The sequence below is a fragment of the Miscanthus floridulus genome, chromosome 8 (assembly GCF_019320115.1).
Source record: "Miscanthus floridulus cultivar M001 chromosome 8, ASM1932011v1, whole genome shotgun sequence".
Lineage (NCBI taxonomy): Eukaryota > Viridiplantae > Streptophyta > Magnoliopsida > Poales > Poaceae > Miscanthus > Miscanthus floridulus.
Genome location: NC_089587.1, coordinates 224,941,310 through 225,012,517, shown reverse-complemented (window position 1 = coordinate 225,012,517; position 71,208 = coordinate 224,941,310). Strand labels below are relative to the sequence as shown.

At 45.2% G+C, this 71,208-nt stretch overlaps 4 protein-coding genes, 1 non-coding gene and 1 pseudogene across 7 annotated transcripts in view; 3 read left to right on the top strand and 3 right to left on the bottom strand.

Moving 5' to 3' along the window:
• Positions 1-8,700, top strand: part of LOC136478331 (transcriptional corepressor LEUNIG_HOMOLOG-like) — a 14,277-nt gene extending 5,577 nt beyond the window's left edge. For 2 of the 3 annotated variants that reach the window (XM_066476737.1, XM_066476739.1), the window contains exons 8-18: positions 3,635-3,684; positions 3,775-4,077; positions 4,187-4,291; positions 5,291-5,506; positions 5,574-5,715; positions 5,783-5,892; positions 6,002-6,151; positions 6,566-6,721; positions 6,831-6,947; positions 7,197-7,394; positions 7,987-8,700. In XM_066476737.1, the coding sequence (XP_066332834.1) occupies positions 3,635-3,684; positions 3,775-4,077; positions 4,187-4,291; positions 5,291-5,506; positions 5,574-5,715; positions 5,783-5,892; positions 6,002-6,151; positions 6,566-6,721; positions 6,831-6,947; positions 7,197-7,394; positions 7,987-8,130 (1,691 nt within the window). In that variant the 3' untranslated portion in view covers positions 8,131-8,700. The remainder of the gene's footprint in view (positions 1-3,634; positions 3,685-3,774; positions 4,078-4,186; positions 4,292-5,290; positions 5,507-5,573; positions 5,716-5,782; positions 5,893-6,001; positions 6,152-6,565; positions 6,722-6,830; positions 6,948-7,196; positions 7,395-7,986) is intronic. The other variant, XM_066476738.1, reaches the window with a different exon arrangement.
• Positions 8,701-24,333: 15,633 nt separating this feature from the next.
• LOC136475175 (3-ketoacyl-CoA synthase 12-like) lies at positions 24,334-26,732 on the top strand. The gene has a single exon (XM_066472730.1). The coding sequence runs from the start codon at positions 24,886-24,888 to the stop codon at positions 26,287-26,289; it is 1,404 nt and encodes a 467-aa protein (XP_066328827.1). The 5' UTR covers positions 24,334-24,885; the 3' UTR covers positions 26,290-26,732.
• Positions 26,733-44,703: 17,971 nt separating this feature from the next.
• On the bottom strand, positions 44,704-51,864 carry LOC136478330 (glutathione reductase, cytosolic). Its single transcript, XM_066476736.1, has 17 exons — positions 51,710-51,864; positions 51,442-51,615; positions 50,799-50,863; positions 50,599-50,668; positions 50,388-50,459; positions 50,071-50,274; positions 49,678-49,751; positions 49,506-49,589; positions 47,846-47,933; positions 47,678-47,759; positions 46,727-46,800; positions 46,434-46,541; positions 46,288-46,352; positions 45,544-45,657; positions 45,233-45,332; positions 45,087-45,140; positions 44,704-45,000 (listed from the first exon to the last, which is right to left on the bottom strand). Exons 2-17 carry the CDS (start codon positions 51,577-51,579, stop codon positions 44,905-44,907), a joined length of 1,488 nt encoding a protein of 495 aa, XP_066332833.1. The 5' UTR covers positions 51,580-51,615; positions 51,710-51,864; the 3' UTR covers positions 44,704-44,904.
• Positions 51,865-55,172: 3,308 nt separating this feature from the next.
• On the top strand, positions 55,173-55,259 carry TRNAM-CAU (transfer RNA methionine (anticodon CAU)). Its single transcript is given in 2 exon segments — positions 55,173-55,210; positions 55,224-55,259. It is a non-coding gene; the product is annotated as a tRNA-Met (tRNA).
• A 394-nt stretch (positions 55,260-55,653) lies between these two features.
• On the bottom strand, positions 55,654-57,575 carry LOC136475174 (putative F-box protein PP2-B12). Its single transcript, XM_066472729.1, has 3 exons — positions 57,112-57,575; positions 56,867-56,985; positions 55,654-56,379 (listed from the first exon to the last, which is right to left on the bottom strand). Exons 1-3 carry the CDS (start codon positions 57,403-57,405, stop codon positions 55,884-55,886), a joined length of 909 nt encoding a protein of 302 aa, XP_066328826.1. The 5' UTR covers positions 57,406-57,575; the 3' UTR covers positions 55,654-55,883.
• A 1,725-nt stretch (positions 57,576-59,300) lies between these two features.
• Positions 59,301-61,779, bottom strand: LOC136475173 (uncharacterized; annotated as a pseudogene).
• Between the last annotated feature and the right edge of the window lie 9,429 nt (positions 61,780-71,208).

The window sequence follows — 71,208 nt, the reverse complement described above, 5'->3', positions numbered from 1 at the left end:
TGTATCGATGGTAAAAGTTTAATTGCTTTGGATGCAAGAAACACAACTTTTTCACAGTTCTAAAATAATATCAGTTTTTTTTTCTTTTTTATATTGCAAAGTTGGTTGCATCTCTCATTGAACTACAGTCCTGTTGTCCTGTCATTCTTACACTGTAATAGGATCCTGACAAGTGTTTGGAACTCAGCAATCCACATTCCTGGACTATACCCCTTTTGCTTTTTTCTTCCTTCTCAAATACGCAGGAGAGCTGCGTATCATTGCATTAAGAGAGGAAAAAACGGACACATACAAAAAGCCTCCTCCCACTCTGGCCCAAGCTGTGGGGGTGCTGAGTTACAACAAGGCCTAGGTCACTAAACACAAACACAGGGTAGGACCTGACCCACAACACACAAACTATCAACAGCAGCTAGCTTGTTGCCACTTCCTGACCTAAAGCACCAAGTTTCCGTGCCCCTGCGAGACGCCATAGATGGTGCTCATCATCAAAGGAGCGAAGCTAACCATTCATGCTCGGGCTGGCTCCTTCGAATACACAAGCATTCCTGTGTTTCCAGAGCAGCCACGCCCCCAGGATGATCAAAGTGTTGAAACCTTTCTTCTTTTCTTTGGATACTCGCTTAGCTGCTTTTCTCCATCAGCCTGTGAACTCTTGGTCCCTGTTGTCTGGCACGCACCTCTGGAAACCTACTGGTGACAGAATTCTGAACCAGAACTCGCGTGCAAAGACACAGGATGTTAATAGGTGCTGAATGGTTTCTTCGGCTTGATCACACGATGGGCAAAGACTCGGATGCGGCAGATTTCGTTTGGCCAATCGATCAGCTGTCCAACATCTGTTTCGAACTGCCAACCAGATAAAAACTTTACACTTGGCCAGGACCCAAGATTTCCAGATGCGTCGCCATGTCTCAAAGGCGATCGACCCATTAAAGAAAGCCCGATATGCTGATCTGGATGAGAAAAATCCCGAGCTCTCAAATCTCCAACTGTGTGAGTCTTCGGTTGTGGTCAGCAAGAAATCTTGTATGATGTCCCACAACTGAGAATACTCAAACAGTCCAATCACCGACAGACCTCCTTCTACATCCCATGGCCAACGTTGTTCTTGAAAAGCTTCAGCCACCGACCGTTTCAAAAATTTCTGAGGCACTGCAGAGAACACATTAGGTGCAATGTCCCTGATGCAGCATCCAAAAAGCCACCTATCTGTCCAGAAAAAGGTATTGTTTCTATTGCCCATATGAGAGATCAGGGCAATAGAAAAGAGTGCCACCGCATTGGGATGAACCAGGATTTCAAGTCCTGCTCAGGATCTGTCTTTGTGAACCACAGCCAGCGCATTTGTAGTGCCCAGCTCATGTACTCAAGATTAAGGACACCCAGTCCCCCAAGGTCAAGTGGCCGCTGCACCTTTTCCCAAGCTACCAGACAACTTCCGCCATTGATCTGCTTGCGACCTTTCGATAAGTATGCTCTTCGAAGCTTGTCCACTGCCTTGATAAGCCATTTGGGCACTTCGATGGCAATGAGCACATAGATAGGAATTGCAGACAGCACAAAACGAACCCAAGTAATCCTGCCAGCTGTGTTCATGAGTGTTGCTTGCCATCCTGGCAACCTATCCCCAATCTTCTCTATCCAAGGAAGCAAGTCAGTCTTTCTCAACTTCCTATCTGAAATTGGCAGACCCAAGTATGTACAAGGGAACTGAGCTGGTGTACAAGGCATATACGTACTGATGTTGTCCACCGCCGGCTGCTCGCATCTAATGGGAATAGCACAACTTTTCTGAAGATTAGTTTGGAGACCCGAAGCTTCCCCAAATTTGCTAAGTATCTCCATAGTCAAACTCATTTCAACTTCTGCTGGTTTGATAAAAAGCGCCACATCGTCAGCATACAATAAGATGGTTTGGCTCGCGTTGTGTCGAGCAAGTGGCTGCAGCAATCCAATTTCTCCTGCCTTGGTAAACAAGCTATTCAAGACATCCATAACCAAGATAAAAAGCATGGGAGAAAGGGGATTCCCTTGTCTTAGCCCACGTTGGTGCCATAATTCCTCCCCAGGTTGGCCATTTACTAAAATCTATGTGGATGCAATGCGCAGCAGATTAGAGATGAGATTTCGCCATATATTGGACCAAAACCCAAGTGTGCAAGAACCTCCATCAGAAATGCCCAAGATACCGAGTCGAATGCTTTTGATATATCGAGCTTTAAGAATAGACTCGGTACCTTTTGTTTATGGAGCAGCTTGATGGTTTGCTGTACTAGAATGTAGTTGTCATGAATGCAGCGACCACGGACGCGCTCTTATAAGACACCAAAGAAACCAAAAAAAGGGGCCAACCGGTTAGCCATTATCTTGGTCACTAGCTTAGCAAAGCTATGGACAAACTGATTGGTCGGAAGTCCTTGGCTGTGAGGGCCTCCTCCTTTGCAATTAAGGTGAGATAAGCTGAGTTCAGTAGCCATAATTTTCTGTCATCTCCATGCTGTAACGTGATGATGGCGGCCATGAAGTCTGATTTGATGATCTGCCAGCATGCTTTGTAGAATCTTCCTGTAAACCCGTCTGGACCAGGTGCACGATCTGCCGGCAAAGCTTTGATGGTGTCCCAAACTTCTTCCGTGAAAGTGGCATCTAAGGCTGAGAGACCAGTGCCTTCTCTATGGAAGAAAGAGAGATCAAGAGTCGTTGTACTTGGCAGGGCTGTACCGAGGAGGCCATCAAAATAATTAAATAGTAATTCTTCCTTTCCTTCTTGACTGGTCACAACCTGATCACCATCCATGAGTTTTGGTATAAAATTCTTGCGTTTCCGAAACCCAGCATGTCTATGGAATATGCCGTGTTAGCGTCACCATCTTAAGGAACCTGATTCGCGAGCAGAGACGTGCAACCGTTCGCTTAGGCGAAGCAAGGACTAGGCAATGCCGCTTGGCTTCGCGCCTCAACTAATCTTCCTCCTGATTAAGGGAGCGATGATCTTGTGCCATCTCTAACAGGTGTACAATTTCCGGGGTAAATCCAAGCTGAGAGTTGATATGACCGACCTGCTTGTGGCTCCAAGATTGGAGCGCCCGTGCTAGCCTTTTGAGCTTGACCGATATGCGCTCGAGTGGACAGGTGGCTTGCACCGGTGCTGACCACGAGTTAGTTCTGCACAGTTTCATGAAACCCATCAAGTTTAGACCAAAAACTCTCGATGTGAAACTTTCTCTTGCCTTGTATCACTTCTCTAAGCCCCAGCAACAGAGGACAATAATCTGATATCTCTGTGGCTTGGCTTTGCAGAATACACTTATCCTTGCTGTTGTTGATACATTGTTTTTTTTTTTAGCGTTTTATCCTCTTTTCTGGCTTTTGTTAGGTTTCATCCCTAGCCCCAACTTCATGGGGAGTTGGGAGTAAGTCTTTGTTGTTGTTGTTGTATTAACTTTTGATGGCATAGATTGTGCCATACCAGTGCTATGTTGTAACAGATGGATATATGGGCAAGTAATGGGTAACTCGCTACAGTGGTTCTTCTTTTGGTTAATCAGGGTGTTTATGATGTGACTGATTCATTTCAAGAACATCACATTCTTTCTGTTTCCTTCTTTTTAATACCTCATATTTTGAACAGGACTGAACCAAGGTGTGAGTGGTTTACCATTGAAGGGCTGGCCATTAACTGTAAGCTGCGAAAAAAAAATGTTACCTTATGAGCTCATATTTTGTTTTGGAACCTGACCACCTATGAATATCCATGCTACCATCTTATAGGGAATTGATCAATTAAGGCCGAATTTGGGTGCTCAAATGCAGAAGCCGTTTCTTTCAACACAGTCACAGTTCCAACTTATGTCCCCACAGCAGCAGCAACAATACTTAGCACAGGCCCAAGCACAAGGGAACCTTGGCAACTCAACTAATTATGGGGATATTGATCCCCGCAGACTTACAGCGTTGACCAGGGGTGGGTTGAATGGTAAAGATGGTCAACCTGCAGGAACTGATGGGTGTATTAGTTCCCCTATGCAATCCAGTTCACCCAAAGTCAGACCAGATCAAGAGTGTCTCATGAAGGTTGGATTGCTGTAGATGTGTCCTTCTGTTGCTTAGAGTTGTTCTCTTAAGTTTGTACATTCTCTGGCTCTAGTTTGTTAGTATCTTACTATATCTGAAAACTATTCAGATGCAGCAGACATCTTCACAGCAACCCCAGGAACAGCTTCAACAGCAGCAGCAGAACCAGCAGCAGCAACAGAGCCAGCAACAACAAATGCAGCAGGTACTGAAAGTATGCCAAACCTATCGTTTCCTGTTCTATTCTTGAACTATGGGCTTTCCCCTGTTGATCTGAATCTTTAAATTTGCCCAACAATAGTGTGTCGTTATGCATCTATTGTTGCTCTTCTATCAACAAATTAAAGTTACTTAAATATAAATTATAGAGTGCACAGTGGGACTGATATGTTTATCTGAGGAAGCCTTAGAAGAAAACTAGATGATGGATGGTGATGTGCACATCTTAGGAATGGTTCTTATTAAGATGCTGAAATGACATGAGATCTTTCATGGAGGAAGCAATAGTTTTCTTGAAAAAATGATGCCAAAAGGGAATGTCACACAGTGATGTGTAAAGAACAGTGCTGGTGGCATCAGATTCAATGGAACATGAAGTTTGGATGCTAAATTATTGCAATTACGCAAATCCTGCCAGTGATGAAACTATAAATCAGTGACAATGGGGTTAAAGCCCTCGGTGAATTATTGATGAAAAAGTTCCGTGATTACATTATCATGCATATATTCATCGTATTCTAATATAGTACAATATGATAAAAGTTGGTGCCATCAGCTGGGGTGTTGTTTGGAATGCCCTGCCCCCTGTTTCTGCATCTGCGATGAACTCCATGGCTTTGAAGGTTAAAATTAGCTTACTGTTAGAACTTCATATGCCACATGTTATTTGCAATATTTTCTGCCTTTGCATATATTTGAGGTCTTTTTGTCCAAATAAGTTGACATAATTTGTCTTTTTTCGTACATTGGAGACCAAATTTGAAATTATGATATGTAAATTTGCATACTGTAAACCTGTAAAAAAGAATTTGTTTTCTTTGGTTGGTGCATACTATATGATCCCTGGCAAGTGGCAACTAAAGCTGAATAGTTGGCTATCTACCCTTTTCTTTATTTCACTGCATGAGTTACTACAAATTTGTTCTTAAGAACCGATATGCTTTCCATTGACCTTATACCTCCTCCTTGTTCTGTAATTATTTGTTATTTCCAGAACAATAGAAAAAGAAAGCAGCCTACTTCTTCAGGACCAGCAAATAGTACTGGTACAGGAAACACTGTGGGTCCTGCCAACTCCCCACCATCTACACCATCCACACATACGCCTGGGGATGGACTTGGAATGGGTGGTAATATGCGCCACGTTCCAAAGAACTTAATGATCTATGGTGCGGATGGAACTGGACTTGCCTCCTCTTCAAATCAAATGGTTACAGCTCTTACTCTCCATTTAAAGTATAAAGTGATTATTATATGCTAATTGTTGTATGTGACAGGATGACCTTGAGCAGTTTGGTGATGTGGGCTCTTTGGATGATAATGTTGAATCCTTCTTATCCAATGATGATGGAGATCCCAGGGATATTTTTGCGGCACTCAAAAGAAGTCCTGCAGAGCCTAACCCAGCCACTTCGAAAGGTAATATTTTTTATGTTTCTTTCCTAACAAAATTCAAACATCAAATGACGTGTCCATTTGTTTCTAGGTTTTACTTTCAGTGAAGTGAACTGTTGGCGCACAAGCAACAGCAAAATTGTTTGCTGCCACTTCTCTTCAGACGGCAAGATTTTGGCTAGTGCAGGACATGAAAAGAAGGTATGAAAAAACTGTCTTACATTATGATTTTTGTTCCAAGTGGCACGTTTTTATGGAGCCTCTGATATTTCTGGGACTGACGTACTATATTTTTGTTCATTTGTTGTAGGCTGTACTTTGGAACATGGAAAATTTCCAGACACAGTATACGCCAGAAGAGCATGGCCTTATTATCACTGATGTTCGTTTCAGGCCTAACTCTAGTCAGCTGGCAACATCTTCTTTTGATAGAACTATTAAACTATGGAATGCTGCCGATGTAAGTTATGTTTGCTTGTCCATTATAGGGATCGTAGATATATGCTATTATCCCTCCTATAGTAATGTCACCATTATCCTATTGCAACTTCACTACTGCACCTGCACGCTATTAAGATATCGAGTGTTTCCTTTTAGTATTCATGGCTGCAAATCTAGTTATACTTGTCCATATTGTCACCATGTCTCAAAATGTTGCAAGGCCCAACTATGACGTGATTGAATTGGCATGTAAATAGTATTTTTTTCCTTTTTGTCTTGATCTGCTAATTGTGTTATACTATGAAAATCCTAGTTAAACGCATCAATGTATTGGGTGAACTGTGCCACCTGTGTTACTAAACTTGAACCTTAAGCCTCAGCTTTTTTCTATGCACTTGTATTACAGCATTTCTTATGCTTACATGTTTTGCAGCCTGGATTCTCTCTGCATACGTTCACTGGGCACAACGGCCATGTCACATCATTAGATTTTCATCCAAAGAAAACAGACCTTCTGTGCTCTTGTGACGTCAGCGGTGAAATCCGGTACTGGAATGTGACCCAACCTACATGTTTGCGTGCCATAAAGGTTGCTTATATTCCTTCTACTCTTTGAAGTTTCATGAATGTGTGTGTGCAAAAAGAGTCTACGGACTTAGTAACTCGTACTTTTGTCCAATTCTGCCTTATTTGTACAGGGTGGTAGTGCCCAAGTTCGGTTTCAACCTCATGTTGGACAGTTTTTAGCCGCAGCTGCTGAAAACGTGGTTTCCATATTTGACATTGAGACGCATGGGAAAAAATACACGCTACAGGTTCTGTCCTTGAATACCAGCATATCCTCTATTTTTGTTTGAAAAGTCCCCTTGCTACATTTCCTTCACTTGCACCCTGCACATGCGCACATCTCAAATTCCTCGGCATACTGTTGGTATAAGTTATAACTGCGCGACATGCACTTTTTTCTTCTTCGGCGTGTTGGAGTAGTGAAGCTCTTTTTTTCTGGACATACTAGTAGTGTTTTTAATAGACGTGAACCTGAAGTACTTGATTTGTAATCTCAGGGCCATAACACTGATGTGCAGTCAGTGTGCTGGGACAACAATGGGGAATATATTGCATCTGTAAGTCAGGACCTAGTTAAGGTTTGGTCAATATCATCAGGGGAGTGCATTCATGAGCTTAGCTCCAATGGAAACAAGTTCCATTCTTGCGTGTTCCACCCGAGCTATTCCAATCTCTTGGTTATTGGAGGCTACCAGGTAACTATGGCTTGTCTATTGAATGTATTTCCATCAAACAAATTTTACGAGGAAGTGTATGACGCTGTATTTTGGTACCAAAACTTGTCTATCCTATAAGCTCTCTTGGTCATTTTTGCCTCAACTTTATCGACAAGAATATACATAATCCAATACACTTGATATTGGAAAGCAGCTTATTCGTACTCCCTCACCACAAATGTGTGTGGTGTTTTAGAATGGGGCACAGGAATTAAGGTGATAGGTGAAAGGTACATCCTGCAGAAAGTTAATTTAATCCTCTATATAAAGTGCAGTTGGGAAATGAGAGATGCTAAAGGAAGTTAGTTAATGATGGAATTGATGAAGGGTAAAACACTAAAACTTGAACGGATGAGGTTAAATTGCCTAGAAAACTTAGAACCTAATACACTTACTAAATAATGGAGTTAAAACGAGATATTCAGAGGGAACTATTAAAGAAAGAGATGCAATTAGGAGCTTATTAGTGTGCCCTTGGTGTCAAGTTCTGTTAGCAATAGTACTTTACCTTCTCAAGGGACTGGATCTGTAATTTTTTTGGAAGTTTCTCATTAAAATGCTGATGATGCAGTCTCTCGAGGTTTGGAACATGGTGAAGAACCAGAGCTTAACAATACAAGCTCATGAAGGTCTAATCGCGGCGCTGGCGCAGTCACCAGTCACAGGGATGGTAGGTTCTGCGAGCCATGACAACTCTGTCAAGGTGTGGAAATAACAATAACAACAATTATGATGCATCTAGGTAGCTTTTTTTTTTCCCCGGGCAAGTGATATTTCTCCGGCTGAGGCATAAAATGGGGGTGAGCTTGGGTGTCGTGGGCGATTGTGTTGTGTACTCATACTCAGGCCAATAAGGAAGAGTAGTAATTAGCTGGTTGCCTGTCGCGGTTCAGCTGTCCAAGAGCAGTGAGTTTGTTGATGTGTAGCTCAGAAACAAGAAAGAAGAATAGAACATTGGCTGAAAAGGTGGCCACCTGTTTTATTTTTGTTTACGCCGTATCATATGTAACCTTTTAACATTCGCTGTTTTTAATTGGAACTCGCTGCGATTGGCATCTGGCGTTTGGCTGGGAAGTCGCGTCTTCTTGCTAGTTGCTGCAGTGTGTTTGAACTGCTTGAATGATGCACTGGTGTAATCCGACTGTTGTAATGCGTGCCTCCCAATTGCAAATTTTGATTCACGGCGAATGGAGAAAGAATGATGGTGTCTCTTAGGAAGGATGTGTCTTTTCAGAAAAGAGGATAATTGTGCTGACATGTCATACAGATGTAATTGTGCTGACATGTCATACATGTGTACTGTGGGTGTGAGCATTCTCGTGCAATCGTATTCTGGTTGCATGTTTGCAATGCACAATGAACAGGATTTTCTTTTCTTTTCTTTTTTTTTAAAAAAAATGCTTTGTTTCAATGGATACATAATTGTTTTTCTTGCTGCTTGTATTTATCCGCCCACGGATATATACAGTATTATATGTGTGAGATCAATGCACAACATCTGAGCCCACTGCTTTTAGATACATAGATATGCGCCTCCCTCGACCAGAAATGATATCTTGGAGATTTTGCATGCATTTAATAAAATGGCTACAAGGCTTTGTGTAGCAAGCCCTTATATCAAAGGGCACTCCATAATACAAAAGTAGGGTCAGTTTCAGGGTCGGTTGAGTTCACCAGAGCAGCAAGAACAAAGAACCCAGATTCAGAGAAAAGAAGTGGTGGCGATGCCGACGGCGGTGGCGCCGAGAGCAGCGCCGTCGTCTCTCTTGCCTCTTGCACTCGCCGCCGCAGCCGTCGTAGCACTTGCCGTGTCCGGTTCCGCGACCACGGATGCTCCAGGTAGGCAAACTCTCTCTCCTCTTTCTTCACCGTGATTCATCAGAAGCTACCTTACATCATGTTGTTGCCGTGCATGCAGACGCAGGCCCGGGAGCGGGAGAGATGGTGCGGGACGACCCCAAGTGCGAGGAGATGGTGCCCTGCACCTTCAGGCGCTGCATCCAGTACTGCGTCAGCATCGGGCTGCAGCCCAAGGGGTTCTGCAACTGGAAGCCCAACATGTACGTCTGCTTGCTGCTGCGTCATGAATTTTTTTTTGAAATAATATTATTTTAATAAACAATTGTAGATCTAGATGTTGTTTTTAAAAAATTGCAAAACTAGTATCCTATCGGCAATTCAACTGCCAATAAGTGGTGCCATCTGTCCCATGCCGTGTCCACGTGGGCGTAAATATTGCCGACAGGCCTATCGGTCAGTCAATTGCCGAAATAAACCAGTCGGCCTTCCACAAGCCGATAGGATGATGGGCATGCTTTTTTTTCACCGAACCTGCTGGATTGGACATGTCCTCTTCCTTTTGTTTTTTTATATATTTCGCATGGCTACCATGGTCCTGATCTCAGCACCGTGGTTTGGTCAATATCATCAGGGGAGTGACCGAAGATCGCGAAGAAACGAGCTCACAGAGGTGTCCGGACGCTGGATCGGACGCTGGAAGAAAGTGAACGGACGCTCCGATCAGTGGCTCGGCAATAGCAGGCGTCAGCAGCAGCGACCGGACGCTGAACAAGTGAATCGACCGGATGTACCGATGGCACTGTTCATCAGTCCGGCAACACACTCAGCAAGTGACCGGACGCTGGCGGCAAACCGACTAGACGCAGGACAGCAGCGTCTGATCGAGTACAGAGAGGTACCAGAGCGGCGAACTTGCGACCGGACGCGTCCGGTGGCAAGTGACTGGACGCTGGCAGCGTCCGATCAGTTGTTCGCGGCTCCAACGGCCGGGACGACCGGACACGTCCGGTCAGGACGTGATCTGCGTCCGGTCAGTAGCAGAAAAGCGGGATTTCATCCCCAACGTCTACTTTCTCAGTGGGGCTTATAAATACAACCCCAACCGGCCAAATGAGTAGAGTGGAGCTGAGGAAACATACCAAGGGTGTTGATACACCATTTTAGTGATCTTCACATGCATAGTGCTTAGTGATTTATTAGGTGATTAGCGTAGGTGCTTTTGCGAAGTGCTTAGGTTGATTAGACCACCGCTTATGCGCTTGCTCTGGGTTTAGGCCTAGTGTTTAGTGAGGTTTGCATACCTCTTACCACTCGGTGCTTGCGCACATCATTGTTGTACATCGGAGGGGCTTGTAGTCTTGAGAGATCACACCAACCACGTTTGTGGTGTGGCCGCTACCGTGTACCGGAGGGAACAAGGCCCACGGCGTTTCAACCGGAAGCTTGATAGTGAAGACGGCGGAGAGCATCTGGGAGAGCCTTGCCGAAAGACACGTCAGAGACCTACTTGCGCGTGGGGAAGGCCCGAGGCTATCCACGGAGTTACCCGACCAGGAGCTTGCCTCTTGCGAGGGATTCCTTGCGAGGGGCTCCAACGAGAACTAGGGAGAAGCTTTCGTGCTTCTCGATACCTCGGTAAAAATACCAGAATCATCGATGGGAGTTTGCATATCTCTGCCTTGCTCTTTAGCTTCCGCATTTATATTGATTGTATTACTTCTTTTGCGGTAGAGATAGCAATACACTAGCAAAACCGTAGTTGCATATTTACATAGTTTATCTATTGCATAGGTTTTGCTAGAATTAGAAAAGGATGTCATAGTTTAGAAGTAGATTTTTAAGTTGCCTAATTCACCCCCCTCTTAGGCGTCACGGTCTCCTACAGTGCATCTCAAAGATTATTAAGGTGCACTCAGATGTCTTGGTCGACCTCTTGGTCATGTTGGTGAAGGTGCTCGACGCGGTTGTCCCTAGCTCCCCCCTGGAGGGGTTGCCTGTCGTCGCATTGCTGGTCGGTGAAGCGGCTTGGGCGACGATCGGATCTTGGTATGGCTGATCGGTGGATCGAGCTTGTGGAGTGTGAAGGTCTCTGATCCTGGTGGATCTCGTTGACCTGACAGTGCGCCGCTTTAAGCATGGCGGTGACCTTGGTGACCTCTGGTGTTTGCGGGAGCCAGGCGAGCTCGTTGGCGGCCATGGCCAAATTCGCGCTTGGGGTCTTGTAGACGTCATGGCTGTCAACGCGAACAAACTCATCGTCGAGGTTGCGTTGGAGTTGGCATAGCCTCCCCTGTGAGTAGAGCTGAGCCTCGGCCATCGCAAGGGGCAGCCTTGTTTGCTCGGCTCTGCGCTCGGTTGATGTTCCTGTTGACGCGAGCGGCGCGATCCTCCTCGGTTTCCCCTTCCCGCTGGGGCTATCGACGCTGACATTGAAGATTGCGCCCCCACGGAAAGGTGGGGGAGGAAGTAGTTCGGTGGTGGTTTCGGCGACGGTCTCCGTAGAGCCCTGGGACTCAGAGTCCGGATTCTCCTCCATGATGGTTTGGAGGGATGCTCCGGGGCGTCGGCCGATGTGCAGCATGCTGACGGTCGGCAGAGGCTGGTCGGTGATCTGGTCGGTGAGAGGATGGACATCCCCAACCTGGTCGACGAATTCATCCCTTATGGCATCTTGGTAGGTGGCGGAGATGTTGGTGAACCCGAAGGGTAGGGCCGCAACCCCTGGAGTTTCCCGAGCAACCTCCGATAGATCTGGATCGAATGGTGGTCGGCACTAAACGAGAGTGTCTAGAGCCGATTCGGCGATGGAAAGGCAATCGGCGAGCTTCTGACAAACCTGATCGATGGATGCGATCAAATCATCGTTGTTGATCTGCCTCCTCTGGTAGCGAGGAAGCGGGCGGCGAGTTGTCGATGAAGACGACCTCGGAGGCTGTTCCGAGATCAGATATGTAGTCGCAGGTGTTGGGATGATCGGCGCGGAATCGATCTGCACCGACTCGATGAGCTCTCCGACTCTGTCAGCGTTGATGATCCACGAGATCGATCCGATCGTGAAGATCTGACCAGGCTGCGGGGAGGGACGAAGAGCCTGCGGAACGTACCATCTTGTTCGATATAAAAACAGCATGCCCGCCCCTACCTGGTGCACCAACTGTCGACGGAATATCGCCGACAGTCCTCCGAGAGGTATCCCACGAAGGTAAATTGATCGGTAGAGAGGCGTGTAATCAAGAACAAGAAGGCAACAGAGATACACGAGTTAGACAGGTTCATGACGTCAGTATGACGTAATACCCTACTCCTGTGGTCTGTTAGATTGAATTGGCTATCGTATGATATTGTGTGAGTTTGGAAAGGGTCACTGTCCGTCTTATATAGTCCGGGGGAGCAAGGTTACCAGTTGGTTAGATCTGAGAGATAACTGGAATGTAATAACAGATTACAGAAATCATAGGATCATACGTATCCTAACAGATCTCGTAGCATCTTTAGAATATCTTTTCGATGTATTACGGAAGATGCCGAGAGTGTCGTGCCCCACCAGACTTTGTCCTGTGGCGTCCTATGGGCTGGGCCATTCTGACAATGCAGTCCGTATCCGACGTGGTACCCACATTGATCGATCGAACGAGTACGTAAAAAAATCTTTTTGTTGATCGATCGGTTATTATTAGCTAACACAGTAGTCGTATGCATGCACAAGAGGAACTCGTAATTAATTAGCTTGTCGGTATCGTGAAACAGTTCCCATTAATTCGTTGAATGGCCGTCTATAGGTAGGTCTTGTTTAGTTACCAAACTTTGGAGGTGCAAAGTTGGCAAAACGTTCTGTAGCGTCACTGTAGCATTTCGTTTGTACTTGATAATAATTGTCCAACCGTTGACTAATTAGGCTCAAAATGTTCGTCTCGCAAAGTACAACCAAACAGTGCAATTAGTTTTTAATTTCGTCTACTTTTAGTATTCCATGCATGTACCGCAAGTTTGATGTGACGGTGAATCTTCTTTTTGCATAGTGCTAAAGTTGGAAGTTTGGGAGAAACTAAACAAGGGCCTAGTATACTACCCTCTCCATGCATGGTCCAGCTGCTGCACTAGCAATTCTTCATGTATATGCGTTCTGTTCGTTTGGCTTATAAGCCGTATTTTTTCAGTGAGTGAATAATATTTTTCTTTCATAATAAATTAAGTCAACAGTATTTTTAGCCAATAAATTAATCAACAGTACTTTCAGTTATGATTTATTAACCAAACGAATAGGACAACGGTATCCATGACATCGGTCAAATATATATAAGTCTCATTACGAGATGATGATGCATTGCATGGAGCACTTGACGCTTTGTTTAGTTTCACCCTAAATTTTCAAAAAGTGCTATAGTATCTATCACATCGAATATTTACGGCCCGTGCATGGAGCATTAAATGTAGAAGAAAAAAAAATAATTGCACAGTTTGGTGGAAAATTACGAGACGAACATTTTAAGCCTAATTAGTCCATAATTAAATACTAATTGCCAGATAAAAATGGAAGTGCTATAGCAGCCTCAAATTCCAACTTTGTAAAACTAAAGCCGCGCTGAACTTGATGGAGGGCTAGCTAGCGATCGATCGGAGAACGTACCGGACCAACAGGTCTCTGCGATTAAGTAGCTAGAGATTAATGATTGTTCCGTCCATTTCGACAAGGACACAGGACAGTTCTATTGAAGCAGTGCATGCTGGGACAATTAAGTCGCACCTGCTGCTGCTCGATCACCGGTCTGTTTGCCGGCTCGTATTTGGTCAGTAAAACTTAGACTTATCAGCTAACGATTAATATTTTTTTTTCATATTAAACCATTTATAGGCACAGCTTCAGATGGTCTATAGCATCAGTTTTGGTAGCCGCCCCTATCAAATCATGATTACAAATAACAGCCGTCTCTACAAACCAATTTCCAGAAATCACAAAAAATAGCAAAAAATAGCAAAAAAAATTTAAATCCGAGGAGGTCCCTACCGGCAGCCACACAGCCACTCTATAGTTGCAGCATTTTTTCACGATTTTTGCACACTTGCACACTTTGTGTCAGTCGGGATTCGAACCCACAACTTCTCCCTCGCGCGCAAACTCCTCTACCAGTACACATCACGATCACTTGTGTCTACAATCCATTTTGGTTCCCCACATATTATACAAAATTGAGCATAAATTGATTGTTTGAGGCCCTAAACTAATTCAAATAAAAAAGTTGTCAACTACAAAGTTTTATAACTTTTCGAGATCTACAACTTTTATTTTGGTAGTTTCTTCATCCGATGTCACTTATAAAATTTGAATTTCAAATTTGAGAAATTCAAACGTAGTTTTCCATGATAAGATGATTTCAAATGAGAAAGTTATCAACTACAAAGTTTTATAACTTTTCAAGATCTACAACTTTTATTTTTACTGTTTATCCATCCGATGTCGTTTAAAAAATTAAAATTTCAAATTTTTGGAAATTCAAATGTAGTCTTCCTTGACAAGATGATTTCAAATAAAAAAGTTGTCAACTACAAAGTTTTATAACTTTTCGAGATCTACAACTTTTATTTTGATTGTTTCTCCATCCGAGGTCGTTTATAAAATTTGAATTTTAGTGTTTAATTTTTAATACTCGACGTCTATTTATTGGGGCAGTGTCGGTGTCTCTCTGTATATGTAGCAGTGTCGGTGTCTCTCTGTATCAAGAGACGAGAGATCGAGAGGCCGATCGATGACTATGTGCGTACACCCGTCACCATATGGAAGGCCGGATTTAATTTCGACATAGCCGATCGTGGACTGATCTGCACCAGATTTCGACGTCCCATCCTATCTATCGACGACGAAATGCTGAAATTCCAGCTGACTTCAACGACGTCTGTGGACGACTGGACGTACGTATTATAAAGACTCCCCCACTAGTGTTTACAACTTTACAAAAATAATTCGTAAAAAATTAAACATCAAACCTGTTAAAACTTTGGCATGTTATGATACACTCATACACATTAGTCACAAAGTGGAAGCTCAAACTACTCCTATATTTTTCTCAACTATTATATTAATACAACAATGTTAAAAAGAAGAGCCACCACATTCTATGAAAGGTATCGTAGCCTGGTGGTTATAAGAGCCTTAATATACCTCAGGTCCTAGGTTCGACTCTCTGCCGTAGGAGTGGATATCACAATATTTTAACGGTGTTGTACTTTCTCAGTGGTAGACGATGTTCCCATCGATGACGAGGTGTCTGTTGTGGTACATTTATAGGGATGGGTGTGCGTGAACTGTAAGTGTCTAAGTTGTATTACGTAATCTCGATAACAATGCAGGCTGGCCGGCTGCCAAACATGCCTTGCATTGCTTGCGGCTATATATAGAGTATTACTCACGTTACATATATATTGACCAGAAGGACGCGCATTAAAATTCGGCCATTAATCCATCTCGCGAGCCAGCGAAATCTAGCAAATTGCCTAAGGGTCGGCCATGGATCCAGAGTGCATTACATTATTGCTGCCGAGCTGTTTCATCTATATCAGATAAGGACATAAGTGCTGCTAAATACATCTACTGCGCACATGCATTTTGTGGGTTAGCTAGGACCCAGCTAGCCCGGCCCAGTACGTACATTTGTACCACGCAGCAAGTCAGCAAGATATATTTGGCGGATATTCTCTCTCTCTCGTACGAACGTCAACAGTCCTAGTAAGTACTCGTAAGCAGTAGCGCACAGTCGTAGTGCTGTACTTATGTGGTTGAGACCACGTTCTCAACTATCCTTAACAAAAAAAAAACTTTGTTATGCACACACGAATTCGTGTTTAATTCGGAGACAAAGTAGTAGGATGAAATATTTTTGTCCCTCATTTTTAAGATGGAAGCATTATATATGGCTCTATTTGGCTGAGATGATGTGTCCATCTTTAGTTTTAGCAACCGTTCTATATCTTTTCTTTTTTAGGTCGGTCTTCTTCTTGCGATTTTTTTTAATTTTAACCTTTTTTTAATATAATTTTAAATCTAACACTGTCGTTTTTTTTAAAAAAAACTAACACTTTTGGCCGCGCCTATTACCCTGGCGCGGCCAAATGCCTGTGCCGCGCCATGCATGGTGGTGCGGCACAGGGCTGACGTGGCGTGGGGAGGCCGGGGGCCGCTGACGTGGCGGGTCCTGCCGCGCGCCTGTTGCGTGGTGTGGCTGGACCAAACATACCGCACGAGCAGCCACACCACCTGGTCGCTGCGCCTGCCACCGGCCCGGGCTACCTGGATGGTAGAATCGAACCACGTCGCGCCCGTATTTTGTTGAGTTTTTTTCATGGCCGAATAGAGAATTTGATAAGCCAATGATTAGTTTTTCGTCTTTCATAATACGGTTATGCATCATTTTAACTAATCAATTACGAAAAATTGCCACCGGTGTCCAGATACGCCGGGACTGCCGGTTCCCGAACGCATGGTATTTAATCTCGCTAGCAGTGCTGCCGCGACTCAACGAAACGAATAAGAAGCAAGTTGACAAGCTCCACATAACATATTCATTGTTTTGACATAAGTTTGACATAACATAACCAAATAACCCCGTAAGTTTCGGAAGCCAATATTCGTTTGACCTAAACAAACTAAGACCCAGGAGTGTAAGGATACCTCGGACGCCTCTGTCTCTTCGGATTTGTTGGCAACACATTGGGAATGTAGCCAACGTCGGTATGGTCGCGTCGACGGTGCGTACGACTTGTACCCTGTAGGTATATGATACGCACGATTACTTATAATTCTTTATGATCGTTAGTTCATGGTGCCTACGTATTGAAATAAACTATCTTTGTTAATACCTGTGAGGCTCCTTAGGTGCCAAACGGGGCACCACCTAGCTGACACATGCTGATCTCGTTCTGCGGTCATTCGTCCCACTGGTCGTGCTGTCCACGGAAGTCCGGGGGTTCGTCGCCGTCGTCATCGTGCTCCTCGTCCTCGGTTGCAGGGTCCTTCCCAGCGCTATGATGTGGTGGTGTACGCACCGCGGAAGTGGCACCCTGCGTCATCGACTGAGAAGAGCCGGCTGGTGTCCTCAAAGAGGCTGAAGACGTGCCACCCGACCGCGCGGGGAGTGGCGGTTCCTCATAAGGAGTGTCCATGCAGCTTAACTTTTGAGCTAGCTTCCTACAGTTCGTCTTCATCTTCTGCATAAATAGACGTTAAAGTTAGTTCATTAGCCAAACGCATATACAATAAAGACATATTTTCAAAATGGACAAGTTTATGTTTACCTCCACAAAAGCCGCGAGAACGCCTGGCCCCTGTCCTCTAGACTCGTGAAGCCGGAACGTTGCTTCGTTGGACAGCCTTGCCAATTGTGTCACCTGGGTACAGAAACGCGGTTGGACAGTTTTAGTACACATACTTAATACCAAAAGGATAACAAATTGTACCATTCAAGTATCTTACCACGTATCTTTGAAATGGGGCTATCTGTAGCTGTGTGTCCTCCCTAGTGGTAACGTCGTACACATCTTCGATGACATCTTCCTTCGAGTCCTCGTCAATCGCCACGTCAGTGTACGGAGGCTTGATATGTGTCCTCGTAGACCTGTGAAGCCACCATAGGTACTCATCGAAGGTGTGCTGGTCATGTGGAGGACCCGCAAGGACCGCATGTGGTACCCTGGTCTGCCACAAATGGATGTACGAGCTGTGTGTCACGTGTCAATCCTTGGTCTTGTACCTCTTCCTGCGGTCAAAATGATATTAGTTGTACCAAACACACCTATGAATTGTAGCATTGTTATTAATCGATAACGCACCCGTGCAATACTTGATTGGTGGAGTAAAGCGGTGGTGGGCAGCCTGTCATTCTTCCAAACTGTCTACAGACCCGGATGGGCAACTGAATCACGACCATATGAGAAAAAAATAAGAGGGACGTCGCAGCGATACTCGTGTGACTCGTCCCTAGTGACAGGACTCAGCTAGTCCTAGAGCTCCAGAGAATCCCAAGGACACCAAAACACCTGAAATTTCGTAATTGTGTAGGTTGTGATATAGTGTACATCGAAGAAGACACTGCTACGATAGTATAAAGAGCGTAACATGGTGCTGTGTCAGGACGTCGAGACCGTTCGTATACTCCATGTACTTGCGCCACGTATTCCCTCTAACTAACTGTGCTTCCGTCCAGATATACAGAGCTGTAGGGAGCGTATCATGCCCGTTCCATTGCTTTATTGAACACGATAATGAATTAGTAACAAATAATCTCATCATATCTAACTGCCTGGAAGAATATAATGAACCGAAGTACTTACCGGTAAACCATTATTAAGGGGCCCCCAACGGGCAATCGTTCCCAACACCAAACCTGGAGTAGGTAGGAGCAACCCTCAAGGTTCGCATGTCCTAAGGTGCGACGGCAGTCAACTCATAGCTGTCGATGCGTCCATACCAGGACTGCGCTGCCCCAGCTGTACCCCGCTATGTTCTCCCACGGCTAGCGAAGTATGTCAAGGAAGATTCAGCTGATGGTGTTGCCTGAGGCGTCTGGGAAGAGGAAAGCACCAAGAAAGTGCCAGAGCCACACTCGAGCGAACCTATCGATCTGTGCCTCCTCAGCTTGTGGGTCCAAGTACTCAAAGCGCTCTGTGATCCAGGATGACAAAACATCGGAACTTTTCCTGTAATTGATCAAAGAAAATGAGACCCGATGCTAGCTGTAAAGCAATGCAAGTATTAAATAGGCTTGAATTAGTCACTTATTTTTCTTGGAAGCTTCGTCGTCCGGTGGAAGAAAATCAGTAAACTGAGCCACCAGCTCCCTCCAATGATCGTTGTCAACTATCCCTGTCACTAGAAGTCCCCCCAACCGAAGGCCTAAAATAGCCTTCACGTCCTGCAACGTCAAGGTCATCTCGCCATAAGGTAGGTGGAACGTGTGGGTCTCAGGCCTCCACCTGTTATAAGAATAGAACGACTATTAGTTGCTTCTAATTTGTTACAATAAAATTTACATACAAAGAATGCACTCGCACATGTCTACAGCTGCAGTAAGTAATGCTGGATCAAGGGGCGGAAGACCATGGTTGACAACACGGACAAGCTCGAGGAAGCCGGCACGCCGTATGTACGGCGTATAACGCTCGTCCCACTGATGCGCCCTGGTGTGAGTGCGGGGCATCAAAGGAGGCAAGGACACCTCTGCGTCGTTGTCATTCAAGATGTGTGCTCGGTGCTGGTCGTTGTACTCCACCTCCAGAATAGGGTACAACGGGTGCTGCGTGGGAGGGGCCATCCTGTTACAAATTGATAAACAAAGCGTTAGAGTATTTAAATTAACAAAATTCAAGTTAACATTAGTAAGTTCACAGACAAATTCACTAACCTAACTAGCCTAAATCTCTAAACCTAAAATCCTAAGTATACTAGATAATAAATACATAATCAATCCATATAAAACTTTGGTTCTAAAATTACAAGTAATCTCTTCGTCTCAAAATAAATACATATCTTGCTTCTCGAGTAGTCAAATATGTTTAAATTTGATCAAAACTAAAAAAACAGTATCAATATTTCTATCTCCTAATAAGTTTATTATGAAAGTATACTCCATGCTTAATGTAATAGTACCTATTATGTATCATAAATATTAGTACGCTATTATATAAATTTGATCAAAGACACTAATAGTAGATACAAAAAATACTAACTATACTACAAAATAATAAAAAAAATATGAAATCGAGAGAGAGATACCTTAGGAGCGGGCGACCTTGACGCGCCGACGTTCGTGGCGCGGCCGGCTAGGGCGCTGCGTGGCGGGAGTGGCCGGACGCGGCGTGGACGAGCGGCCGAGGCCGGGCCGTGCGGGCGCGGGCGGGGCGAGGCGAGGCCGGGCGGGCGCGTGCGCGGCGTGGACGAGCGGGCGCGGGCGCGTGCGGCCGCAGGCAGGGCGCTGGCGGCGGCTGGCGGCGGCGGCGACGACGTTTGGGCGTCGGGCGGGCGGGCAGGGCAGGGCAGGGGTGCGTGCGGGCGGGCGGGCTCGCGCGCGGTATATATCTGGTCCTGCCGCGCCACAGATCAGGACGCGGCACTGCCGCGCCATGGTCGGTGGCGCGGCAGGACCCGCCACGTCAGCGGCCCCCCGGCCGCCCCACGCCATGTCAGCCCTGTGCCGCGCCACCATGCATGGCGCGGTACAGGCATTTGGCTGCGCCAGGGCAATAGGCGCGGCCAAAAGTGTTAGTTTTAAAAAAACCGACAATATTAAATTTAAAATTATATTAAAAAAATGGTTAAAATTAAAAAAAAAATCTCTTCTCGCGTGGTCTGCCGCCACGGCCTGCATCCCCATCCCCACAAGACCACAAAGACACAAAGTCCACGGTGGCGACATGATGTCCCGCCGAACCAATTTGTCACGTCTTCGTCTCTCCTCGCGATTCGCCATGCCACGATCAACGCTCCTCGCGCTACGCCTTGTCATCCTCTCAAGCAGGTTGGGCTCGAGAAGCGCTAGAGCAAGCCGTCCAGGTGGAGCAGGTGGGGATGACTTGGGAGGAGCCGATATGGCAAAGCAACTAGGAGCCGCCAGGAAGGATCAGGTTGCGTGGAGAAAAGGGAGGGAGATGGTGCTCGTGATCTTGGATCCCGCACGGAGAACTATGGTGGGTCGTCGAAAAGATGTGACCACCTCAACTTCCATTGCACTGTTGCTCGCTCATTCTGGAGCGGCCTCGGCTGGCAGCTGGGACTCATGTTGCCCGCGCTCTGAGAAATGCCAAGACCATATGACGTCCCTCCAAAGCTGCTCTCTACAATGTTGTTGCTTTGCTGTTGGCAAATCTAGAATCATAGGCACAATGTTGTGTTCCACCACTTGCAGCGCTGCCTTCGCAGACTGATGGCGGCTTGCAAAGAATCCTGTCGGCTCGAGCTATCGGGTGAAAATAGATAATAGATGGATTGTTGATAAATAATGGCGTGAAATGTTTGTAATGTCCTAACTCTCCTCCTATCCCCATGTTTGTAATCTCCTGGGGCACAAACCCCAAACAATGTAAGGTGCCAATGCACCCTTCATCCCTCGGCTAGCCGGTATTCATGGAAAAAATTCAGGTGGACGTTCACCCCTCCGGTGACGTCTTAAAAAAAGAGAGGAGCAGCAGGTCTAGTGAGCTTGAAGGCCGTGCAGAGAAGAAGAGATGCTCGTGCGGAATAGGAACGGTGCTTGACACCGCAAGCAAGGACACCCATCCCCTCGACTCGGAGGGACCGATTAGCCCCGAACGAAGAAGGAATATTTCTCTATTGGAATAATCATATCCCTGATGTCTCACAACCTAAAACTTATAAAAAAGAACCGTTCCATGCCATCCCATCATGCCATGATCTCTTAAGCGCTAGTAACTTGTTGGCTTTGTGTTCCATGCTCACATGTGCATGTAGTATTCCTACTGACTTTGCTCTATTCGGTCACAAATACTGGGTGCTTTTTTAAACTTTAATCAATATCCTGCTCTATTTTGACCGATGTCGTCAATATATAGCTTCTAGAACATTTGGCTCGCGGACACAAAAATCATTATACAGATTATTTACATCCTCAAAAGTGCTATCGTATATATTCTTACAAAAAAAGGCTCCCATAACCATATACATTTATCATACTATATAGTCGTCCATCAACCTGTGCTACTAGAGATATAAACATTATAGATATTGCCTGTGTATAAATTTGGGGTCCACAACTAATCAAAATTGTTAATTTTACATATCCTCTCAGTCACTTACACTCTCTTCGTCCCAAAATAAAATTAACTTCAACAAGACTAATCAAAATTGATATTTTTATATATCCTCTCAATTACTTATATATTACACTCTCTTCATCTCAAAAATAAATTTAACTTGTAACATTAAACTGATAGTGCGTTGTATAAATACAAAAAAAAAGTACGGTGGATCCCCGATCCAGTACGTGATCGGCCGCTCGGCCGACAGATCGTGATCCCCGTAAAAGCTAAAATGAATCACAAAAGAGGCGGATACAATACAAAAACAGTGTAAAGCAGTAGAGAGACAGGTGCAGGCTTGATCCAGGAGAATAGGAGATCCATTGGTCCACGGCCTCATCTTCTTCTTCTACTCCTTTCGATCACGGAGAGCGTGTGTGCGTGCAGCTCGATCGCCCGCACCACCCCGCGTTGTATTCATGGCCACCGTGACATGTGGGCATGGCACGGCTACCACTAGCCCGTCCGTTCCATAGGCCAAGCGGCGTAGCTAGGGACCTTGTTTTCTACGTACCAAGGTGCAGTTAACGATCCACTTTCTGGTGGAACAATTATGGTAATTGTAATGGATTTTTTTAAGCTAGATCGAGCTTTGCAAATTTGAACAAAAAACGAAGTATTACTAACTATCCAAAAAGATTAATAGACGGAACCCTCTTCCTACTGAGCCCCCCTTTCTCCTCGGTCCACACATAAAAAAATGTAGGACTCGAACGGGTTACAGGTGTGGGAAAAAGCTTACTATAATGGATACGAGTACCAACATGGACTTGGGGTGACTACATCACCGGTACAGTTGGGATAAGTATTTTCATCTTGGCTTAGGAGTTTTTTTCCCTTTCCTTGCCTAATCTCTACTTAGGTTGTCTCCAACAGGAGACCCATCAAGAGACATAAACCCAAAATGAATCTCCAACAGAATACCTATAGTCTCCAACAGAGTACCTGTATGGAAGACTCATTTTGGGTATCAGGAGAGGTATAACTCAAATCTGAGTATCCTCTCTCCTGAAGACCCATTTGCAGAAAGGGTTCCCTTTTGGGTCTCGTTGTTGGAGAAGACTAAAAATAGATATTAAACCCTTTATATGTAGTGCTACCCAAATGTGAAATGGGTCTTGTATTTTAGGTAACGGTTGTTGGAGACAATCTTACCACACACATGCTTAGTTTGTTTGACACTATTCACTTCTGATAGAGCGACATCTATTTCTACAGCTGCTGCTAAAGCTGCACACACATATAACAATGGGTGGCCCTTTATTTGTGTGCCTTCTAACTTTCCTATAGTAGCGTAGGTTAGATAATACTCCCCCGTCTCAAAATAAGTGACGTTTTAGGTTTATTCTCAAATCATTTCAAGTTTGACTAAATTTATAAAAAAGTACTAATGTTTATAATACCAGATAAGTATTATTAGATTTGTCATGAAATATATTTTCATATTCTATCTATTTGGTGTCTTAAATATTGATGTCCATTCCTATAAATTTGGTCAAACTTAAAATAGTTTGACTTAGGTATAAACTAAAACATCACTTATTTTGAGATGGAGATAGTAGGATTGACCGTGGGTTGCAAAACTCTCCGTGGATGGGTTAGTAGAAACACCAGATGACCCACTAGGTGCACATATTACTAGTTATAGGTTGTTTTATTTATATACTGGAGAATCAAGTTTGAGCCCTAGGTTAAAAAATTATGGGTGACCCAATACACCCTCTCTCTCCCTCTGTTGTAGGTCACATCCTCCTAGGCCAGGTTCCTTGACATTATAAATCCAATTAAATATGGTTCAAATCCAACAATTTCATAGTTGTAGGTTCTCCAAAACAAGGTGAATCTTTGGCCAGAAGATCTTGCCAAAAAGATCAAGGTCTCGCCAATCAATTTCTCAAATTTGACCAAGAAACACAAAGATGATTTTTTAGGAAAGAAACACGAACACTAGGTGCTTGGCAAGGATCACCCTAAAGATGTTCAAATATGTCCTAGCGTGATTTGTCCTAAAAAAACTTTTAGCAAAATTGCAACCAAATAGCAAGGATGAACATTCATTAAGATGGGGGCTATAAAAAATCCTAAAAATGAGAGAGAAACCCTCAAGACTTGAGAGAGTAAGAACAATCAGGACATAGATCTGAAAAAATTCTAGTTTAAGTTTCGAGAATCCAGTGAGTGCTACCTAAATGGTAACATGGAGTGATTATAATTCAGTATAGAAATGTTTCTTAAGAGAAATTGGCTTTGAAACGTTCGTAGAAGAATTTGGGTCCCTACCTCAAAACAAATTAAACTCAACCGAAAGCTTCTCGACTTACCCCGGCAATCACTCACTCGTCTTATATCTAGACAAAATGGCACATCTCGACCTGCTCTTCTCACACATTCGAAATGCCATAAATTTATTTTGCTTCTAATGTAGTATTTGAATAATGTATTATCAAAGTGGTGCCTTGGTGAGCATGCTGCTGCTTCCTGAAGCGACAGCTAGGCGCAGCTCTGACTCTGAGAAGATGATGATCACGGCCATGGTCCTGCCGCCTGCCTAACGACTGAGATAAGCAAAGCAAGCCAGTGGTTGGCCGTTGGAGGCTACGGCCACCGTATTAACCTCCTCCCACTACAATACCCCGGGCAGGGCAGGCAGCCATGTGGTGCTGATGCGTACATGTGTGTGTATAGATACCCAGCCCAAGCAAGACCCACGGCGCGTACGGGCGGTTGCAGTCCCAGCTTCTATATAACGCCACACACCTGCTGCCAAGCTAGCTGATCCAGCCACCTTGTTGCCAGTATAGCCACTGTGCGTAGTGCGTGTGTGCTCTCTCTGTCACTTATTGTGAGCTACCGACCCACCGGCCCCGCCATGGAGCTGCTGGCCCTGCTCACCGTGCTGCTGCTGGCGCACGCCGTGGCGTACCTGGCGTGGCAGGCCGTGTCGCGCCGCCGCCGCGCGTGCTGCTACCTGCTGGACTACGCGTGCCACAAGCCCTCCGACGACCGCAAGGTCACCACCGAGATGGCCGGCGACGTCATCGAGCGCAACAAGCGCCTGGGCCTCCCCGAGTACCGCTTCCTCCTCAAGGTCATCGTCAACTCCGGCATCGGCGAGCACACCTACTGCCCGCGCAACGTGCTGCAGGGCCGGGAGGAGTCCCCCACCCACGACGACGCGCTGGAGGAGATGGACGACTTCTTCACCGACGCCGTGGCCGGGGTGCTCGCCAAGACGGGCGTCCGCGCGCGCGACGTCGACCTGGTCGTCCTCAACGTGGGCTCCTTCTCCCCGGCGCCGTCCCTGGTGTCCAGGCTGGTCCACCGCTTCGGCATGAGGGAGGACGTCATGGCGTACAACCTCTCCGGGATGGGCTGCAGCGCGGGGCTCATCGCCGTCGACCTCGCCCGGAACGTGATGCTCACGCGGCCGCGCACCACCATGGCGCTCGTCGTCACCTCCGAGTCGTGCACGCCCAACTGGTACGTCGGCACCGACAAGTCCATGATGCTCGGCAACTGCCTCTTCCGCTGCGGCGGCGCCGCGGCGCTGCTCACCAACGACCCGGCGTTCCGCGGGCTCGCCAAGATGGAGCTGCGCTGCCTCGTGCGCGCCAACATCGGCGCGCACGACGACGCGCACGCCGCCGCCGTGCACCGCGAGGACGCAGACGGCCGCCTCGGCGTCAGCCTCAGCAAGGCGCTGCCCAAGGCCGCCGTGCGCGCCTTCACCGAGAACCTGCAGCGCTTGGCGCCGCGCATCCTCCCCGCCCGCGAGCTCGCGCGCTTCGTGTCCCGCCTCCTCCTCCGCAAGCTCCTGCTGGGACCCCGCAACAACAGCAAGGCGGAGGGCGGCGGCAGCAGCCCCAAGATCGACTTCAAGACAGGCGTGGACCACTTCTGCCTCCACCCCGGAGGGACGGCGGTGATCGAGGCGGTGAGGAAGAGCCTGGGCCTCACCGCCCACGACGTGGAGCCGGCGCGGATGACGCTGCACCGGTGGGGGAACACGTCGGCGAGCAGCCTCTGGTACGTGCTCTCCTACATGGAGGCGAAGCGGCGGCTCAAGCGCGGGGACAGGGTGCTCATGGTCACCTTCGGCTCCGGCTTCAAGTGCAACAGCTGCTACTGGGAGGTGACCAGGGACCTCGCTGACGCCGGCGCGTGGGAGGACTGCATCGACGAGTACCCGCCGGAGACGCTGGTCAACCCCTACATGGACAAGTTCGGCTGGCTCAACGACCTCCAGGGACAGGGGAGCGGCTTCATATTTTAATCCAATATTTAATTATTAATTGACGCCACCAATTATCATTGATCCGATCAATTTTCAACTTAAAATTTCTCAATTATTAATACTTTTGCAACGAGACAGGGAAAGGTACGTAGCTAAGATTGTTATTGGTTATATAAAATGGACAAGTGTACGTATATATGAATTATATACAATACAAATGGCGATGGTGACTGTAATTCTTTTCTGTCTGGTATAAGTATATACATGTAAATGTTTAGGGGTCGCATGCATGTGTGCTCTAGAGCCTGTATAGTGCAAACCTATTCGTTTACATGTATGCTCTGCAAAGAAGGGATTTTTTGAATAGTAGGGCATGCATGAAAAAAAAGATACAAAGTGTGGTGTGGCAGGGAACATTATTTGTATGAGTGTGGGTTTGTATACCAAGTACTACTAGCATAAATGCATGCGGCTTTTAACCTTTGCAGGAACATATACACACCTTGTTTAAGCACGAGCTTCTGAGATGTATGTCCTGCCGCCATTGTCCAGTCAATGTTTAGTTGACGTTTTAGAGACAGAAAAAGAAAGCTAGGAAAGAAAACAGCTTGCTTTCCCTGTCTGAAAGTCGTGAAATATATATACTCAGGGCAGTCTTAATGATGTATTGATGATGATTTCTATCCTCATTAAATAACTTGCCACGTAGGCAAAACGCTGACATGGCAATGTAATTAATGAAGAAAAAGAGCAAAAAATCATAGAAATGGTTTTCTCATGAAGAAATCAGGTCTACTCTTGACCCAATACACAAAGAAACTATGAAATCGTCATTGGAGAGAAACCACCAGTTTTTAGGCAGCTCGTGTCGCACTCCCATTGGAAGAAGAAGATAGAGGTATGAGAGAGAAAGAGAAAATAATTATTACTCATAGAAATTATGGGTTGGAAAGCAGTACTTTTTTGGTACGGTATCCTATGTTATAGAAACTACTAGTTTCTTTCGTTGAGACTGCCTCGACTAGAGTAATTAATTTGCCGAGTATATAAGGGTGTTTGGTACCGCGATCGACGGCCGCACGGAGCCAGACGGAAACCGCGTGGATTAGTGCCTTGCAGAGTTGATCCGAGTGGGTCTGCACGGAGGCAACGACGCAGAGAGATTGTACCCATTTTTTTCCCCCTTGCATGTGGTCGTGAGAGTCGTCGACACCGGTAGGGTGTTTGGCGCGACTGTAGCAACCAGATAGCCAAGAATCCGGTTCCAAACACAGGTTCATCATCGTCATTGGCAAAACAGCGGTAACAAAGCAAGCTTCTTGTATTGCGTTTGTGCTAAAGTTTTTGTTTTCGTTTTAGTGCTGGACTGTACATTTAATTACTTGCCGAAAGATAAATATCACACTCACCCGAATATATCAAACAAATTAAACACCACCCCTGCTACTCCTTGCTTCATTCTGCGGGCAACAGCAACGACGTTTCAAACAAACAGGCCGTGCACACATCGGAGCCACCATTAACGTTGCTTTGCTGCTCTGCGTTGGAACGGTGCATGCAATGCAATGGCGATCAGAGAAAGGGGTCACGCATTTTGAGGTACAGCTGAGCCTGGACCGGACGTGTACGCCGCCGTCGTCACTAAGAGGCAGGCGCGAGCTTCTCCTCATCATGAATGAAACACAACAATGGTGAGTGGTGACGACGACGACGACGTCCGCGTCCGGCGGAGAAAAACGCGTGCATTTAGATGCAGCCCCCCATGTCGGTAAGGCGGTTGCACGATATGATGGTGCCACAAGGAAGTGACAAGAAACGGATGACAGCGTGGCAAAAGGTCGTCGTTGCTTGATGATCGACTTGTGATATGCGTATATATGCATCCATCTATATATATACTATATATAAGGGTAGGTACGCAATAGTTAATGTTCTTTTGAGTTGGAGTTGTGATATATATATAGAGAGATAAGGAATGTGATGCATGGTGAGGTAACGTAACAAAAACATCGTGCCTTTGCTAGCTTAATTTGTGACATGAACCAATGCAACAAGCAAGATATTTGATACCCGGTGCCACGGGCCCTGACCTCATCGTCGTCTTCTCCAACGCAGCCCGGTACTCACTTTTGTGGCACGGGTGTTTGTGAAGCCCAGGGACTAGATCTTACAGCAAGCTCACCAGATTGACTAAAATCGATTTCCTTTTCTTAGCATAAAGAGAATTAAGATAAAGGAGATCTAGCGCAAATAATCTCAGATTGACTAAAAATTTTCACCGACCCAGATGGCAGCACCCATGTCGGGCGAGCTCTGGGAGTCGCGTAGAGGAGATTCGAGAGGAGAGAAGAAGAGGTAAAATCTAAATCTTATTGGGTGACTTACATGTGGGTCCTATGTGCCAGTAGATGGGAAAGTGGTGGAGTTTTTCTCAATCCGGTGCAGCAAACGTTCTCTTTCCCCTTTAATTTTTTTAGTTAAATAGACTGACGGCTCTTAAACTTGTGTATCTATGCCACTTAGATCTACGAACTCTCAAAACCGAAATCTAAGTCTTTAAACTTGTTAAATCGTGTACTAGGTCTATACCCCTTCGTGTAGCTACTTACTATGATAAAATTTTATAAAAAACACCCTAATGTCATCTCCTACCTTCAGCAGCACCTCGTGCTCGCCCACCAGCGCCAGCTTCTTCCCGGCACGCGCCCGGAGGCTCAGGTCGCGGAACACCTGGATGTCCGGCAGCGACGGGTACGAGAGGTCCACGTGCTTCCGCTCCACCTCGCCCCTGGGACGCTCCGGCACCGCGTCCACGTCGTCGTCGGGCTCCACCACGGGAGGAAAAGCAGCAGCTGCTCCGGTGGTTGGCTCCCCGCCTCCACGCGCAAGCAGAAGCACTAGCAGCTCAACTCGCGCGAGGTGCTCAGGCCACCAGAGAAGCGCCGGAGCCGCTCGGCCAAGGTGCTCCACGAGTGAGGTCGCGAGCGCGTGCGACCGAGGGACCAGCACGGACGGCGGCGGCGCCGGCGAAGGGCGCCACGAGCACCTGGTGCTGCACGTGCGCCGCCACGGCCTTACCTGCAGCAAGTGGAGTCCGTGGCCGACAAGATGGAGCAGCGCCGCCGCAAGCTTCCTCAAGGGCCGCGCCTAGCCGCCTACTATCTCCTCCACGGGACGCGGAGGCGCGCGCCTGGCTAGGGTGCATGGTGAGCTTCATGGACGGCGTCGCGTCGTGCTGCCCGCCCTCGATGAAGTCCGATGCCAGCGTCAGCGTCTCGGCGGCGCTGTAGCGCGGGTCCAGCGCGTAGTAGACGCTGAGCACGGCGCTGAGGATGTAGGAGAAGATGGCGCTGAAGGAGCCGCAGATCATGGAGCCGAGGGAGCCGACGAGAGCGTAGGCCCACTCGGGCGAGTTCATCCTGGCGAGGCCCAGGAAGGAGCTGACGCTGGTGCGGAAGGCGAGCCGCTTGTCGGCCATAGTCCGGTGGTGATGGACTGGTGATGCGGGTCGTGGATGGAGAGGGTGAATTCAGAGGAGGCGAAGTTGGATAGTCCTTGGCCATGAGCTCGTGGTGCTCGGCGCCACTGCGTATCCATCTCGGAGAGGGCACCGCCCTGCAGCACGGCCACGACGGGACAGAGGCTCGTCCCTGCACTCGGCTAGTAGCTACTGCTACTGATGCCGTTCACGAGCGGGTCGGACAGCGACGGCAGCTTCGAGTCCGGCTGAGATTGCCGCGATAGGCAGCTTCGAGCGGTCGAGATGGCCGCGGTGGCGCACGGTGTGGCCGTGCTGAACCTGCTGAAGGTAGTTGATGACTTTAGGGTATTTTTTATAAAATTTTATCCAAGTCAGCAGCTATATAAAGGGGTATGGACCTGCGGCGCACGACTTAACAAGTTCAGGGAGCTAGATTTCAGTTTTGCTAGTTCGTGGACCTAAGTGACATAGAGCTACGAGTTTAAGGACCGCTAATGTATTTAACTCATTTTTTTTTCTCAATGTCCTATTGATATTTTAGGAAAATAGGATGTTCAATCTGGTGGAGTTGCTAGAGGTCTCCCCGCATAGCATTCTCTCTCAGCATGGGAAGTGACCATGGTCCATTTCTCTCCAAATCTCCTTTGCCTAATGGCATTGCTCTATATGCCCCATAACTCGATCGACGTCTTTGGCACCATCAGCCATGTCTCGGTCTGAGACTGTTTGAAATTTTTTTAAAATTGAATATCAAAATATGTGAATTTAAAATAAATATTTAAGACACTAAACTACTTCAAATAAAAACCTTATTAATTCCAAAAATATTTAAGACACAGAGGTGGAGCTAGAAAAACAAAATTTCCGTGGCTAGAGTGGAGAAGCCGAGTACGTACATTTTTTTTTTCAAAATTTGATTGAATGTGAAATTTCTGGGCAAATTAATTGTAGCAGCCTGCATTGATGTCCTCGTGGTACGTATTATGAAGAAGAATAGACAGACCATAGATGAGCAGGAGACGTACGTGTTGGTACCTACGGCTGCTAGTTAGCGTCAGAAGCAACTGCAGTAGCACCGGGCTTGCAGATACGATCGTACTGCTGGCTTATTTGGTGTGTTCTGATTGAAAATTTACGATCGTTTACGACAAAGCGAACGAGCTGATCCATTCCATGCATGCATCAATGCAGGTTGGTCGAGGCGTCGTACAACAAGGTGGCGGCAGGGTAGGCCAGCGTGTACACGCTTCGCTGCGGCTGCATGCGCGGGCCGGGAACAGGATAGCCAGAGCGACCGAGACCCCATCAAAGCTCTGAGTAATGGCCAGCGCAAAAAGTTTGCAACTTCGTCCAAGGCAGAAGGTGCCCCGCTGTGCTTCGGCAATCAGCAGACAGCAGGGGGTCCCGTTGCCATGCATGCATGATGCAGGCATGCAGCATGTCTCACACTCTCTCAGTCTCGTTGGCCAATCATGTCACAGTGTATATGTACGTGCGTGCTTTCCATTGGCAAGCAACGCAATGAGGGTGTGAGACCCAGCCCATTGGGCCAGTTGGGTCGGACCAAATTTATGACACTGTAGCATCGAGGTACTAGTATTCCTAGTTTAGCCCCGTACGTACTGGAAACGGAACGGCCGCTGGACCAGGACTTGAGAGGCTGTTAACTTTGATTGATTTTTTTTACGCAAAGCGAAAACAAAAACGCAAGGGAGTTAATTAGCAGGTGCGGCTCATTCAATACGTGGAGTGAGCCCTAGCCGTCTTCATATACAGGGCTAGGCCAATTCTAACGGGAGTAGCTAGATTGCATTTGCTGCTCTCATTTCAGCACAGCGCATGGCGAGGACGTTGCCTGTCACCTAACTTGCTGATGTCCAGGCACCTCATGAAAGAGCAGATGCTTGGCTATTAGCCAATTTATAAGAACCAAACTATACAATAGTATCTCTTATTTTATTTATAAGAAACTTTTTTATTACTTAGTACCAATATCTCACATTTCCTTTCTTAATCTTCCTCACATTTATTTAATGTATGAGTCTACAACTGCATATGCTTCCGTACACCGCTTGTTGCTTGCATGAGAGTCAAGCTCTCTCTCATCCACATCAGCATTAGTTTGGCTATAACCTAATTATTTTACTCGCTCTTATTAGTCTTGGACATAGGTTCCTGTTCGGATACCACCAACATTTCTTGAATTCGTATTCGGATAGGTGTCGAATAAAATATGAACATCATTTATATCCCATTTGAATATTCGCTATTGGATATTAATATCCAAACTCCTCTAAACTGATTCGACGGAAAATATCTACACCATTTGCACACGTAGCCACACCCCATATCCGAGGCTCAGCAGTCAGCACTCACGCCACCCACCGATGCGCGGCTCCAGTGTCCAGTACTCCAGTCCCCCCGCACGGACGCATGCAGCCTGCGGCCTGCGTGTTCCTGGACCGCCTCTTCTCGCGCGCTGCGGCGCCGGCCACCGGGGTCCGGGGTTATTTCTTTTTTTTAATAAAGGATAGTTTATATTCGGCTTCATCTACCATGAGATAGAATCAGATTAATTATTATAAGGTTCGACCCAACGATGAGCACACAACTTACATAGTTTACAAGCTTACAGGCAGACTTTGGAAACACAAAGCGTGAAGTAAAGTCTTGACTAAGAAAGACCGATAAATATATTTGAGAACCACCCATTGCAACTAAAGAAATGCAAGGCTGATGTCTCCAAAAGCCGCCCAGCAGATGTCAGCTAGTCCCGTACTCCCGTAGATCATCACGCCGCTGCAATCTTGTCCATTGCCGCAGCCAATGGGTTCCTCTGAAGAGTACCTGCAAAAAAAATTTCGGTCTACATTTGTCAAAAATCACTTTATTTCTTGTTATCTAAATTGTCCAACATAAAGCCGATGCTGCTGTTAGTAACAATAAATTGTGAATAGTACCACCAACTTTAGACCAATTAACAAATAAATTATCTATGATGAGGGGAGGTGATATCCCAAACGCTAAGTGTACAGCGCGCCATAGGAATTTGGCATAAAAGCATTCGAAAAAAGGTGATGAATAGATTCTGGAGAGTGACAAAAGCTACACCTTGTGTCACAATTCTAGTTACGTCGGGCAAGATTATCTTTGGTAAGGACCACACCTCTTTTTAGGTACCACAAGAATATTTTTATTCTTGTAGGTATTTTAATCTGTCATAAATCTTGTGACACTTTGACCACATTGTTGATTAACGCAGCATACATAGATTTTACAGAATATCTACCTGATGAATGTAGTCCCCAAACAAAAGCATCACTTTTTCCCTGTAAGTTCACATCTTGTAACGAGGCAACAATTCTATGCCAGTCCCTTAGGTTCGTACCCACTAGGTTGCGGCGGAAGGAAATGTTTAGTGGAACTGAAGCAATTACTGTTGCCATCGAATCTTGTTTTCTTCTCACAATATTGAACAACAAAGGGAATCTAATCCTTCAATGGCTGATTTCTCAACCAAGTGTCCATCCAAAAACGAGTCTATGACCCGTCTTTCACTTTGAATGAACCAAAGCTCATGAAGGAATCTTTAACATTCATCAGACCTTTCCAGAAATGAGAATATGTTGGCTTTTTTGTGCATCCCCCTAGAGTCTTGTCTTTTATATATTTATTCCTCAACAATTCTTGCCACATGCCATCTTCATTCAAAAGTTTAAAAAGCCACTTACTCAGCAAGCATTTATTTTGTAGGTCTAGATTGTGTATACCTAAGCCTCCTTGGCCTTTTGGTTGGCACAAGATCTCCCATTTGGTCAATCTATATTTGCGTTTGTGTTGATCACTTTGCCAGTAGAATCTTGATCTAAAGCAGTCAATCTTTTCTAATACACCTTTAGGTAATTCAAAGAATGACATCATAAACATCGGTAAGCTAGAGAGCACTGAGTTTAATAAGACCAAGCGACCTCCTACCGAGAGCAATTTACCTTTCCATCCACTAAGTTTCTTCTCAATTATATTTTCAATTGTCTGTCAATCTTTATTACTCAACTTACTAGTGTGCATCGGTAAACCAAGGTAGCGGAAATGGAATTTACCCACCCCGCATCCAAACAGTTGCGAATAAAACACCTCATTATCCCTTGCTTTACCAAAACAGAAGATCTCACTTTTATGAAAGTTGATTTTAAGCCCTGAAAGTTGCTCAAAAGTACTTAAAATTAACTTCATGTTTCTTGCTTTTTCAAAATCATGGCTCATAAATAACACTGTCATCCGCATATTGGAGAATGGACAAGCTATCTTGGACAAGGTGGGGGATGACCCCTTCTACTTGACCTGCTTCCTTGGCTCTAGCAATCAGTATGGTTAGCATGTCTACCACTATATTAAATAGTATTGGAGACATTGGGTCACCTTGCCTTAAGCCTTTTTTCGTTTGGAAGTAGGAGCCAAGTTGATCATTCACCTTAATATTTACATTACCTCCTTGTGTGAACTGCTTCACCCAAGAGCACCATTTTTGTGAGAAATCTTTCATCCTTAAAGTTTGTTGTAGAAAACTCTATTTTACTTTATCATATGCCTTCTCAAAATTTATCTTAAAGATTATCCCATCTTGTTTTTCAAGTGAAGTTCATGTATTGTCTCATGGAGTATTATTGCGCCTTCCATAATGTTTCTGCTTGGGAGGAACGCTGTTTGTGTTGGTCTAATAATCTTCTGGGCAACAGTAGATAATCTATTAGTTGCAACTTTGGTATAGATTTTGAAAGAGACATTCAACAAACATATTGGTCTGTATTGTTGAATCACTTTCGTATCTTTCTTTTTTGGTAGCAAGATTATCGTTCCAAAGTTGAGTCTATTCAAAGGCAAGGTTCCCTCATGGAATTCCATGAACATAGCCATCAGGTCATTTTTTATTAAGTCCCAGAAAACCTGATAAAACTCTGGTGGAAAACCATCCGGGCCCGGTGCCTTATTATGTTCCATTTGGAAAACTGTTGCCCTTACTTCTGATTCCAAGAAGGCACCTGTCAAGTACTCATTTTCCAGTTGGGAGACTTGTCGAATGTCATGAACATAGTGTTCATTTAACTCAATAAAAGAATTCTTCGGAGGACCAAAAAGGCTCTTATAATAGCTGGTAATATGCTGCTTTAACCGAGCATCACCATCTATTACAGTGTTACCGTCCTCCAACTGGAAAATACGAGTTTTTCGATGTCTTCCGTTAGCCAATAAATGGTAATATTTTGTATTAGCATCACCCTCCAGTAGATGCTTAACCTTTGCCCTTTGGTACCATTTAAGTTCCTCTTCGCGAAGTAATTCAGCAAGTCTTTCGCTTAACACATGTTTTAAATTTAATTCTGACTCATCGAGCAAAGAGTTTTCTGCCTTTTTATCTAGCTCATCGAGTTTGTTTAACAAAGTTTCCTTTTCTTTCTTGTAGGCGCCACTCACATTTTTTGCCCATCCTCTAAGGTACTGGCGAAGCCTTCTGATCTTCGCTTGCCACCTCTCTAGGGGGCTGCCCTCGACAGGCACACTATGCCAAACATCTCTCACCATGTCGCAAAATCCATCCCTGAGCAACCATCCCAGTTCAAACTTGAACTGTGGCTAGTAAGTCGGAGATGGGCTATTTGTGCTACATAACAGTGGAGTGTGGTCAGAAATCTCTCTGCTCAAAGCTTGGACACTTGTAACCGGATACTTGGACTCAAAATCCGTACAAACAAAAATCCTATCTAATTTCTCGAAGGTCTGATTTTGTAAGTGATTAGCCCAAGTAAATTTTCTTCCTACCATTTCTAATTCTCTGAGGTTTAACGTATCTATTACATCGTTGAAAAGAAAAGACCATCTATCATTATAATTGTCATTATTTTTCTCATTCGGTCTACGAATAATGTTAAAATCACCACCTATAATAACAGGTAATGTTTCTTTTAAACATACTCGGACTAATTCGGATAAAAATTGTGATTTGAAATCCACTTGAGCTGGGCCATACACTGAGATTAAATTAAACTTGAAATCATCCTCTTTGTGTCTCAACATAAACCGAATAAAAAAGTCTCCTTCTTCTATTTGTCCAATGTCAAAGGTTAAAAGGTTTACCCCTAGAATCATGCCACCGGACCGAACCCTTGGAGCCATGCCGTGCCAAAGAAAATATCTGCCAGCGCAGATATTATTCAAGGTGGACTGCGGAAAATTGGCTCTCCCAGTTTTCGATACAGCTATAAAGTCTAGGTTCTTTTCTTTTGTTAAATCAGAAAGGAATCTTTTTTTTTGTCCGCAAAACCGTTGCTATTCCAGAAAATTCCTTTCATCTCGAGTGGTTTTTTAATTTTTCTTTTTGTTTTTGGACCTAGACTTCTTGAGATGTGATATAGGGGTCTGTAGACATACAGGGTCACAGCCCCCATCACCAAGGTCTTCGGAGATTTCAGCACAAATGAGGTTTAAAGCATCTAAATCTAGGTTCTCATCTAGCGAACAAACAGAAGAAGCATCACCTAACAAAGAATTAGTCTCTATATGTAAACATTTACTCTCAGACATTCTACGAGATTCTATGTCTCTAAGAAGTTGCATAGAAAGAGCAGCTTCCTGTTCATTACCCCCAAGTGATATGCCTAGTGTGCTAGTAGAAGCTAGTAAGGATGAATCATCAAAAACATCAAAAGAAAGTGGTAGTTCTTTACCTTTGATAGAAGAAGAATCCATGTTCCTACGCGCCTTTAACTTCGTTGCCTTTTCCAACGAGTCTTGCTCTGAAGTAGACGCGTTCCTTTTACTAGCTCTCACTAGCGACACTACCCCACCACTCAGTGCTTTAGTCTTATTCAGAAGACCAGAGTCAATCTTGGATTGCATCAAACTAGCTTTTCACTGTGCAGATCCACCTGGAGTCATCCCAGTCTATGTGAGTAACACCACCGGCTTAACTACATCACTCTTCCTAGCAGAATCAGAACATGTGCCTTCCAGATCAACATGATGAAATGGTTCCTCTGCAGCGCCTGTAGAAACCTGCTGGATCCCAACGTCCTCTGCAAGGACATGCTGAGTCCCCATTGCCAAGTCCATGTGCTGCTCAAGAGGTATACCTGTGGCAGCCTTACTCATGTGTTGTCCACTCGGTGCAACTGTGTTATTAGGCTGCTTTTCAGATGTTTGACCAGCTGACGGGTCTTCCATCTTTCTACCATCATGATCCATATTCTCCGGCTCTTTCTCCTCTGGGGCTTTATCCTCGTCCATGGTAGAGTCCATGTCAATGACTTGGGGCTCACCATCGGGCATATCTTTCTCCATTCTGAATTGTAGCTCATAGACATAATCCCCAATGACTACATCCACTAGGTCTGGGATGAGGTCGGGATTCAGCACGGCTACTTTCATTCTAGCTCTGCCATACTTCTTTGTAAACTTAGTATCAACTGCTCGAGAGACACCTAGGATTGAGCCAATTGTCCAAATAATAGGGAAGTCTCGCAGTTCCTTTAGGAGTCCCCGAAACTGCTCCCAAACCTTGTCAATCTCATATTTAAAAACATCATTTTTTGTCCCTTTCTCAAACCGAATCTTTCATTTCATTGTTTTGGTGTCCATTGGGCCCCAATTCACCATGTGATTGAGCACTTCAGAAGAAGGGAAATTAGTGATAAAGGCGTCGTTGCCTTTCTCTTCAATCACCAACTATTTCCGGGTAGTAGTTTGTCGAGTTCCACTGCTAGTTGATCTGCAGTAAGAGAACCCTCCAGAACACGTACCGTAGCTAATTTGTCCTTTGAAACTATTTTTGGATTTTCTACAACAGGTATAAAATAGAATCCTAAACCTTCAACAGCATATCCACATGGTATAGCAGTAGAAAGAAGATTCTTCAAATTTGGGCAAACTTTTTTAACATGATCCCCAAAGCAGATCTCACAGATAAGTACTACTGTACAAACTGAAATTGTATGCCCTTTAGTATAACAACGATAGCAATATGGTTTACCCTTGCTTTTTTTATTCCCCTTCTGGGATGACTCTGGCACATCGCTCTGGATCACTGCATTGTTGGAGCTTGGTGGGGCAGTGGCCGGCTTGAGTATTTCGGTTGATGCCGTTTCCGTCGTGGACAAAGGTTGAGGCGCTGCCCCCATGGTTGGATTGGAGACAGCACCCAGCGCCACCTGTGAATTGGCTATTTCCTTTTAGTATAGTTGATACCAATTGAAAACAACCGCGCGCGCGGACGGCACAGCACGGCGCGCGGCACGCGCGACGTGACGGAACGCCCCCGGCTGGCGTGCCCTGCCTGCATGGGCGTCGTCAAAGCGATATACCCGCGGTTCGGTGGAACACGCGCGCGCCTCGGCGGCGTCCTCGGCGGTGCCCCATGAATCCATGATGATCTGCTGCTTCGGTGCTTCTTCTATGCGTGGATGGCAGTGAGCGCCAGAATGAACATGAACCAGATGAAACATTCCACACACTACTATCGCACCGCACCGGCACCTGCGCACACACACGCCGTGTATTGATTCCTTGGTTGCTCACCCAATTTTGCTACTACGCTCCAGTCGGACCACATAAACCCAACTAGCCCTTGTCCGCAGAGACGGACTACAAAAGCAAGGCCATTGTCAATTGTCGACTCTTCATCTTCATTCAAAATTCGTCAATATCATCACTAGGAGTAAGATTGCGCACGCCACGTGAACACCACGAGGCGCGGCGATGTTACGATTCCTGATAACTGAATGGAATTGGGGGGAAACGTAGCAAGAAATTGGGACAGAATAGGACGGAACACGGCGGAGTCCATGGGTTTGGATTACTTGGGGGAAATCAGAGTTCTGTTCTTCGTTGGTTATTCTGTTACAACGGTGCAGCTTATAAGCTCGCTGGCCGGGCCGCCAACCGTCTAAGGCGAACACACACACTTAGCCCATTACAGATGACGGTCCACGGCCAATGGGCTATAACACTCCTCCCTCCTTGATTGATAGCTTGTCCTCAAGCTGTAGCAAATCCGACAATGTCACCCTTCCATGGATATCAAGTGTTCAGACATCATCTCGGCGTCCTCCCAAGTGGCCATCTCAGATGGTAAGTCACTCCACTGGATGAGGAACTGAGGCACCACCGTATCGCCTCGTAGAACCGAACGCTTCTCCAGCACGCGTTGGGGCCACATGATCTGTGAAGGATCAGAACAGACAGAGGATAAGTCTGAACTTACTGATACCGTTGCCGCAATATGTTGCTTGAGCTGGGACACATGAACAACTGGATGTATCTTTGCATCAGGTGGAAGATCAAGCTTGTACGCCACTTGCCCCACACGCTGAATTATCTTGTATGGGCCATAAAATCTGAATGACAGCTTGTGATTCGACCGAGAAGCCACCGTAGACTGAACATAGGGCTGAAGTTTGAGAAATACTGAATCACCCACCGCAAACTCTCTTTCAGTCCGGTGTTTATCCGCTTGTGACTTCATACGCTGTTGATCCCTTAGCAATTGTTGCTTGATCAACTGAGATAAGAACTCTCGGTCAGTAAGCCACTTCTCCAAATCTGGTATACTACACAGCTGCAGATTAGAGATGCCCAACTGCCTAGGTGTATAGCCATATAAAACTTCAAAAGGTGATTTGCCCAGAGCTGAGTGTACTGAAGTGTTGTACCAGAATTCCGCGACTGAGATCCACTTACTCCACTGCCGAGGACATGGATGAACAGTGCATCTGAGAAATCCCTCAACGCACTGATTAAGGCATTCGGTCTGTCCATCGGTTTGAGGGTGGTAGGATGAACTCATCATCAGCTTTGTATCGGACAGTTTGAACAACTGCTGCCAAATGGCACTTGTAAACACTCGATCTCTTTCTGAAATGATAGTCTTCGGTAGCCCATGAAGCTTACACACATTGTTCATGAAAACTTGATCAATCTATAATGCAGTGAAGGGGTGTTTGATTGGTATGAAGTGTCCATACTTCGTGAACTTGTCAATCACCACCAATAGTGCATTGAAATTGTCAGATGTAGGCAGCCCTTCAACAAAGTCCAGGCTAATAATCTCCCATGCCTGATCTAGTACTGGCAGTGGCTGCAAGAGTCCTGGGGTTTTTATTCTCTGTGTTTTGGCTTGCTGGCATATCTGGCATTGCTTCACAAACTCATGGACTGACTGCTTCAAGCTAGGCCAAGAAAAAAGCTGTTTCACTCTTGCATATGTTACACTAATTCCAGAGTGTCCTCCCAACCCACTGTCATGTAAGGCCACTAGGATATGATTCTGAGCAGTGGTATTGTTGCCAACCCACACTCTTCCTTTATATTTCGGCACACCATTCTGCAGTTTATAATCCTGATGGCTTTCAGGGGCTACAGCCAATTCCACTAGAAGTTGTTTGCATGATCATCATCTTCATAGCCCTCTTGCAACCGCTGAACCCAAGTAGATAAACATTCAGATATGGCTTGGACTGTATTCTGGTGCTCACATCTTGATAAGGCATCTGCAGCTGCATTGTTCACTCTTTTTTTGTACTGAATTGTATATTGGAGATCCATGAGCTTCATTAATGCCTTGTTCTGAATTTTAGTAGAAACCCTCTGTTCAGTGAGGTGCTGTAGACTCCTATGGTCTGTCTTGATAACAAATGGTTGGTGCTGCAGATATGGCCTCCATTTCTCAATTGCAAGCAAGATGGCCAAGCATTCTTTTTCATATACAGATAAGGCTTGGTTCCTTGGTCCAAGAGCCTTGCTCAAATAGGCCACTGGATGCTGATTTTGCATTAACACTGCTCCAATGCCAAGATCATTGGCATCAGTTTCAATCACAAATTGATGTGAAAAGTCTGGAACAACTAAAACTGGGGCTTGCATAAGCTATTTCTTCAATTGTTCAAATGCAATATTAGCAGCAAGAGTCCACTGGAACCGCACATTCTTCCTCAATAGATCAGTGAGTGGCTTACTGAGCAGATCATAATGTTTTATGAATTTCCTGTAGTAGCCAGTTAAGCCCAAAAAACCTCTAAGCTGCTTGACTGTTTTTGGAGTAGGCCAAAGACTCACTGCCTGAATCTTGGAACTATCAGTGGCTACCACAGCTTCTGAAATGACATACCCTAAATACTCCACAGTGTTTCTGGCAAAAGAGCACTTGCATCTCTTAATCAAGAATTGATGTTTTTCTAGAATTGCAAACACTTTCTGAAGCAATGAAATATGATCATCTAGTGACTTGGAGTATATTAGGATATCATCCATGAATACCAACACTCCTTTTCTCAGCAATTCAGCAAATATTTCATTCATAAAGCTTTGAAAGATGGCTGGTGCATTGGTCAGTCCAAAGGGCACTACTAGAAACTCAAATAGACCATTATGTGTTCTAAATGCTGTTTTGTATTCCTCACCAGCAGCCATACAAATTTGATGATATCCAGATCTGAAATCCAACTTGGTGAACCATTTAGAGCCAGCTAATTCATCAAGTAATTCATCTACCATAGGCATGGGATGCTTATGCTTGACAGTAATAGCATTCAATTGCCTATAATCAATGCAAAACCTCCAGGTACCATCCTTTTTTCTAACAAGCAGCACAGGTGAAGCAAAGGAACTGGTACTAGGTCTAATCACTCCTTGTGTTAACATTTGCTTCAATTGTTTTTCAATTTTTGTTTTCTGGATTGGTGAGTATTTGTATGGTCTCACCTTGACTGGTTGGGCTCCTGGGACCAGTGGAATCTTGTGATCTGCTATTCTGGAAGGAGGTAACCCAGTAGGTTCAGCAAACAGATGATTGTACTGGCTCAATACTTCAGATACTCCTGAAGGCAACACCTCATCACTGTTCAGCTTTGTATCATCAGTTTCTAAAGCAGAAACAGTAGTGGCTATAGGCACCCTCATTTGAATACAATGGGACACTGCTCCACTTTTAAGTAATCCCTTGAGCTTGTGAACACTGACAGGAGTACAAGCAGTAGTATAATCCACAACTCCCTGCAACTTGATGGTCTTGCTTTGATGAGTAAACTGAATTGACTTAAGCTTGTAATCAATTGTCATTGGGCTGAACTCTTCCAACCAATCCTCTCCAAGGATCAAATCATAACACTTGAGAGGTAGCACTTTTGCATCTGAGACAAAATTGTGCCCCTGAATAAACCATCTCAACTGAGAGACTTTCTTGTCACAAAGCATCATACCCCCATTAGCTGCTCTAAAGGTACTGGTGTCACAAGCAGATGTATCAAGCTTCAGATGCTTAACCAGCTGTTCACTCACAAAGGTCCCAACACTTCCAGAATCAACCAATATCAGCACCTTGTGCTTCCCAATCTTAGCTAACAGCTTCAGGGTTTGTCTAGGAGCATGCTGAGTGTTAGGCACAGACTGTACTGTCAGCACCTCTTGTTGGGGTCTCCTCTTCATCACTGTCATGATCATCAGAAGTATCCACAATGTCCAAGGCATCTAGGATCTCCTCCTGTACATGCAAGGAAACAAGAGGAGGGCAATGATGAGCCGGTCTCCATTTCTCGCCACACTTGAAGCATAACCCATTTCTTCGTCTGAAAGACTTGAGGCAAACCAATTTATCTTCTGTTTCAGTCTTGTGAGTCTTGATTACTGGCTTGTTTGCTTCAACAGCCCTTTGGCTTCTCCGTTCCCATCAATGTGCGAGAAGTCGATCTGGTGAAATCCCACCCAGATGACTTCGGAAGATCCTGCTCTAGTTCTTGTTCTTGAATCAGCGCCAGAGCACTCGCGGTGTCGACATCGCGAGGCCGGTGAAGCAGCAACGCCGACCTGATGTCGTCGCGGAGACCACCCACGAACCACGTGACGAAGAAGGTGTCGTCGTACGCCGGGTTGTAGAGCAATACACCATGTGCGAGCTTCTCGAATGCCGCCTGGTACTCCAGCACCGAGGCAGTTTGCTTCAGGGCGTTGAATTGCCGGAGAAGTACCCCATACTGATCCTTGTTGAATTTCGCCATCACGAGCTCGCACAGCCGCTCCCAGTCGGCAATCCTTCCACGCCGCTGCACGGTCTGCAACCAGGTCGCCACGGGCTCCTTGAAATTCAGCGCAGCGAAGCGCGTCTTCATCGTCGCGTGGACGACATATACCTCGAAATAAAGTTCACATTGATCACGCCACCAACGGGGGTTAGATCCATCGAATTTGGGGAATTCCATCTTCGGAAACGGGGGATTGTGATGTCCCGAATCCTCATCAGAAGCAGGAGCTTGAACTGGAAGGGGTTGGGAAACGGGACCATAGTGCGTACCGTTGCCCGGGCGAGGCGGGGGAAATCCGAGGATTCCACCGCCAGCGTCCCAGATTTGATTATCATCGCCGTGCCCCATGGGCGAGTTTGGTCACGGAGGCGTCGCACTTGACGACGCTCCGGGAGCCGTGTTGAGGTCGAGACCTGTCGCAGCTGGTGGCGGATGGTGTTGCACGCTCCAATCCGCAACTGGTGGTGGATGGTGTTGCGCGCTCCAATGAGGTGGCGGCGGGGGCGGTGGTGGTGGTGGAGGACGAAACTCGAGGCGAGACACACGCGGCGCCGTCTCCTCGACCCGAGTCGCCGTCGCCGTGGTCTTCTGCAACAGGGTGCCGAGCGACCCGTCCGCCGTCTCCTTCCAGGTCTCGAGCGCTCCAAGCTTGTCCAAGGCGGTGGACATCATGTCCTGGAACCTGGCGAACTGCTTCGCCATGGCCTGCATCGTCGTCTTCAATTCGTCGACGAAGGCCGCCATTTCTAACTGAAATTTGGGCGGATTCTTCTTCTTCGGCACCGGGATTTGGGGGAAAAAAATTCCGGCCAAATTAACCAAGCTCCTGATACCAAATGTTACGATTTCTGATAACTGAATGGAATTGGGGGGAAACATAGCAAGAAATTGGGGAAGAACAGGACGGAACACGGCAGGGTCCGTGGGTTTGGATTACTTGGGGGAAATCGGAGATCTGTTCTTCGTTGGTTATTCTGTTACAACGGTGCAGCTTATAAGCTAGCTGGCCGCCAACCGCCTAAGGCGAACACACACACTTAGCCCATTACAGATGACGGCCCACGGCCCATGGGCTAAAACAGGCCAGGCCCGTAGTTCTTGTGCTGAAATCTCGCACCATAAATTGCCCAGGACTTTCCAACTCCATGATCTCTCTGTGCAGTGTCTAATCTGAGGACACGATGAGACCTGGCAATCTGGCATCACAGTCGCTTGCAGTTGCACGTGACATAGCCAAGTTTTCATCTTTACCTTTATACACGCACGTCGAGCTAGACAGATTAATCCATATATAATCGGCCTGTTCGCTGGTTGGTTTTTGGGCTGGTTTAGGCTGGCTGATGCTGGTTTGTTGTGAGAGAAAAACACTGTTGGCTGATTGGTTTGGGCTGACTGAAACCAACAAGCGAACAGACTGAATAACCGGTCAATTTGACCTACACCAGATATTAGTTGCAGCTGAGCTTTCTCATCAGCGACTATCGACTACCGACCAGAGAGAGCAAATGGTACACACAACACAAGCTCCCGCACTGTAGCTGTGTCAGCTCAGCTAAACAGTACTGGCGCCACCGCTCGTGTTCATGGGCCTCAGCGCATTTTAAGACGCAACAGTACTGGCACCACTGCTCGTGTTCATGGATCTCGGCTCAATTTAAGACGCACGCAGACGCACTTTTCTGGAATCCTGGGTCAGATCTCTTGTGATAAATTGATTGCAGTTAGAGACAAACCTCACTGGAATATGTGCTGGTTTCTCAAATCACAGTGCCACGAGTACGATAGGTTAATGCATTCGACCTGTAAGCCTTCGCCAATCGTCATTACTTGAACAGGTACGGCCACTAACTTATTAACGAGGACCAAAGGCGTTCTAAGCTAGCAGACTTCAGATGCAGAGAACCAATGCAACCATAAACATCCTCAGGCCTCACAGCTTGAGCTTTTATTTAGATCACGAAACTTTACGATCTCATTATTTTGAGTGGACTGTCACACAAAAATCCTATTCCTTCAATATACAGTGTTACAGTTCGAATGATGTAAAATTAACAAAATGAAACCAGAATATTTGTGTAGCGTGTCATTCCCCAAAACACCAAATCTTGCTTACAAGTTCGTCTTTGGCTTGGATGTCGGGCTCACGCGCCTTGTCACGGTCCGCATGGTCACAAACTCTTCAGCAGCAGAAGGGTGAATTCCGACCTACAAAGCCAACAGAGGCATACACCATTAGGCGCAAAATATTAACAGTTGCTTTACTTTAAGAGGCCTCTTTAAACAAAACATACAGTACTGTCGAAGTTCGCTTTTGTGGCTCCACATTTAAGAGCAATAGCGATGCCCTGGATCATGCCAAAGCTCAGTCATAAGACAACGAAGAATGGGGAGGACCCAAATACTGAAAAATCACCAGAGAACTATACATATGCTTTACCTGGATAATTTCAGGTGCATCTGGTCCACACATGGATGCACCAAGTACTCTGTCAGTTTCAGCGTCAACTACCAGTTTCATGACAGTCTTCTCCTGACGCCTGAAAACATAAACTGAATTACAAACTTCTGTAGGAGATATAGAAACTATCAAGCAGAGCTCATGACTGAAGAAAACAGGGGAACACTCAGATCCTGAATGTAGTAGAGGACACATATGTCAAGAGCTAGCAGGGTGTAAGCTTGCAAAATGGAGCAGACAAGAACATCTAACAGGCGATTTCATGATATTTGATATTTACTTATGCTTACTTGGATATGCTGTTCTTCATTGGGTTGAATGATGAGGTGAAAACAAGAATATCGCCATTGGCTTCCTCCAAGGCCTGTTGTTCGCTGAGGCCCACTACAGATAGTGGTGGAATGCTATGGAACAATAATAGTCTCAAGTTATTGCAGGATGATCAATGATAAAGGAGCAAAGCATAAATTCTTAAGAAAAACGCATCTCCAAAAATTTGCACCAACTAAAACATGACGCATCATAGAACAACTACACCTAGATATGAAACAAGTGCAACTCAGAGGGCCCCAAACAGCTGAAAATTTATGCTAGCAATTTTTCCCATGTTATTAGTTGCTATTTAATATTACAGCAACATGGATTTGGAAGAGTTAAACGAATACCAAAAATCTATAGACACAGAAACAAGTAAACACCTGCGATAGCAAGTAAACCACCAGCAATTTTTCACACGTTATTAGATGTTAATAAATATTTCAGCAACATGGATTTAGAAGAAGAAAACAAATACCAAAAATCTACACAGAGAAGCAGAAACAAGCAAATACCTGTGATGGCAAGTAAACCACAGGTGCTTCATTGAAAAAAAACCATTAAACAAAAAATATGCAACTTGGTTTGATTAAAACTGCAATCATTGTGCTGCAAACTGCAAAGCATATGTGCAAGCATGCAAACCATGCAACTTGGTTCGATTACAAAGATGTGAACAGCACCATTCAACTGAAAATGATTAAGATTGCGTGACTTACGAGAAAACAGCACAAGGAACATCTCTGTGATCAGGCTTAACTTGCTGGCCACCAAACACAGTTTTCTGCAGTTGAAAATGTGACAAAGGTAAGAAACTGCTTGTTAGAGACAAAGAACTTAACCGAATTCTACTGCAACAACTTACGGCAAAGCAAGTTGCCTCCATCAATGCAACAGGTGTTAGATTGATCCGGTTTGTTACATCACCCACAGCCCATACACTAGGAGCAGATGTACGAGAATATTCGTCAACCTAAACAGACAACATTTAAAATACTCAAAATAATCCAAAACTTGTTGGTGATAAATTCAACTGCTCAATACGATCTCAGTCAGATTTATGGGTGGCTTTAAAAGAAATATATAAGAAGTAAATTCCAGGTGTAAACATACCCCACAGGCAAAGAAGAAACAGCTAGGGAAGAAAGAAAAAGTAACCTTGATGGCCCCAATCTGGTCAACCTCGACACCTGCAGCTTGCAAGTTCAGTCTCTGGGAGTTTGGTGTGCGCCCTGCAATCAATTAAATACAAGGCATGGATATATAGTATTAAACTAAAAATACTGGGTTCCATGTATTGCAAGAAAACCTGAAAGCAAATAAGCATACAGCCAGTTTTATATCTGAAACATTTACAACAACAACAACAAAGCCTTTAAGTCCCAAACAAGTTGGACATGTCCAAACCATCTCAACCGGTGTTGGACAAGCTTCTCTTCAATTGGTGCTACCCCTAATCTATCACGTATATCATCGTTCCGAACTCGATCCCTTCTTGTATGACCGCAAATCCAACGCAGCATACGCATTTCCGCGACACTTATCTGTTGAACATGTCGTCTTTTGGTAGGCCAACATTCTGCACCATACAACATAGCAGGTCTAATCGCCGTCCTATAAAACTTGCCTTTTAGCTTCTGTGGAACCCTTTTGTCACATAGGACACCAGATGCTTGCCGCCACTTCATCCATCCTGCTTTGATTCTATGGCTAACATCTTCATCAATATCCACGTCTCTCTGTAGCATTGATCCTAAATATCGAAAGGTATCCTTCCTAGGCACTACTTGACCTTCCAAACTAATATCTTCCTCCTCCCGAATAGTAGTGCCGAAGTCACATCTCATATACTCAGTTTTAGTTCTACTGAGTCTAAAACCTTTGGACTCTAAAGTCTCCCGCCATAACTCCAGTTTCTGAATTGGAGTTACAAATATTTTCTTTCGAATTTCATATTGTAGAACTAAACCCTAGAAGTACTGTAAGAGACATCCAACTCCTCTGAACAAAGATGCCAAGGAAGACCATGCAGTCCAAAACTGGATCTCTAAGCAAATGCTCTGATGCAACAAATAAGATAAAATTCAACGAGGGAGATATCCCAAATACCTGTCGCAAATAGAACAACATCTGCAATGAGCTCGTCTCCTTTATCAGTTACAACTTTTATGCCATCAGCCGTTTTACTCAACTGGTTAGAATAAAATGAAATTGATTCAACTTAGAACTGACGTTTATAGAAATCAAAATGCACTGTAGTACTTGAGTTAAAATCACCTCAGACAGATTTGTCCCTGGATGCAATTTGATTCCCCTTCCCTCAAGGTTGCTTGCAACAACAGCTCTCATCTCATCCTCAAAACCTCTGCAAGTCAGTTTGTTAATAATGTTATGCCCATCTTTCCTGTCCACATCAATCATAGCAACAAGATTCCTGTTTCTAAACTTGAAAGTATCACATAATCAGCACATTATATAATACTCCATCAATCTTGATCTGTGCATACGTAAAAATATAGAACCAAATTTGATCTACACAATGCATACGGAACTGCAGAAGCCAGTTGTGTCTCAGGTGGGAGTTGCACGATACTTCGGTTTGCAAGCAGAATCAAATCGTCGTACCTCTCCCGATTGGTTTGCATGCAGAATTTAAATGTTCCGGCTCTCCTGATTGGCTCTTGACGTTTTCTCCAATGAAAATGTGGCTAGTTTCCTGTGGAGTAATGGTTTATGGAGGAGATTATGTACTCCTTGCCAAGGTTACAACTTACAAAAGCCACTAGGCGCTCTCTAGGCGGATGACCCTCCGCTGAGGCATTGCCATATACATACATGTACTCTAAAAGAAAGAGAAAAACATGAGCGGCCTGTTCGCTTGCTCGTATCTGGCTTATAAGCCATGGCTTATCAGCCAACGAACAGTATTTTTCTCTCACACTAAACCAGCCAACAGTACTTTCAGCCATGGCTTATAAGCCAAACCAGCCCAAACGAACAGGGCGGAGATCAGTAGGCCTAGCTTTGTAGAGAAAGGGCCATCAAAGCACAGCCAAATCTCAAATCTGAACAACACCTTATCCAAGCTTCCCACTGCCACCTTATCCCTTCGCTGGCTCATTCTCAACTAGCCACCCCTGCCTGCACCCTCTGCAGTCGCCTGCCTCCGCCCCCGCCCGGTTGCGCCCACCCACACCACTGCCACCCAACGTCCCCTGCACTGCTGGCTCGAGCCTACACCCCAAGGTCTGCAGTACACTGCTGCCCAACGCATAAGCACACATAGGAGAGTGCGGAATAGCACCTTGGCGAACACGACTCCTTGGTCTCGGTGCTTACTTATTATAATACACAGATCAAAGATGGATGGAGGGAATAAATGCCTGCTAGGCAGGTGTGTTATCAGATACGTATGTCCAGGTTCCAAAAACAAGAAAAACAATTTGCGCTCCTTAGCTGAAAAACAAAAACACACGCGCATGTGCAATGGCCGCATTAAAATACTATTCGTTGTGGGCTCTTTATGTGCATGTATAACATAATGGTGGAACCAATGCACAGTTTTTGGTATTATTGTATCACAAACTTCTCTGTAATATCACAGCAGCTGAATCCATAATAGAGCAACAAAAAAACAGTTTTTGGGACTTTTTTATTTTTACTAATCACAGAACATAGGCTAACATTTCAAATTGACACTATTATTATGGCTGTTCAAAAATACATCAATGTACAATATGGACAGAGGACAGGTTGACCAGTCTAGTTGTATTCACTACCAGGATTGATAATAAATTACCCATATGCAAATGAAAGTAGAACATGATGACAACCAGAATGCAAGAACAAAAGAGTATTACTTAAACAAGAACCCGTGCTAGCCATTAAAGAATTAGTAACTAGTAAGAGAAGTGATTCCCAAAATTTAATTACAAACCTTAGAGGAAGGTCTTTTCGATAGAACAAATCTACTTCAGCACCCATCCCCCTCCAGATAGAAGCAAATTCAACAGCAATATATCTGCATTATTCGGCCACATGGACAAAGGTATGTCAGAGAATTGGAGCAACATCACAATATATGTTTAAAGTAGCACACAGCACTCTACCCGCCACCGAGGATTACAGCGCGCTTTGGAAGCTCCTCCAAGCTCAAGGCCTCATCTGAAGTAATAGCCAGCTCCTGAAAAAAATAGATTATTTTCACTAGTTTTTAACAATAATTCACCAGAAGGATGAAGGACGGAATGAATATGAACAGAGGCTAAATCATAACAAAGATGGTATGCTTCCTTAGATAAAAAAGTTATTGTTTGGCTCGCTCAAAACAGTTCAAGAAAGGAACACGGTGCAAGACCATATTCAAACATGAAGTGTCGAATTTAGACTATTGAAAATTCCAACAATCATCAATCTTCAGCATCAATAAGCTAACAAACACATATCAGTGCAATTAAACTGTGCAACTTAGTGACAAAAGGTAGGTGAGGAATTTTGCAAACCTTTCCAGGTATGTTGACACGTTGAGCACGGCTACCAGTCGCAATCAAAATGTGCTTCGCTGTATACCTTTGCTTTGAACCATCGGGCTGGCTAACTTCAACAGTATGAGCATCAACTAGACTGCCTGCCCCTTCAATCATTGTCACACCGGCGTTGGTAAGGATCCTCTGATACACTCCATTTAATCTAACAATTTCTTTAGTCTGAAGAGAAGGAAAAATTTTAGGACCTTGGGCAATATGACATTCCTTCAGGGTCAGCAGTTGTGGAGAATTTGCTCATAGTCATAGACTCATAGTAGAGAATTAAACCTGACCTTATTTTCCAATAACTTTTTCCAATTGAAGTTAATGTCTCCATTAATCTCCCACCCAAAATTCTTTGAATCCTGCATTTGTAACAAAACTACAGTTCAAATACAATCTACAATCAAAGCAAGTGTGTTCTTAGATTCCATGTCAGCCGCTTCAGAACCATTTTGGATACCTACATTAGTTCTACCATAATAAGACAGTAAAATGACTAACCTCAAATTCTCCACTGAAAGATGCACCATACACAAGTATCTTTTTGGGTACACAACCACGTATCACACACCTAGGACAACAATAAGATCATTATGAGCATGCAGATTTAGATTGAAGCAATAATGCAATATACCAAGCAGATTAGATGAATGTTTTGAGTAAGCACAAGAAATGCACAAAAACATTTAGGAGATGCTTACGTCCCACCATGTCCTCCTAGCCAATCTGAGCTGATGGGGTGGAATGGGAGCTCACAAATTGCAGCCTGCCACAAATCTCACAAGAAGTCAAAAACAACAAGCAACAGACCTGGACAGTGGACACTAATTACAACAAGCAACAGATCCAGACACTAATAGGACAGCAAACACATGATACGATTCCTATTGCAGGCGAGATGTGAAGAGGGCGGTCCCTGCAAACACCAGCAGAGGAACACTTCACTCTGAAGCGTTGACATCATACGAACTGCATCCAGTTCCACGCGGTCTGAAACATAATAATAATCCACAGAAAACATGCTGCCACGGAATTCAATCATTCAACCGCCCAGCCAACCGCAGGGTCGGATCAGCCGTCAGCGGTAGGCGGCAGCCATCTAATGATCTAAATCCTATATTCCCAGGGCAGCAGCAGGCAACGCGTGCCAGCCGCCGACCATGGAAGTGGCAGCCGGTGGGGCCGGCAGGGGAATGGAAGCGGCGGAGCCGCGGAGGGAGGAGCGCGGAGGCAGTGGATGGATGGGCACGGGTGTCACGGCGAGGAGGCATCAGGCATAGGCGCGCCCGATATATGATACAAAATTGACAGGGTAAGGATGTGGTGGGGGAAAAACCAACAAACCTTAGCTCCGAAGGAGGCGGCGAAGCGAGAGCCGCGAACGCCGCCGCTGCCCGCCCCGATGACGAAGAGATCGTAGTCGTACTGCCCGGCGTCCGCGACGGCCGCCACCTCCCCGTCGACGAGCATCTTCCTCGCCATAGTTGGGTTCCCAACGCCCGCGATTCAAACACAACCCTAGGCCGCGGGCGCAATTCAGAAAGAAATCCGGCTTCAGACCCCGAAATTTGGCCGGGAATAGTACGTAGTTGTTTCGCGCACAAATCCGCACCTGTGATCTTGTGATCTTGATACGGGGGGCACACGAATCGGAAGGTTCGCTCCTCTCGGCTTCGTTTCCGGTGCTTCCCTCTACTGTCGCTCGAATCGCGAGTCACCTGTGACGCTGTGACCTTAGCGACTCCGATTCCACCTCGCCTCCTTCTTCTGTTTAAGTTTTGTATACAGCTCGATTGTCAAGCAAGTTATGCCTCGTTTAGATGCCGAAAATATTTCAAACCGATGAATAGTACCACTTTCGTCGATAAATATTGTCCAATCGTGGACCAACTAGGCTCAAAAGATTCATCTCGTGATTTCTAACTAAACTGTGTAATTAGTTATTTTTTTTACCTACATTTAATACTCCATGCAAACGGCTAAAAATTGATGTGATGGAGAGAGAGTGAAAAAACTTTGAATTTTGGTGACATCTAAACAAGGCCTTAGTTCGAATTGTCAAGCAAGTTTTTACACAGAAGTCCCTATAGTTTATCCATTTTTAATCTCTTGTAAAATTGAATCGCTACTACTGACACATTTGACAGACAACTAATAATAATTACTCCCTCCGTTCCAATTTATCAAACGTCTTAGTTTTTTTACATATATTGCTTTTAGTATGTATGTAGACATGCGTCCTATTCGGCTGGTTAGAAAAATGGCCGATATTGATGCTAATTTGTTGTGAGAGAAAAACACTGTTAGTTTGCTGAAAAGTTACGGCTGGTAAGTTTAAACGAACAGAGCCATAGTGTATATCTATGTGCATAACAAAAGGTACGTATCAAGAAAAGCTAAATTATCTTATAATTTGGGATGGATTGAGCAGTAGAAAACCAATGGGTGAGATGAAAATTAGTGAAATTAGAGGCACTTATATGTGTGTCTAGATAAATAATGGGAATCACTTTGAATTCGTTAATTTTGACGCGCGTACGCGCAGCTTCTTTTTATGATTATCTTTCGGACAGCTCTTTGTTAGCCCTGATTTTATTTGTTTTTAAAATTCAACCTTCTTCTTTTTTGGCTTTTCAATGCGCAATTGCGCGCAAGCTTGCCAGCTCTGCTGGTCTTCCTTCCACTCCCGTCCGTCGTCGTACACAGCGGCTCGATGCCACGTTGGCTGATTGAAAGTTTCGATAACTAATTTATTATGAGAAAAAATATTATTTATTAACTTAAAAAAATATAACTTATAAGTGGAACGAACAGTCGATCAGATGGATAGGGGGTGCAAGCTTACATCACCGGTGACGTCCCCGGGATCTCCTGTGGATGCCATTCTATTTCTTCGGCGCCGTGCTTTAATGCTCCTCTTGTGTTTCCAAAAAATAAATAATAAAAAAATTAATGCTCCTCCTTGTTGGGGAATAATTAACTTTTTACTAGACTTATAAAATGAGTGGTATATAAAATCTTATGTCAGTGACACATGTTATGATGTCATTTGTAAGAGTGGTAAAAAATTAAATGCCCCAGCTGAAGCACAATAGTCAACACGCAGTTCACACAATCCGGGTCTGAATCATCCGCAGCCTGATCGTTTGGCTGTGACTTGTCGTAAACGATCGTAAATTTCTAGCTAAAATAGTATTTTTCTCTCACATAAACTAACCAGTAATATTTCTTTACGAACCAACAACGATATGATCCAGCCAACCAAACGACTCCTGAAACGTGGCGTCCGGTAACGAATGTCCGAGCTGAATTTCACTGAAATTCCTCGGCGTGGAGATTCGGACAGTTTTCACGGAGCAGATTCTTCAAGAGGCCAGACTGGCCAGTGTAGCTGCACAGCCCTTTTTTATATATAAAGAATAGCTGCACAGCCTTGTTCTGTACTTCTGCATTGAGGGCATGTGAGCATGTCTGCACGTAGCAGCTCGATCGAGGCAAGCACAAATGATCAGCCAGTTTATTGCACTCGTTTGTTGGTTAAGAATGATCCCGTCTTCTCTATAGATTAAAGGGTAAAGTACACTTTACAACTCTCAATTTACACTAAAGTTCGATTTTCAACCTTCAACTATGAAACCGGTCAAGAAACATCCTCCAACTATCAAAACCGAACGAATTTAGTCCTCGACCGGTTTCAAAAGCGGTTTTCTATTTTCGGGAGGCGCTGAAATTTTAAATTATTTTTTGAGCATCTTAACGTCCTCAAATGAAAAAACTCAAAACTACAAAGTTGTAGATCTCATTGAGCTCTACAATTTACATATAAAAATTATCTTCATCTGACATCGTATCGAAGGGTTTTCTATTTTTTGAAATTTGAGTCTCATCACGCGATAAAATATGGTGCTGAAATTTTATATTATTTTTTTGAGCATCTTACTGTCCTCAAATGAAAAAAATTAAAACTATAAAGTTGTAGATCTCATCGAGGTCTATAATTTACATATAAAAATTATCTTCATTCGACATCGTATTGAAGAGTTTTCTATTTTTTGAAATTTGAGTCTCATCACACGACAAAACAGTTTCGGGCATCTGAAAAATAGTGAAAGGTAAAAAGGTAGCTGTGTTATCAACCTCGAAACGTCTTACCTCTTCTTCTTTTTTAAGAACACAACCTGAAAATTGTTTTTTTTTCTCCAAATATTACCTCCACCCGAAAATAAATCAATGAGCTATCTTAGTTACAATCTTTTAAAATCTAACTGAATTTGAAGAACGGCACCAATAATTATGTGACCAAGTTAACATCATTAGATACAATATGAAATATATTTTATAAAGTATTGAATTAGTTCAGTGGACGTTATTATAGTTCTATAAAATTAGTTAGACTTACGACTACCAAACATTAATTTAGTTTGGAAGGGGGAGCAACATAGCCTAAAAATAGCACAATACTGTAAATAGGGATGGCAATTCTACTCTACAAATAGGGATGGCAATTCCACTCGTGGGTATTGTATCTGATAGGTGCTGGTGTGGGTACAAAATTTTACTCGCGGGTGTGGGTACAGGTACAAGGTTCTACCTGCGGGCACCAGTGCCGGTGCGGGTATATCGTGTCACCCGCTAACGCTAAAGAGCCAAAGGATTGTATCTATTCTAGTGATAATCTCGCACACGGGTGCAGGTATAGGTTTAAAATCTTACCCGCAGGTATGGATGCGTCTATAAAATTTTACCCAGTAGATATTTTGTCGCGAACGGGTATTTACTCCACACACATCTTACCCAACCAGCTGCCATTCCTGATCGCAAAAGCTAGCTCAAATGTTAAATTCATATTCCAACGCCTCGTTTTGCTGTAGAGGATATAGAATCCGCGTCGTTTTGGTTTAATTCCCTAGGTTTGAACTCTGAAGCTTCCAACACATAAATGAATATATACTGATAGAAATTAAACGATGTCACGTGAACTAGAACTACAGTCTACAGATGTCCTCTGTTCATCAGTGTTGCTGCGAGATGGGAGTCAAAAGTCTTATAGGTGGAAACAAAATGGAAGCAACATCGGGGTGGTGGCGCAGTTGGCTAGCGCGTAGGTCTCATAGCTAACTTGAGTGATCCTGAGGTCGAGAGTTCGAGCCTCTCTCACCCCAATTTTTTTTTATCTCTTGTTAGATTAAATAGTACAAACGTGTTTTAAACTCTTTTTTAGATCCTATATATCTGTTTATATTTCTACGTCATTTTTTTTCCAACTTATCATATAACGAAAGGAAATGCCGACACTTTTATATGCAGCTGTGTGGTACTGGTACATGTTTTAAACTCTTCTTTTTAGATTCTACTGTCTGGTACGTATTATATTTCTATACGTCATATTTCCAATTTATAATATATAACAAAAAGCAAATGTCCACACTTGTATATGTATGCAGCTGTTTGATGGTTCTAACATGCTACAATCCTTGGCGGCCAAATACAAATTCTGATGATACGGATCAAAATCTTCAATATCTAACCACAAGCAGAACACTTTAAAAGCAAACATTGAGAGTCATCCAGCACTGAGTGACCTGGGACACAAACATAATCTGTACAAAACTGCAATTCTTTTGGCTCAAGAACCTCGGACACACACACGATTAGTTTTTGCTGGGCATTGGCAAAACACACACATATTGCGTAACAACGCAAGTGCTGCAAAACACGCACTACAAATCTTAGATCCTTATTTTTACTTTGATGCTCAAAGCCCCATTCCCGCAACCTTCCCAGCCTTATTTCTTCACCCTGATCTCAATGCCCTGCACAATAAGACCTTTTTTCCAGTTGCCGCCTCTGGTCTCCATGAGACTGATGGACACCTCGCCATCTTCACCTTCTTCATTCTTGAACTCACCCATCTCCATCTCCTTACAGCCGTCAGCTCTTGTCTGAGGGTGCTGTACTTGCACTCCAGGAGGCACGCGACGGTTTCTTCTCCCTACCCTTGGTCTGAATAATCCAATTGGTCTGAATGATCGGTAATTCTGAGGCACCTCTTCCCCGTCCTCGCCCTCGTTGTCATATCCTAGGCAAACCTGACGAGTGGATTTGGTTGCCCCAATGCTAACTTCAGCCAACTGGAGTGGATAGTCTAGCCCATAGGATTCATCGGACATCTTGAACACCATGTAGGTGGCATAAGTGGTGTTTTGGGAGAGCATGTTGCAATGTATCTTGCCACGGATTTCCAACCAGCAAACGTCCAGGAGCTCTGCACCTTCGGGGAACCTGTCACAAACACGGCATTAGATTTTGCAATATACTCCTATATGAGTGTAAAATTCATATGACAAGGTACATGGAATAGTGTATTTGTTTATGTAAAGTGCCATTCATTCAGCATTAGTTTTCCTTGAGCGAATTGTGCTGTATCCATTCATGTTAGAGAATCAGAGTAAAAAAGGCCATGAATCTTTGCTCTTGAAAGGTAGGGAAAAAAACATTTGGTCATGCGCATGTGGAAAGCGGTATGCACAGGGGTACGATTCTGCTTTAGTACAAATTATTAACAGCAAACCTAAGAGTCTTAACACCATCAAGCTGCTTCGATTGCTCCCAAAACAATGTGATGTAAAAGAAATCGCCATTAGACATTTCCACGAACGCACAACTAGCCAACTATTGGCTTCTATCTAGACTAGCACTTAGTTCACATTGGCATCAGAGCTGACGAGCCGATAATAAATGGATAAAAGGAGGTTTTGATTTCACAGACCTGGAGTCGGTGAGAGGGATCCAGCGCCAGTACCGCGGCGTGTCGCCCCATATGATGCCCAGCTTCCTGGCGGACAGCATGTAGCACTTGGCGGCGGTGGCCCTGTCCAGCCACATGCTCTGCGCGGCACCACACAACACAACCGGGTGAGTGATCACATCAGTTGATGGATCGATCGAGAAGATAACCACCTCCACAGGGCGCAGACAGACAGACAGACAGAAGCGTGGGTCGAGGTCCCGTACCGTGAGGCCGTCGGCGAGGAGGACGGGTCTGGCGGAGTCGGAGAGGCGCATGAAGAGCTGCTTCTTGGTGGGCTGCGGGTCGGCGGGGAGCTCCCCGTCGGCGAGCTGGGGCAGGTCGCGCGGCAGGAGGCTGGACCAGACGGCGTCGGCGTCGGCCGCGGAGCGGAAGGCCGGCGAGACCAAGGCGGCGCGGCAGGCGTCCAGCGGCCCCGTCCGGGCCAGCGACGCCGACAGGAGGTCGTCCGGCAGGCGCGCGATCTCGCAGGTGGCGGGCGCCGTCGCCGTGGACTCCATCGTCGGTTCCCCCGCGCCTGTTCCGCTCTCGGTCGATTCGATACGCTTGCGGGATCTCTCCTCTTCCGCTCTCGATTGACTCGATGCGCTTGGGGAACGATCAACGATGTGGGGATGAACACAGGGCAAGGGCAGGACTAACTACAGCTAATGGAATGGAAGGCGGATTTTAATAGAGACTTTTCCCTGTGTGCCGTTATAAAAGATCGTAATCCCCTGTGTGCCCTTGAAAAAATTCAGCGGTCTTCAGCGCCACTACTCCAACTTTTTCGTGTCATCTATGCCACTTCCGTCAGTTTTGGCTTTAACGCCGTTAAACTGCAGGGGTGAAAAGACGAAAATGCCCTTAAGTTCAAATATGTTATTAATTTTTTTTGAGCATCTTAACGACTTCAAATGAAAAAACTCAAAACTAGAAAGTTGTAGATCTCGTCGAGATCTATAATTTTCATATAATTTTTTTTTCATTTAATTTCGCAAAAAAAATAATATGATTTTTCTAAGATATATTAATCATATCAAATCATTTTTTTTTACGAAATTAAATGAAAAAAAAATTATATGAAAATTATAGATCTCGACGAGATCTACAACTTTGTAGTTTTGAGTTTTTTCATTTGAAGTCGTTAAGATGCTCAAAAAAAATTAATAACATATTTGAACTTAAGGGCATTTTCGTCTTTTCACCCCTGCAGTTTAACGACGTCAGAGCCAAAACTGACGGAAGTGGCATAGATGACACGAAAAAGTTGGAGTAGTGGCGCTGAAGACCACTGAATTTTTTCAGGGGCACACAGAAGATTACGATCTTTTATAATGGCACACAGGGAAAAGTCTCATTTTAATAGGGTTGTAGGTAGGGGGTGAGGTGGAAGAGGCGCGGGGTCGGAGGACGCAGACAAACGCTTCGAGGCTAAGCTTTGGGCATGGCCAAGGAATTCGATTTGGCCCTCGCCTAGTTCGTGAAATTTTTTTTCAAAAAGTGTTACAGTATTCATTACATTGAATCTTACGATATGTAACATTAAATATAGGCGAAAAAAAACTAATTGCACAGTTTAGTTAGAAATCGTGAGACAAATGTTTTAAGTCTAATTAATCCATGATTGAACACTAATTGCCAAATAAAAACGAAAGTGCTACAGCAGCTCAAATTTTTAAAATTCGTGAACTAAACGCAGCCTTCATAGCACTATAGCAGGTTAGCAGAAGTCAGATTCGGATGGAAGTGGAAATATTGAGGTGATGACATGTGGCTCCCGAAGTCGGTGCTTGACGGTGCCCGCCGATCCGGGCTCATTTGCCGTTGGGAGGCAGGAAAGTGGCGGCCTCTGCCCGTCGCCGTCAGGACTCAGGATGCACGCGTGTTCGCCGACTCATCGCTGTACCGTGTACGTCGTGGATGGGCAAGCATTACCGAAAAGGCCCATTTTCCTTTCCCGCGCATCCACACGTCCGTTTTGCCGATCAAATCCCCCATTAGTTTCGGCTCACTTGTCGGCGGTCACCGAGTCACTGATCCACTGCCACCAGGAGCGGCGGCCGTAAAGCTGATGCTAATTAACTGTGCATACGCATGCTAATAAATTACTGCAGCAGTAGGAAATTGTTGAAAGAAAATGTGGAAAAAGAACATCACTGATAAATGTCTAATTGCAGAATGAATATCTTGTGGACCATATATTCGTTTTTTTTTGCTGCGAGACAAAGCATATATATGTATGTACACGAGAATAATGAAAACACCTTAGTTCTGGACTTCCAGTACAGTTCTTAACCTCGGAAATCATGTGATGAGCTAGCTTCACACTACACTGCACCACTGCGAATAATAAAAACTTTACAGAGTTGATTTCTCGATCCATTATTTACCCACACAAACAATGTTCTTCTCATCAAACCCCTTGTTTCTTGGGTCTAATCTCAATGCCCAGGACAACAAGACCACACTTAGAGTGGAACGTATCCATAAGGCTGATGGAAACCTCACCATCGTCGCCTTCACCGATGCGGAACTCACCTAGCTCCGCCTCCATCATCCCGCCACCACCTCTGTCTCGAGGAAAGTGTGTGTCTTCAGGAAGGTACTCTCGCATCACCCGCCAATATGAGTAGTTGTAGTCATCGATGAGACAAACGTGGCCCGTCGACTTGCTGCTCCCCCCGAGGCTACATGCCCAAGAGACATCTGTTAGCCCGTAGTACTCGATACCTAGCATGTACACAATGTAAGCAATGTATGTTGTGTGTTGCGAGAGCATCTTGCTATCGATGTTTCCACGTATTTCCAACCACTTAGCCTTCTGGAGTTGAGCCGCTTCCGCGAATCTGTCACAAACTAACCAAGGTTAAAAATATATGTCATTAAGAACTAGAGCAATAGATGCAAACAATTGTTTCCATAACGTGGCATCATTGAAGCTTCTTAAACTATTTTTGTGTGGATCTAAAATGTCCAAAATAATTGGCTAGAACAAACTCATGAACAGTATGATTCAATGACACCAACCAAACTACTCCATTGTTACTGAACAAAGTACACTAACATGTTCTTAGTTCACCAGCTAGCGCCACACATCATTTGACATACTTACTGGAGGAAGTACCATAACTATACTTGCTTCTACCCTAGAATAATGAGCGTATTTGATTAGAGAAAAGTCATACATAATAGGATTTGACCCGTAATTTCTCTTACAATATGTCGTTGTTTGCAAAGGAATCAATATCATTTCAGAAACACTTTGAATGCAAATATCTTTATACAATTTTTATGTACTGAAACTATATATCGATTTTCATTCTACAAGCTACATTGATCATTCCGGAACTGAAGGAGTAATAACTAAATGCTCACTAATGATATGCATAAAGTTTCAGATTTGGCAAGCTAACATATGACTGTGTGAGCGAGATAACCAACCTGAAGCCAGTGATAGGGATCCAGTGCCAATAGGTTGGATTATCACCCCATGCAATGCTCAACTTCCTCGCGGACAGCATGTAGCATATGCCACCGGTCTCCTTGTCAAGCCACAAGCTCTACACACACCACATGCATCAGTGTTGAGCTGATTGTCCCAGAATCATCTACCACATAAAACTAATAGATACAAGCAGAAGTGAAGTCCCATACCATGAGGCCATCGGCGAGGAGGACGGGGCCGTCCAAGAGCCGCAAGAACAACGCCTTCATGGACGTCAGCGGTTCAAAGACCTCCCCGTCAGCAAGCAATGGGAGATGACATGGGGCACGAAAGGCTGGCCAAATAGCCGGACGCTTGCGGGCGATCGACGTGGAGAGGAGGCCCTTTGGTCTAATCTCAATGCCCAGAGCAACAAGACCAATATTCACATATGGCAACTTCCTAAGGCTGATGGAAACCTCACCGTCTTCACCTTCCTCATTATGGAACTCACCCATCTCTGCTTCCATCCAACCATCATCTCTTTCTTTAGGAAACTTTTTTCTCGAATACACAAAAGATTTGCGCATCTTTGTATTAAAATTGGGAGACTTTGAGGCACCAAAAATGTTAACAAACCGTTCGTACCACCTATTATCCTCTACCTTGTACACAATATAAGCAGCTTATGTTGTGTGTTGGGAGAGCATCGTGCTATCAATCTTGCCACCTATTTCCAACCACCCGAAATGTCGGAGTTCAGCAGCTTCTGAGAATCTATCATAAATTAACACGGGACAAGATTTGCAATCAAGAACTAGCTGGATCAATTGGTTCTGATCCATGCATGAATATCGCATCAATCGAAGATTGTTCAAAAAAAATTTGTGCCGATCGATCGATCCAACATGTGAGGGAGATCATAGCAAACCTAGAACCGGTGACGGGGATCCAGCGCCAGTGGGCCGGAGTATCTCTATCAGTCCTATCACCCAAAGCGATGCTCAGCTTCCTTACGGACAACATGTAGCACACGGCACCGGCCTGTCTCCGCACATGCTCTGCACCCACCACACCACACCAGCAGCCGATCAACGAGTAGAGTGTATGTACTCCGTATATATATGCCAAAAATAGAAGCTCCGGCGGATCGGAGTTTCGTACGTACCGTGAGGCCATCGGCGTGGAGGACGGGGCCGTCGGAGAGTCGCATGAACAGCGCCTTCTGCGACGACGGTGGTGGTGAGAGCTCCACGTCAGCGAACGGCGGGAGGTCACGTGGCAGGAAGTAGGCCCAGAGCGCGTCGGTGTCGGACGCGGCGTGGAAGGCTTGGCAGATAGCGGCAGCGCGGTAGGCGGCCACAGGCCCGGCGCGGGAGAACGACGCCAACAGGAGATCCTCCGGCAGTCGCGTGATCTCGCTCTCGCAGCTGGCGGGGGCACCCGGTGCCGCCACCGTCGTCTCCATCGATCGAGTTTCTTCTGCTTTGGGTCGATTTCGGTTGGGGTACGGTGAGCGATGTGGGCAGCGTGGAATGGATTACACGGTGGGTTTATAGTTGGAACATTCGACATTCCTTCTGAGCTTTGCATTGGTCGGGACGTGGGAACTTGAATGGCCAATGCTCGGGACGTACCATGTGCGTGGGATGCCATCGATGCACGCGCGCGAGCCGCGTTGGAGAAAAAAAAAGGAATTCCATAGCTAGAATCCAAGGGGAAAAATATCCAGGTCATCTGGTCGTCTGGAGGAAGGGGATGTCCCTCGACTGTTCCTGGACAGGTAAGCAGTAAGCTTACCAGCACACTCACGTACTATGGCTAGAGATAAAAAAAATATATTGAGAACAGCTCACACACATAGCACAAGCCCAGCGCTGGCCAAAAGCTCTACTTCTGGATGTGGCAAACTGAACTAATTTGTTGTATTGCCTTTGGATAGAATATATATGTATCTCTACTAGGTACATAGTTGTTGGTGAGTACACCAACTACATACTACTGGAGTATAAGAGTACACCAACTACCTACTCCTAAGGTACAAGGGTACACCAACTACCTACTTCTAAGGTACTGAAAGCATCTAGGCTCCTAGATGGGTTTCGGTGATTAATGACAATACATGATTACTGTGACTAACGTGTGTTTTGTAGAAACAATTGAGTTAGGTCATGCTAATGGAGATCGATTGGGCAATCATGGTTGTCATGCCCCTACGATGGAAATCGTTTCGGTTTTCAAAGGATGGACGATGTCGATGCGGGACCCATGGGTTTCCCACGGAGAAGAGAGAAGAAGACCTAGTCCAACTAGAATTCCCTACATGTAATCTTACTAGAACTAGTTACACGTAATCCTACTAGGATCTCTACTTTGTAACTGACTAGGACTCCTGCCTCTCCTGGACTATATAAAGGAGGGTAGGGGTCCCTAGATCGGCACCGACACATAACCAACAGAACTAACAACCACAACATACCTCGCAACACAACAAGAGAGCGCATGGTGCAATATACTATCCACACCAGACTGGACGTAGGGCGCCGTGACTTTCCGGCGTGCCGAACTAGTATAAATCATTGTCTCCCTGCGTTTACCATCGAGTTCCTGCAAACGCCGATACCCCTCCGAACAAATCACCGTCCCGGGTACCTCGTGACGGGTTGCCGGTGGTAAAACATCGACAGCTGGCGCGCCAGGTAGGGGTTCTCGGCGCTTTGCGTTCGAGAGCTCGGTGGACCTCAAGATCAAGATTCGTCACGAAGACCTCATCGACAACTCGCCATCTTCAGCTTAAGCGTGTTCACAACAACGGAGGATGCCATGCAACCGCACGTTCCGTTGATCCAAGAAGAATCTACATGCAAGACTAATGGCATTAGACAAAGCACAGCGGCAAGGAAGCACCACGTGTGGACTTGAGCCCACTCGGAGCCGAGTCCGACTCCAACCCACGCACGCTCTCCATCGAGCATCGCTGGTTCCGAGTTGAACTCTACTCAAGCTGGTGCCGACTTCGACCACAACTCGGACAAACCATAACAAGACAGACCGCCACACCACCTCCGTCAACAGTTCAGCTCCATGCAGATTCTAATACAACTCGGACATGCCGAGTCTAGCTCCTACACAAACCGGCGACATGCAAGCAAGGAAGAATACCAGCTAATTACGGCTATGCAAGATGACGTCAACGACTAAACTTAGAAGCTACTAGAAGGCAGCTCAAGACATGCAAGCTACGGATCTATGCGGTGCATGTGTACCTGTACGATTGCGAGCAACAAGCAAATAAGGAAAGAGGCCTGCGTGTGTGTGTGTGTGTATATATATATATATATATATATATATATATATATATATATATATATATATATATATGTCTAAGACATGCAAGAAGCCACAGAGTCAGGCAAACCAAAGGAAGCAAAACAAGACCAGCAGACCACGATCCGATATTGATATAGGCACACAAAAATTGAGGCCTCACAAGAGATCGAACCCGTGACCAGCAGCACGGAGAAAACAGCAATCAAGGAGTCCGTTCGATTCAGCCAAACAGCTACGCTCCAAATTCAACAACTCCCCAACTATGTCAAGCCACCAGTCCGAGTTCTCAAAATTTGGTTCAAACACAACTCGGCTCATATCCGACTACCCGACAACACCAAAGTGTCAAGACGGAACTACCCGAACAATGTCAAGGTGTTCGACTACATCAGGTGACAGAAAGTTATCAAGTCTACTTACAACAACTCGGCTCCACTCAGCTCCATGCCGCACTAATCGACTACTCGGCTGCGGCGATCGACAATGCGGCCACAAACCAAGCTAAGTCACGTCTCATTTTTTATATATTTCAGATATTATTCATATATGTCTCTGGGAAGACACAAAAATCATCATGCGAGCAAACATAGTGCTCTAAAGTCAAATCATCATGCGAGCAAACATGGTGCTCAAGATACAAAAAATCATCATGTGAGCAAACATAGTGCTCTAGGTCTTCTCTTAACGGTCGCCGAATTCCTCAGGTAGAACACGCCTTAATCCGTGAAGCTTGTCTACTCACATGGACGGTCACGAACCGAGTGCCAGGCTCACATGGTCACGTCATGAACCTCTGAACCATACGCCAGAGATTCAAGTGCTTAAACGTAACAGGACACTACCTGAGGAATTTGCATGGCCTAGCAAGAGCAAGATGCAAAAAGTTTATATGCATTTCATAATGCCGGGGCCCACCCCTGATTGATTATTCAAATATGGGACATGCTCCCCACTTTATATCTGGAATGTCATTTACAACATATTTTTATGTTTAACATGCAGGAAAGCTACATCTGTACCATGAGATCAGGAAAAACATGCTCCTGAGAGCTACTTTACCAAGACAAATTCAGAAAGAACCCGGATTGATCTGAAAACAACCTGAATAAGGTACATACAAGTTCAGAAAGAACCTGGACGAAGTGCAAACAACCCCGAAGAGGTGCTGCAAGTACCAAGACAGATTCAGAAAGAACCCGGATCGATCAGAAAACAACCTCGAAGAAGTGCTGCAAGTACCAAGACAAATTTAGAAAGAACCCGGATTGATCAGAAAACAACCCGGATAAGGTACATACAAGTTCAGAAAGAACCTGGATGAAATGCAAACAACCTGGAAGAGGTACATCAAGAACCAGAGAAGTCTAGAAACGACCTGGATGAATAAAAACAACTCGGAAGAGCATCACGGCTTAGTCAAACACTAAACTCGGGGGCTCGGCATTCGCTTCAACTACGCCTGGGGGCTCGAATTCAAGGATGAAAGACCAAGAACGCAAGTACTCAAGACTACAACAAAGACAACACATCAAGACCCTTCATCTGATTTCTATTCTAAAGAAAAGTACTCGGAGAAGGCTCAGGGGCTGCGGGATACATAACCCTAGAAATTTTTGAAGACAAGAATCTGGACCCTCCAACTTTTGCAAGCAAAAGCAAGAGGCTCGGGGGCTACACTTAGTGAGTGCAATTTTTACGAAAAATTGCACCCACAGAAAAAGAACTCGGAGCAACCAAGAAGACTAAAGGGACCCTCTGGCTTCTTGTCCCAACAAGCAAGAGGCTCGGGGGCTACACTCACTGAGTGCACTTTTTTAGAAAAAAAGTGCACATAAGTCATGACGAACCAACCAAAAGAAGACCATCTCAAGGTTTCACTTCAGAAGAACCTGGAACGGATTTACAACAACTCAACGAAGGCCAAGAAGAACAAGAAGGCTTCCGAAGCTCATCCATGAGATGCTCGGGGGCTTGTCGATGCGGGACCCATAGGGTTTCCCATGGAGAAGAGAGAAGAAGACCTAGTCCAACTAAAATTCCCTATATGTAATCCTACTAGAACTAGTTACATGTAATCCTATTAGGATCTCTACTTTGTAACCGACTAGGACTCCCGCCTCTTTTGGACTATATAAAGGAGGGTAGGGGTCCCTAGATCGGCACCGACACATAACCAACAGAACTCACAACCACAACATACCTCGCAACACAACAAGAGAGCGCAGGGCGCAATATACTATCCACACCAGACTGGACGTAGGGCGCCGTGACTTTTCGGCGTGCCGAACCAGTATAAATCATTGTCTCCCTACGTTTACCATCGAGTTCCTGCAAACGCCGATACCCCTCCGAACAAATCACCATCCTAGGTACCCCGTGATGGGTTGCTGGTGGTAAAACATCGACAGACGACAAGGTTAAGGATGGACTAGTTCTAAGTGTCGATTGGAGTTGGAGAGACACTTAGAGTAGTTTAGAACTTTGTTTTTCCTTTGGCCGTACTATTAAGGGGGGTATGAACGGGTAGCTTGACCTAGGTGAGACTAGTGAGTTAGGTGTGGTGCACACTTGTTAAAACTAGCACTAGGTAGCTCCAAAACAGCCCTATGATCCAATGGAGCAAACTTCATTCATATATGTTCAAGAGTTAAAAGTGAATGGAGGGTCAAATACTGACCGGACGCTGCCTCTGGTGTGACCGGACGCTAGCTCAGAGTTCGGTCAGTTCATTTGGCAAGGTGAAAGTGTCTAGAAGTGATCGAACGCTGCGAGGTCATGTCACCGGACACTGAGGGCCAGCGTCTGGTCACACTGTAAACACTAGAGTTTGGGGTATACTGACCGGAGCGTCCGATCAACATGACTGGAGTGTCCGATCACCCCACAGAGGCACATAACGGTTCGTTTTTCAGCCGGTGTTATAAATACAACCTCTGCTCGTGTGTGGGGATACTTTTGCTCATTCCAACAGCTGAGAAACACCTTAGAGAGTGCCAAGAAGAGCAAGGTCCTAGTGAGGTGATTGAGATTTGAGAATCCCAAAGAGAGCCCTCATTAGTAAAGATCAAGAGTAGCAAAGTGTGCATCCACCTTCTCATTAGGCTTGTCGTGGTCAAGTGAGAGTTTGTGCTTGTTACTCTTGGTGATCGCCATCACCTAGATGGCTTGGTGGTGATTGGGAGTTCGGTGATCACCCGGCGGAGCTTGTGGGTGACCCAACTCAAGTTGTGAGCGGTTGTGGGTGATTCACCGCGACGGAGTGTTGAAGAATCAACCTGTAGAGAGCACTTGATCCTTGCACGGATCAAGGGGGAGCTACACCCTTGCGCGGGTGCTCCAACGAGGACTAGTGGGGAGTGGCGACTCTCCGATACCTCGGCAAAACATCGCCACGTTCCTTCCTCTCTATTTACTTTGAGCAATTTATTTCATGTCTTTACATTCTTAGAATTGTCATGCTAGAGTAGGATTGGAACTTAGGTTGCAAGTCTTTTGTGCGGTAGAACAATTAGGAACACTTTCTAGGCACAAGGGGTTAATTGGACTAACCATAGGATTTAATTATTACAAAGAAATTTAGAATTAGCCCAATTCACCCCCCTCTTGGGCATCTTGATCCTTTCAGCGCCGATGATCCCTGATCCCTTCACGCCCCTCCTTCAGACTGTGGAGGGTAGCGAGATGGTCCTTGATTTTCTTCTTAACACTGGCAAGGGGGCGGTGACGTCATCCTTGACATAAAACCAATGCGAATGCTACCCCTGGTTGGAGGTTGACAGACACATCAACGGGTATTCGTTCACTCGGTTGTTGTGGAGATGAATGCCGGCGCATCCCATCGGCACGCTCAGCTCTTGCTTCCCGACCCGCTTCTTCAAAAGGTTGATGGTGAAGAGATACCGCCATAGGTCAAAGTGGGGACTAATCCCCAGGAACCCCTCACACAGGGCGATGAACGTCGTAATGTGCTGGACCCCATTGGGAGTAAGGTGCTGCAACTCCACCTTGTTGTAGTCCAACAGCCCACGAAGGAACTTGTGGGCAAGTATGGTGAATCCTCGCTCATGGAAGTGAGTGAAGGACACGACATACCCTTCAGGCGACGATAGCTCGTCCTCATTACCGGGCAGCCGCCACTCCTCGACGGCGGTCAGCGGGCAAAGGAGGCCACGACGAATGAGGCCCTCTAGGTGCTGATGGGTGATGTTAGATCTACACCATGGCTCCATTGAACGATTGGGAGGGGGTGGATGAGAGCTTAACAGTGGCTGTGATGCGGATACGAGCTTGACAGTGGCTGTGATACGAGTGCGGGAGGATCAGGCGATTGGTGGCGGAGGTTGAAGATGCAAAGGCGAGGAGGCAAAGTACGGAACCCTGGGGACGAACCCCTTGGTTTTATAGGGGCAACAGATGTGAGAAGAGCAACCACCTGCCTTGGTCTTTGAGCCTACCACGATACGCTACCACGTCACGTCACGGGATATGCGCCTGCGATCCCTATCCTTTCCCACCAAAATCACGCTGGACGGTTCGCCTTCCCAAGCAGACCAGGACTCTTTTCCCACAGACGGGATATGGGTCAAAAAAGCATTTCACCGGTCCACCTAGGCCCAGGAGTTCAAGGGTTGGCCCAATAGTTTTAACAGTCGTCCCAACGAGGGATAGGCCCGCGAACGGTCAAAACTCAGACGCATGAGCCTCAAAGGGGCCTCGATCCGTAATCAAATCTCAAACCGGGCTGACCCTAAACTAATCCTCGCGAACGGGATACCAGGGTTCCCTTTAAAAATGTCTAGTTGAAAAAAACCAAAAACCAAATCTCACAGCCATACCCACGAAGGGTCTGAAATTACCCTCGGGACAAGGGGTTAATTGGGCTGACCATAGGATTTAATTATTGTAAAGAAATTTAGAATTAGCCCAATTCACCCTCCCTCTTGGGCATCTTGATCCTTTTAGGTACAAAACTTAGCTTAGCCATCTCCACGCTACATGGCTGAAGTAAACCACCACTACTATGGCCTACTGCCTTACTGCTATACCTACAGGAGCTGGTTGGTAGAGCCGATCAGTCTCCAACTCCCAACAGGGAGTGATCGGCCGAGCCGACCATTCTCCAACAATGGAGAAACGAGAGCAGCAGATTATGTCTTACAATTTTTTTCCCTAATCCTATTGTTAACCTGATGCCTTGACCTCATCCATACCAATCATCTTCCTCAGCTCCATGAACCGCAGGCGCCCGAGTGACTTGGTAAGGATATCAGTGAGCTGTTTGCCGGTCTCGACAAACTCGATGACGATCTACCCTCCATCGATGTAGTCCCGAAGGAAGTGAAACTTAATGTAAATGTGCTTGCTCCGGTCGTGGAGGACAGGGTTCTTGGCGAGGGCGATGGTGGGCTGGTTGTCCACCATTAGAGCTGGCGGGTGAGCTTCCTCGTCGGTCAGCTTGCTAAGCAGCAGGCGTAGCCAGACAGCCTAGCACGCCACCGTGGCCGCTGCGATGTACTCCGCCTATGGTAGAACCTCCTAAATTATAGGGCCCACATGCACCTATCACTGTCCAATGACCTCTGACGACTATGCATATGTTCCTAGTAACTTAAGAAGACTGTTGGGTGTCCCCAAGGAACCCCGAATCATCCATGATTTTTCTGAGCAGGATCCATTATAGAGTCATTGCAGTATTACAACAATTTATTCATTAATATACATCAGAGTAAAATAGCGGAAGTCTTACAATAACTTAGTTTACAAAACAGTTGTTTCACAAACTAAGTATGATTATTATTACAAACCATAGTAGTGGAGTGGCATTAGTAACATAAACATAACACGCAAAGAAAGTGCCCTGCCCAAGGACCACACATTTACCTGTCATCTTTGATTTGAAAAAAGAGTCATGCAGCACGGTCTAAAGCAGACCTGCTCATGAGACTCACCTGCAACAAGGGTTTAACGAACCCTGAGTACAAAAGTACTCAACAAGACTTAACCGAAGTAAAAACTGATAAGACTCAGGAATACAGGCTAAGGGATTCAAGGTAAGACTTTAGCAAGATTCAAAGTTCTTTTGCGTAAAAGCTCTATAAAAAGATTCTTTCAACATTTAATTCTTCATAAAGACCATATATGAATTTGCCATGATCCGTAATGAGATCATGAACTTGATATCAAACTCTTTCTCAAATCCAACTCAAGTTTCATTTATTAACTACGATGATGAACAGTGAGTTGAGTCTCCATAACCGAGGAGCAACGACGATTCAAACCGATTATAACCCAGCTAGGGATTCCCAACCACACGACATATGCAGGTCCCTGACCTACATTTACCAACCCACCCTCAGATCCTCTAAAACAAGAACAGGTCCGTGCCACCCGAGAATACAGTACTCCACCAATCCAGCCCATTGCCACGTGGGTATATGCTACTCTCGCCATCTCTCCACTCCTAGTGCATGAGTAGCCATTCTCGTAATAGAATAGCCGAGTTAAGGCTTACCGGAGTATGTGGCTAGTACTACAAAGTCTCACCTCATGTAATTCAACAACGGATGGTTCTTAATCGACACAGGTGGAAAGAACCCGCTCACAAGACATCCATGTCTTGTGGCTCTCATACACCGAGTCCGCCCGGTCTAGATTTATTACTCCACATGATTATAGCTCAAGATAACATAAATACCCAAAAATCCATTTATATCTCATGGGTTACAGGTAATCACCCGACTTCTCTCGGTCTAAGCATGGCTAAGCATAATTAGACATTTCTCGGATTGAAACGGGTAACAAGGTTGATATGGAAAAACAAGATTGGTAATGCACCAATTAGGTTTTCACTCAACTCATAATCACTTAATGCAGTATTGAAAAGCAAAAGCGATATAAATTTGTAAAACACAAGGTATGTTTAAATGCATCTGGGGCTTGCCTTGATTGTCGAAAAAGTCAGGTTCCGGGGATGTTCCACAGATATCAAACTCGACCTCAATAGGTGGATTAACTTCCTCAACAACTTGATTGACTACCACGTTCTCACTTTTGTTCACTAAACGTAGTAATAATGCCATGTTTAAAATGATGCGCGATATAAAACATGATGCTTGACGATGGATGCAAAAGTTAGTAACTTGAATACAACTTTCCTTCACGGTACAGTTGCAAACCAACAACTGAATAAACCTTTTCATAAACTCAAACACTTACTTTAATTGCCAAGGATCATTATATGCTAATGACCCAAGGTCATCACTCAATCCCAAATTCAAACAAAACCTAAATCATTAGGGTTTACTATTTGTTTTTATTAATTAATAACTAATTAATAATTATGAAATAAATCAACTTTCTCCAAATGAGCTCAACATTTTTGTGAAGACTCATCACATGATAACTAAGTGGCAAAACAATTTTCATAATTTTTGGATAATTATTTAAGCCTAGAAAAATCATGGAAACCCATTTATTAATTACTTTGAGCAATTTTTATCACATTCAAAATGTACTGAAAAGTAACATTTAATATTTTTTCTAAATAGTTTACATCTCAGAGAGGTCA

What these genes read in the sequence shown, in the direction of transcription:
- LOC136475175 (XM_066472730.1), top strand. Translation starts at nt 24,886, where the DNA reads ATGGAGCTGCTGGCCCTGCTCACCGTGCTGCTGCTGGCGCACGCCGTG.
- LOC136478330 (XM_066476736.1), bottom strand. Translation starts at nt 51,579, where the DNA reads ATGGCGAGGAAGATGCTCGTCGACGGGGAGGTGGCGGCCGTCGCGGAC. An exon ending in CTTTCAGTGGAGAATTTGAG is followed by an intron (nt 50,460 to 50,598) that starts GTTAGTCATTTT and finishes TTACAAATGCAG; the next exon opens with GATTCAAAGAATTTTGGGTG. An exon ending in AAAAGTTATTGGAAAATAAG is followed by an intron (nt 50,275 to 50,387) that starts GTCAGGTTTAAT and finishes CCTTCTCTTCAG; the next exon opens with ACTAAAGAAATTGTTAGATT.
- LOC136475174 (XM_066472729.1), bottom strand. Translation starts at nt 57,405, where the DNA reads ATGGAGTCCACGGCGACGGCGCCCGCCACCTGCGAGATCGCGCGCCTG. An exon ending in TCCTCGCCGACGGCCTCACG is followed by an intron (nt 56,986 to 57,111) that starts GTACGGGACCTC and finishes GGTGCCGCGCAG; the next exon opens with AGCATGTGGCTGGACAGGGC. An exon ending in ATCCCTCTCACCGACTCCAG is followed by an intron (nt 56,380 to 56,866) that starts GTCTGTGAAATC and finishes TGTTTGTGACAG; the next exon opens with GTTCCCCGAAGGTGCAGAGC.